General features: G+C 32.2%; 3 protein-coding genes, 1 long non-coding RNA gene and 1 pseudogene across 4 annotated transcripts; 2 read left to right on the top strand and 3 right to left on the bottom strand.

The window, feature by feature from the left end:
• Window positions 1-8,110: 8,110 nt before the first annotated feature.
• On the bottom strand, window positions 8,111-10,507 carry LOC109793963 (cytochrome P450 83B1). The gene is made up of 2 exons (XM_020353437.3): window positions 9,601-10,507; window positions 8,111-8,913 (listed from the first exon to the last, which is right to left on the bottom strand). Exons 1-2 carry the CDS (start codon window positions 10,495-10,497, stop codon window positions 8,308-8,310), a joined length of 1,503 nt encoding a protein of 500 aa, XP_020209026.1. The 5' UTR covers window positions 10,498-10,507; the 3' UTR covers window positions 8,111-8,307.
• Window positions 10,508-21,876: 11,369 nt separating this feature from the next.
• Window positions 21,877-23,732, bottom strand: LOC145957056 (uncharacterized). Its single transcript, XM_083073282.1, has 4 exons — window positions 23,307-23,732; window positions 22,969-23,219; window positions 22,384-22,889; window positions 21,877-22,289 (listed from the first exon to the last, which is right to left on the bottom strand). The coding sequence occupies exons 1-3, from the start codon at window positions 23,700-23,702 to the stop codon at window positions 22,718-22,720; spliced, it is 819 nt and encodes a 272-aa protein (XP_082929408.1). The 5' UTR covers window positions 23,703-23,732; the 3' UTR covers window positions 21,877-22,289; window positions 22,384-22,717.
• A 22-nt stretch (window positions 23,733-23,754) lies between these two features.
• LOC109794353 (uncharacterized) lies at window positions 23,755-32,708 on the bottom strand. Its single transcript, XM_083073514.1, has 8 exons — window positions 32,534-32,708; window positions 29,031-29,156; window positions 28,282-28,350; window positions 24,696-24,980; window positions 24,405-24,611; window positions 24,067-24,318; window positions 23,861-23,978; window positions 23,755-23,816 (listed from the first exon to the last, which is right to left on the bottom strand). The coding sequence occupies exons 4-8, from the start codon at window positions 24,897-24,899 to the stop codon at window positions 23,755-23,757; spliced, it is 843 nt and encodes a 280-aa protein (XP_082929640.1). The 5' UTR covers window positions 24,900-24,980; window positions 28,282-28,350; window positions 29,031-29,156; window positions 32,534-32,708.
• Window positions 29,430-30,966, top strand: LOC109794352 (uncharacterized; annotated as a pseudogene).
• Window positions 32,709-42,951: 10,243 nt separating the features above from the next.
• LOC145957055 (uncharacterized) lies at window positions 42,952-45,457 on the top strand. Its single transcript, XR_014433482.1, has 3 exons — window positions 42,952-43,197; window positions 43,895-44,047; window positions 44,242-45,457. It is a non-coding gene; the product is annotated as an uncharacterized LOC145957055 (long non-coding RNA).
• The last annotated feature ends 26,632 nt before the right edge of the window (window positions 45,458-72,089 follow it).

The raw sequence follows: 72,089 nt of genomic DNA, 5'->3' as shown, positions 1-72,089 counted from the left end.
TAAAACTCACCAACACTAACACAGATCAGAGATATGACATAACAGAAACCTAGAAGGATCACTCCCCACAGAGTATCCCAAAAGACTCGACCGGCTCTGATACCATAAAAGTGTAACAACCCGCCATGATCTCTACACTTAGTGGAATCGCACTACTACTAGTGAACTAAGAGAAATATTAAGTTGGATAACTCATACATACAAGTATAGATAAGAATAAAATAATAATTTTTTTTAAATACAAAATAGAACGCCATATATGTACAGTCATCCCAAAAATAATATTTTCTAGTGCCGGTCAAGCATAGACAAAACTATTACCCAAAATGGTAACCCTAACACGAGGATCAAACTCCGCGTCTTGTAGCGGTCACCTCAACTCCAAGTTAGCCCTGACCTGCTCCCATACCAAGTATGATCATCGCAGTTCCACCACATGGAAACAGAAGGGTAAGCTAGAATTCACAAATCAATCATACAAGTATAGAACAATAATCTATACTACATAATCGTCCAACTATCAATCATATTCATAAAGTCACACCATACACTCTATCCAATACTACTCATGCATAAGATACAATCCACCAATCATGAAGTCAAACACCACACTTCATCATATTAATAATCATGCAATAAATGCATCTCATGATAGATATCAATGCATATCAATCATCTAATGCGTCGTCACGCATACACCTAGGAGATCTCCAAAACAATAGAGTTGTATAAGTGACATCCCATCCTACCGAAACCACCCCAACCGTTTTCACGCCCAATGCACCCGCTCGGTCACAACTAAATAGGATATAATCCTCACTCGGGTTTACTCGGATGATGTCACTTACACACTTGGAAGTCTAGATCCACCGTCAGGTATAGCACAGCTGGGTATGGGCTTACCACGACCTTGGCATGCATAACCAAGTCAATAGTGGAGTTCGCCCACCGACTATCTGCAAGGATCCACGCACCTTCCCGAGTACTTGGTTAAGGGAATAACCCTCGACCTCATACCCCGCTCCACTCTCCCAAATCCAGTGGCCTATCTGAGCACCACTCTCCCAAATCTAGTGGCATCCCAGAGCACCACTCTCATATATCAGTGGCCTATCCAAGCACCACTCTCAAGAGACTCTATGTGAGCTCTTCTAGTTCAAAAATATTTTTCCTCTCCTCAAGTCCTAGACTAGACTCATGCCATAGGCATCACATGCAATCATGCATCATACATCATAATGGTCTGCCCACCATCATGATCAACAATCATACACATGTCATAAGACATCACATGAAATAATGCATCATACATCATAAATTGTCTACCTACCATTATAATCAATAAACATACTCATATGAACATATACACATGTCATATCATATTCAAACATTCATACGTATCATCACAAAGCATACATATGAATCACACCTCACCATTCATCATATATCATACATACATGATCTAAAACTTAAACTTTAAACATGCATAAGCATCAATTCATTCATAAACATATTCACGCCCGGCGTAGCCTGAGCTCGCCCAGCCTAATCCTAACTTGAGAGTCCTAAGACTCATCCACGCCCAGCGCGTTCAACTCATGCTCGGTGTCCTTGAAACAGAGACTCCTAAGAGTATCCACGCCTAACGCAACCAAATCACGTCTGGCCCAACATCCAACCCGAGAGCCCTAAGCTCTTCCACGCATGGCGCGCTCAACTTGCGCCTAGCCTAATCCCAGTCAGAGAGTTTAGAAACTCTTATCCAAACCAACAAATCCAGCCACGTGCAAACACAAAAACATAATACATAGGCTCCATACAACACAAAAACAAACTCCAAATCTACATGCACCCATCCGATGCATCAATTCCACTCGAAAATCCCATTTTCCCAAAACCTCGACAAATGAGCAAATTCTCCGATCCAGCCATGGATCCTCAACTTTCATGCATTAATTGAATTTCTAATCTCACATGCAACTTAAACAACAAACATTCTAGCTTCCCTCACCTGAAGGTTGACTCAAAATAGCAAATAACTGAGAAGAAGTAAAATTCCCTTCCGAAGCTCAACCTAAAACTTCAATCTTCCCAAAGCAAGCTTCCTAGTCTGAATTTCAAGAAAATCCAGAAGGCGTTAGTGATGTAGAGGAGAAAAGGAATCATACAGAGAAATTTGGGAGAGAAAGGAGCTCATAGACCCAGAGTCCTTCTCTCTAAAACTTCTCTCTAAAAACTCACATTTTCCTCAAGGCCCCTAACCCCTATTTATAGACTTTCCGAAGTGGCCAGAATGGCCTGTACCGATACCGGAACGGCCCGTTATGCACTCCCTCAACACGTACAAAAATCACCTGTAGAACGGCCCGTTCTGAAATCAGAACAGCCCGTTCTGGGACTCTTCCAAAATGGACCGTTCTCCATCCAGAATGGCCCGTTCTCCAACCAAAACGGCCCGTTCTCCCTCCAAAATGGCCCGTTCTCAAGTACGATTTTCAGTTCAATTTAATAGCTTGGAACGGCCTGTTCCAAATTGGGAATTGCCCATTTTGGGATACTAAATCAGCCACATTTTTTTTTCTACGTTACAACTAGAACTATGCCTTCTCTTCATGATAGAGTGGTCTAAATTGAGGAGTACCTTCGGCTTGGAAAGCCTACTAGTCTTCAAGGTGTCCACTGGTCTTTAAGGTGGCCATATCTCTAGGGATTGGGCCCTTGGCCCATGGTCCATCATCTCATTCCTCTTGGTTCCTTCAATGTATCACCTCTTGGATTCCTTGGCCTTGGCCATAGTCTATCAAGGGGCGTCTCCATGATGCCGTCAACAAAAGGATGGCGGCTGATGCTCGCCCTATTTCCTGGAGCCTGGGCAAGAGCATTGTTAACTTCGTGGTCTGACCTATTCGTCGGTATGTGTGATCGATGAACAGTAAACCTGTGGGTCACCACCTTGGGTGTCGTCGGTGGCTGGGAAACCGAGTGCCCCTCTTCCTCGTGTGGATTACTCGGTTGAGGGGGTTGATCAGAAGGGCACCGAGGAAGCTGGGTGCGAATGCGCTCATTCTTAGCGCGCAGTGCCGCCAGGTCAGTTTCGTGCTTGGCACGAATGTTTTCCAGGTCAACGGCGTGTTGTTGCCGCATTTTCTTGACCTGTTCGATCAGTCTCCTCAATGCTGCTTCACCTTCCATTCTTGTTGCGCGATCTAGGTCGTCCGTTGCTCGTCTACTATGGCTTCGGGTGAAAACCGTAAGCGTGGCCAATAAGAGATGTCTTGATTGGCCCCACGGTGGGCGCCAAATGTTCTTACCAGAGATCGGTCGTAGGGGACAATCTTCTAGACAAGATTGGTGAGTCTCCTTCAAAATGATACGCTTGCTGTTCCAAGGCGGCGGTGGTACCTGCAAAAGAGACTCCGATGCTAAAGTTAGTGTTTGTGGGTGTATGGGTCTCGTATAAGTAATGCACATACCTTAGTGTGAATTAGGGTTTATCTGGGCCTTGGGCCTGAGATCAGTTGTGACCTGTTCAGATAGTGGGCCTTATCTTGGCTGATGTCGCATAGCGCGTGTCTGATGTTAATCAGCACTGTGCTGTCGAGCTCAAGCTCGGCTTCGCGGTACGGATAGTACAGTTAGCTTAAGTACAAGATGGCTAACCATGATTACACTTAACCATGGTTAGTCTAACTTGCACCATAAGCCAACTAAACTCTATATATTGTAGCTTTGACCCATTTTGTACTAGTTTTGAGCATTATTAGAATTGGATGATCAAAATTTCTCTCTAATTTTCTCTCTCAAAGCTTGTTTCTATCTTTGAAATTCTTATTTTTATCTTATCCTCTCGAGTGTGGTGAGAAATTAAAGAAACTTATCACTCTTTAAGAGTGTGACATCACCTAAGGGAGACCTTTCCTTCTCTTGTGTGTTAGAAATGACTTCTAATATCAATGGAAGTTACATCAATCTAGCCTGTCTGAAGATTTCCATTAGGATGTCATAATTAAAAGGTTTAAATATTAACATATAAATGAAATTAAAAAACATGATAAGTGAATATATATATATGTCGACGTATTATTTAATAACTAATAGTCATATTTTAGTACATTTTTCTTTATATGTTTTTGCCTTATTTGACTTCTTTTAGTGTCATATATTCATGTATTATTTTAGATTTGTGTTAGTGAGTCATTTAGGATTTAGTTGTAAATTTTACTAGATTCTCGTAATAATTTCTTGTTTTGACTTAGTTTCTTGTGAAAGTCAAATTTGGAGCCATACAACTTAGAATTGGGCAAACTTTGTGTCCTTGAAAGTATAAGAGGGAGATCTACAACTTATATGTTGGGAGTAAAACCCAATTAGGACGTTTTCAGGTGAAAAATCCCGCCTCAAGCCCGCAACCTTGCAGTAAAATTTTTAGCTTGTTTTGAAATTGTTTAGTTGTAGTTAATTAGGCTTTAGGAGTGTAATTAGTTGGATGAGCCCTTAGTTTAAGCCCATTACTTTTTCTTTAAATGTATGTAATGACTCTTTGCAATAAAATTTTACTCTCTCATTTTTCAGATTTGAGATTTTTTTCTCAAGAAGTTTCTCTCATTTTCTATCAACTATCTTTTCTTCTCTTCTTTTCTCTTCTCTTCTCTCTCACGAATTGCTCTCTATTTTGGTTGAGACTTTTCATCTTCTCTCCAAACAGATTTGTGCATGGATAATGATGGAGATGCACAACTAAATTATCTTAATCGATTCAAGTTTTCGGTTATGCAGTAAAATCCTCTAAAATCCGAATTCATCTTTTATCTTCTTTTCTGTTCCTCAATTAATTTTGAATTAAATTCATGATTATGGATTTCGTTTTCAATTAATTGAAAAACATAATTAATTCAAATTAATTTTAGAACACTGAATTGGATTCAATTTCGATTGAAGCAATATGAGACAAATTTGTCTTTGTAGGGTTTTCATTGAACACGATTGTGTTCTTCATTATATAATTCAAATTAAATATTCAATGATGGAGTTCAGATTACATATTTTTTTTATATACTGCAATAATCAAAACTTTAATCGATGTTTTATCCAATTGGATTTTAAAATTCATGATTCTTGAGTTTAATTTTCATTATATATTTTTTGCATAGAAATTGTTTGATAAAAATTCCCCTCTCTAATTCTTGATAAAATTTGTGTTCCTATGGTTTGTGATTCTAGATTTTGACCTAGGTTCCCTATAATACAAAATTTTATTTTTTTTAGGAAAAACTAGTTTATTTGATAACGTTTGACATCGTTATCAATAACAACATAAAAGACATTGAAACATGTATCTATGAAATGTACATAAAGAATATTTTATTTTATATGTTAAAATTACGTATTATATGAGATGGTCTTAAAGGTTGTCTCACAAACTCAATATGATTTTACTAATGTATTTATAACATGCACATAAAAAATATCTTTTCTTTACCAATATTTGTTAGTCTTGCTGATGTTGTGATTGGTCTTTAAATCTCAAGGTCTTAAGTTGAGTCTTCAATTTAATAAAAGAATGACATTAGAAGGAATAACCTTAATGTAATTAATATTCCGAGAGAGACTAATTTAAATCACTATAATTTCTCTTATTACATGCGATTTTTCCTGCGAATTTTTATGAAAAAATCACAACAAATGTTGTTCCTATAAATTTTTTTGCGAAATCTTATATGCAAGTAATACCTTCGTGAATAATATATTTTTGCAAATTTTAAATTTCGCAGGAAAATTTCCAGCGAAATTTCTTGCGAAAGAAATTCGTAGGGAAGTTTCCTGCAAAAAAAATTTGCAAGAAAGTTTCCTGCAAAAAAAATTTGTAGGAAAGTTTCCTGCGACTCTGCAAGAATATTTTTACGAAAAAAATTAAAGAAATTACTACAAAGTCTATCAATAATTCTTCAACTTTCAGAAGATCACAATGAATTCATTCGAAACATTTGTTTCCATGCCTCCAACATGTGATACATAATCTTTTAAATTCTAAGATTGTAGACTATAAGTCTAACACTTAACCATACAAATCAACTTGTAAGGTAAGTGTTGCCCCATCTTATATACTCTTTAATTGTTTTATTTTCAATTGATGTGGGATTTGAAGTTTTTTTAATTTATTTTTCATGTGGATTAAAATTTGCAGGAAAATCCGCAGGAAAAGTTACCTGCAAAATTTTTCTAGCATTTAATAAACATTACTTGCGAATTTATTTTTGGAAGAAAATCTGCAATAAACAAAATAAAATTCTTACAATATTTACTATAAGTTTTTACCATGGAAAAAAATTTCTATGATTATTAAAATTGTAGCAAAATTTGTAAGAAATATCTGTAAATTATTTTTTGCAAATAAATTTGTGAAAAAGTTTCTACGAATATTTTTTGTAGAAAAATTCGTAAAATATTTCTGCAAATATTTTATTGAAAGAAAATTCATAAAAAAATTTTGCAAATTTTTTCTTTTTCATGAAAATGACACTTTTTTAGTAGTGAATATTGAGTTTGATAAAAAAAAAAAAAAAATACTAGAAGGAACAACCATAATGTCAGTCAAGATCCGCGATGGAGACTAGTGTCCGACGACTGGTCGTTGATTATGTTAAATGCTTTTATTATTATGTTTATTATAACATTCCAATGACATTTGAACATGTAATTTTGTACTACATTTGTGCGATTGCTTTTCGTACTCTGTAACCATTACTGTTTGCCACTGCATAATATGAAAGGCCTGTATTTGTTTGATTTGTTTTTTGTTGTCCAGAATTTCCTATCGGGGCTTTCAAAGTCGGTTTGTGTGGATTATTTCTGTTTCAATTATTCTTAGAAACTTGATAAACGTTTAACTCAAAATAGTCAGACCGAGATGGAAAGAGTAGAGAAATGGGGTGAGAAAAATGAGAAATTAGGGAGGGAAAGTAATAAATATCAAGTGTTCGATAAAATAAAATTAAAATTAATGATATGGGAGAAAAATTTCTAGATGCTTATAATTTATCTGACAAGAAATTCTAATAATATATTTTTAACACATTATCTAACCTACCGTTCTTTGTTCCTGTATTTTCTTTAACAAATTCTTTATTCCTATATATACGAAGCTTCCAATTAATTTAGTTTTTCTTAAAAAGTTGAATAGTTTAATTAATGAGATTAAATTTATCAATAACTTAAATTATATTTTCCCTAAAATTATCCTTAATATATTTGAAATTAATCATTTTTTTTCATCTAATTAACAAAAATTTGGAAAGAGATTAGTAGTAATAATCTTTGAAAACCATAGCTAATAATCTTTTCCAGTCATATTAAGAGAGATAAAAAATTTATATCATTAATTTTTAGCATTTAATTTTTTATTAAAAAATTATTAATTGATTAAGGAAGTAAACACTCATTTTGTTTCTTAATTTTGAAAGACATTATTATATTAATCTCTAAAATTAAGTAATTATCAAATATGTTCATAAAATATTAAATAAATTTTTAAATTTAACTACATATTATTATTTTAATATCTGAATATATATCAATATTATTATTCTAGTTATATACCTTTTTATGTTTTAAAGTAATATAATTTTTAATTTGTACTTTCATAAACGTATTTTACATTTTCCTAACTTCTGGGACCAACATAATGTCTTCTAAATTTATGGACCTAACGTATTTTACATTTTCCTAACTTCTGGGACCAACATAATGTCTTCTAAATTTATGGACCTATTTAGGTGTTTTTCCATTATTTAAGAATATTATAGAATAAAAGTTATTGCAAGGGACAATTTAAAAGTAGTCTTATAACAAGAGATAAATAATAAAGTGAAAATGATCCTTATTGACTTGCAGTGTTTAAAAAGTTTTAACTGTTGTAAAAAAGAAAAAAGTTTTAACCAAGAGGCGAGTCTTAAATAGACAGTCAGATGTTAGCACTTTGGTTTTTCTTCAAATTCTTACTCATATTTTACACTACATTTTATAATAAATTTGTCTATTTTACTTTTCTCTAACGTATAACTTATCTTATTTAAATATAAAAGAAAAAAAAGTCATAAAATGCATAGTAGAATTTCTCAATTAAAAGTGTGCCAAATATTCCATTTATTGAGTTTTGGAAGCTCAAATGATTTTTATTTTACAAGGGCAGATAACTAGAACATGATTCTCTCATGTTCCAAACTCCTTGGTGTTCGTGATACATTCTGCACAATCCAAAGCAGAGGCCAAACTTAAATTACTTTATTCAATTAGAGGCACTTACCACATTCACACACGTTTCTTGGCAACAAGGCAAAGATGATTCTTCTTGTGTCGTGCAAGTCCTGGCAGCCCCTCAGTGTCTATGTGTTCAGGTTTCATCCCCACAGGCATTTCCCAATGGAATGAATTAAGAAGATTTGCAGTTATGAGCTCCACTGTGGCCATTCCCAGCGAGATGCCTGGGCAAATTCTACGCCCTGCACCAAACGGAATCATCTCAAAATCTTGTCCCTTAAAATCTATCTCATTGTTTAAGAATCTCTCTGGATAAAATTCTTCTGGGTCTTTCCAAGCTTCAGGGTCTCTCTGAATGGCCCAACCATTCACATACACTAATGTCTTGGCTTCTATTTCATACCCTTCTATTGTGAAATTTCTAATGGCTTCTCTTGGTAAAAGTGGAGTTGGTGCATAAAACCTCAGTGTCTCTTTTAGCACTGCTTTCAGATATACAAGCTTTTCAACATCCTCTTCCTCTATGAACTCTTTGTTGCCACACACATTTCTAAGTTCTTCTTGAGCTTTGGCCATTACTCTTGGGTTCTTCATTAATCCTGTCATTGCCCACACGGGTGTGGATGCAGTTGTATCCGTACCTGCTACAAATATGTCCTGTGATAGTCAAGGAAGAGCTAATATCAGATAATTTTTCTTTGTTCCTTCTTTTCAGTTACTTATATATAATTAAATTTTGAATAATTATTTCTTTTCCTTTTCTTTATGACATGTCACTGCTGCACACCGTAAGTACAAAGTAAAGCCTAACACATCTCTAAACTTGTAAAAGCTATTGGTCAAGAAATCAGTTATCCTAGAAGCTTAATACCCAATGTGTTTGCGCTTTAATTTATTTCTGTGACAATAGAGCTATGAACCGAAAGCATGATAAAATTCATATTTGCGTAGGCGTAAAGTAAAAAAGCGCTGGGCTGGCTTATGATGTTTTTGGTTCCATATGTTTCATTAAAATATAGTGATGAACTAATAATATGTTCACGCGATAAATTGAAAGAGCTTGAATTAGCCAAAAAGCATGGTAATTAAACCAGAGTTAATTTTCAACATAATGTAACTAATTTAAATCCATATAGCTGAATTGATCCCTAATTGTATTAGTTTATAATTGAGCGTCCACTTACTAATTATAAATTATAAATGATAACAGTTAATATGAAAAGTCGTCATATGGACGAGATCAATTACATGGACGATGATTGAACAAAGTTAAAAGACCAAATTCTCTAAACAACGTACTAATTGAAAAAGAATACGAAAAAGGGTTAAAGCATGAGCACATACCAAGATGATAGCTTTGATTTGATCATAGGAGAGGTCTATTGACATGCGATCCTGCTTCTTTAGCTGGAGCAACACTTCAACAATATCCATATTCATCTCTTCACTTTGTTTCACCGTATTAGGATCGAGGTGGTCGTCAATGACTTCTTGGAAGAACACATCCAACGCCTTGAAAGTATTTTCAAGACGAGCATGCATGCCGGTGAGTTTATCAACCCACCCGAGGAACGGAACAAAATCCGAAACAAAAAAGGAAAGGAACATAGCCTGCGTCTCATTAAGCAGGTTGTGGAACCTGCTTCGTTCAGCACCTTCCTCATCGTACTTCCTCCCGAAGGCGACCCTGCATATGATAGCACTTGCAACCGACAAGATAACCTCACTCAGGTTCGTCGATTTCGAGGAACACGCGTGGCGGGATATGATCTCAATCATTTGCTTCACCTCGGATTTTCTGACGTGGGAGAAGCTAGAGATGTGTTTGGAGCTGAAGAAATGAACCATGCAGATTTTTCTGATTTCTCTCCAGTGGTCACTGTAGGGAGAGAAAATGAGCTCCAAGCCATTGTAAGAGAGTTTCAGAGGGCCATGCGAGGGGGGCCTTGTGCACACGTTAAGATCGTGGTCTTTGAGGAGCTCTTTGGCGAGTTTGGGAGAGGAAATAACAATGGCCCGCTGGAACCCAAGTTTGAGAGAGAAAAGAGGGCCGTGGGTCTGTGAGAGCTGCAACAGTTCGAAATTGAGATTTGAATTGTCAAGTTGGAGAAGGTTGCCAACTATGGGAAGGCCTCTTGGACCCGGTGGACGACGGTTCTTAGGGCTTCTGTGTTTGTTCAAGAGGATCAACACCAATACAGGAAGAGCAAGAACCACGAGTATCGACACAAGTGGGACCATTTTGGATGAGTTGCATAATGCTAGTATCTTCTGCGGCACTCCCTTCCCTATATATAGTTTTATAAAACGTGTACGGCTCTATTTTAATTAGCATATAGAATATGTAGGATATAACATATAACTAAACAATTTAATCGAAGAGATACTACAGATATTTGTTTGAAAGACTATATAATATAGAATAATAAGTTTAGAATTCTAAAACAAGCATTCTTCCATGCTCCTAATATGACCAGATACATTGACATAAGAATTTTCCCAGCAAGAAATACAGAACCGTTGACATGAATTGTATCATTGCAGTTACACGTATCAAAAATATTAAGATGGCAAAGAGGTTCTAAACTTTCATGGGTTGATTAAATTTTGACCAACTGTTGAAGTTGGGTTTAATCTTTAGACTTATTAGTCACGAAGCTATTCGACCAAAAAACATGCAAAATTCAATTAAAACATACATGTTGAAATACAATTCTTATTCAATTGAAAATGAGGAAAATTCCACTCGCCTCCTGTGAGGACTATATAAATGACACATACATTCTCTTTAATTTTTAAAAAACAGTCATATCCCTTAGAGTAATATCATTAGTTAAAGCGTAAGAAAGAGAAAACATAAAAGTCAATTTATATTCTGTCAATCATATACACGTCTATCATTTTGTTCCAAAATACATATAATGTTATGTCTTCTTTATGAAAATTTTCAATGTTTTTCAAATTTTAAAATATTTTTTCAACCCGTTCTTTAAAATTGTTCTTTTAAGTAGGTACATGATATTTAGATTATAATTTAGGATTTATAATTAAGTAAGAGATCAAGTCTCATTCAATTATTAGTATTTGCATTAATAATATGTTCTCTCTTTATATAGTATACAAATGGTATTATCTTATATAGGGAATTTTATGTTTCACTTAGACAAATAAATACAAAACGTAGATTATTGTTCAGTTAAACTAAAAGGGGAGCTGTCTATCATTTAAAAAGAGCTCAAAGGTCTCAGTGCAATTTTCTCTTGAAAATAAGCTGATCTTTTTAAAAATCATACATAAAATTTCAATTAATGATGGAATATATCACCACCAATTGATCCCTAAAGAAAAATGAAGATCTACACTTCTGTTTATAAAAACAATAATAGGTGAAATGTATCACAAGGTTAAAGTTCAAGATGTGAATCCAATTCTGATCATGACAACCACACAAGAAAATAATAACCATTGGTTGAACAATATACCTGTAGGGACTAAATTTATTCTTGGTATATGATGGAGGATGATGGAACCAACTTCTCCATTGATGGAGGAGGCCCATGGGCTAAGGGCCCAACTACTAGGGCTATGACAAGAAGGATGCATGAAGAGTGGGCCCAAGCCTAAGGAAGGCCCATCACTTTATTTTGTTGGGCTTTGTCTCAAGCCCATTAGATTAGGGATAGTGTAGGATTGGGCCTTAGTGTCTTGTATTTTTTTTGGGCCTTGTATTTCCGGGCATGTAGCTTAGGATTTGCATTTAGAGGCCATGTGAATTTAGGGTAATTTAGGTTGCATGTGCAATTTCATTAGCATGTAATTAAAATCCCATTTGAAGTGCATTTCGGCCATGTGCAACACATGCACATGGTGTGATCCGAAATGCAACTCAAATTGATTTCTAATTACATACCAAATGAAGAAGCACATGGTGATCCGGGTTTTAGGCACCAAAATTTGAATTTTGAATTCAAATTTTGGGCGCCTAAGGTTAAGTGAACCTTACCTTGGTTCCACTGAACCTTAGGTTAACCCTAGGTCACTTTAACCTAATTCTTCACTACAAATCACCTTGGCCGAGAATTGTAAGACTTTTGGAATTAATTGATGAGTTTTCTCTCTTTAGAAATCTCCTTCTCCTAAAGTCAAACCTCCTAAACTCTACCCTACTTGAGCTCCTCTCCTTGTAGAGTTAGGAACTCTTTCTTCTCCGGACTTGGCTAGAAGCAAGCCTAGGTCACATTGAAGCCAATTGGAGTCTTCTTCCTTGATGTTCTTCTAAGGAATTCCGAGAGGCTTGAAGTGTTCTTGAGATTTCCAAGTGGAATCTCATCAAGTGGTAACAAGAGCATTCGGTTCTTCAAGAGATAAGTTCATTTTCTTGTCTTTTGAAGTGTGGATCCGTGGTTCAATATTGTCTTGTGTTCATCTTGTGTTCATCTTGTGTTCATCTTGTGTTCATCTTGTTCATTTTGAGTACTTGTCAATTTAGAGTTTATTCCTTCCTAGATCTAATTTTTTTCCTTAAAATTTGATGGATCTAGTTTCTTGTTGCTTGAATGATTCATTTATGTGCTTATGACTATATGCTTCCATGAATCATGTTCCAATTCTTGTGCCTATTAGGAATTTTCTGCCTATGAACTTTTTAATTTCTTTGAGTCATATTGAAAATTTTATTCGGTCATTGATTGCTTGAGTCTTAATTTTTGTTTTGGAATCTATGTCTAGTAGGTTTGTGTAGTTCTTTCATGCTCATCATTCTTAGCTTGGCTTGTGATCCGTTTGAATTTTCCTTTTGAATCTTGATCTAATTTCTGGATTTGGCCGAGATCCTTTAGTCTTGGTATATGCTCATAATTTTTGTTTCAATTTGAGTTCATAAACTACTACTAGTTCATTAGTAGTTTTCTTAAAAATTTTAGGTTTCCTATACTTGAAAATGTCTTAAGAAAATTTTCTCCTTATCCGTGAGTGTTTGATCTTGTGTAACTTGTGTGTGCTGAAAATTTGTGTTTGTATCTCATTTTGAAATTTGAAATTGGAGCCAAAACCGTGCATGTGCCATTCAAAATAGCAAGCATCAAAAGCATGTGAATGTTCATTACATCTTAACCTAATTTGCTTGTCATTTGGAATTTAAATTTGAATCCGGTTTTGTGTTTCCTTCTAGTGTGACCGAGACTATTGTATTGAATTTTGAAAAAGGCAACTCCAAATATTAAAAAAAAAATATATATATATATATATATATATATATATATATATAGAAGAAAGATCAAAAGAAAATGCAAAATCAAAGTGATTAAAAAAAAAGTGCTAAACCTAAATTTCCAAAAGAAAAAGCCATTTAAGGAGTTTTTGTTACAAGATTTATTCTCGGTTTGATATTGCTTATTTTTACATCATATTTTCAGCTTACATTACTTGAGTGTTTTGGTTTTGTGAATCAAATCTTAGAACCTTTCTTAGGTCAATTCTTTCTTGTCCTAGCCATTTCTTGTCTTGTGTCATCTATCTTGTCTTCTTCTACTCTACTCATGTCTTCAATAATTCTCAAATTTCTTTGTTGTTCATGATCATTGTTTAAACTCAAGTGTGACCTATGTTTGACCTAGCCTATCTCCCTAGAAGCTAGTTCTACAAGGGTCATCAAAAGAGGACTAAGAAAAGGAGGAGGAAAGGACATAGGTGGCTCTCGGATTTGGCTACTCAAAAGCATAAACACTAAACACTTGTGGTTGGAAACGTTGGTGGTGGCTGGACTTGATCATCCGTGGACATCCTTGGTGTTTAAAATTTGTTTTGTAATTGAATTTTTTAAAAAAAAAATAGAAGCATTAGTGACGGATTTAGAGACCAACTTTTCCTTACTAACTTGAAATTTTGTTACAAATTTGGTCACTAATCCCTCACTAATTCTTGGTGGCTGTTTTTCTTAATTCTTTTAAGCCACTTGTTCTTTGCTGTTTAGCTTTGTTCATACCTTGTATTTGGCCATTTAAAGGAGTGTCTTGGGACTGTCTTTGGTACACAACCATCTCTCCTTAGGTTTACAACTTTCGTTAGTACTTGGTGGGAGTGGTCCTTGATTGATCTTTGGTATCTCTCAAGCTCTCACCCTAGGACACGTTTAGGTAGTTTAAAATTCTTGCTTAATACTTGTCTTTACTTGCTTTCATACGTGTAGTATATCATAAGTTCACAAAACATCAAAAAAATCATTTTCATTGAAAATAATTTGGTAGAGATTAACTACAAAGGGGATTAGTAATTTTTACTTGAAGAAGCTTGGTTTTTAAGTGGCTCTTAGTAGCTCACCTCCCTCCAAAGTTCAATTTGTATACATAATTCTCCAAGTATTTAGTCTTAACCTTGCACAAAAACAATTGATTTTCAAAATTCATTCATCAAAAAGCATTTTTCTCCTATAATGGAAGAGTTTTCTACTCCTCAAAGTGATAGTAATTCAAGTGATTACAATGACTTGTCAAAAGTAACACATGAATTAAGATCACTTAAGCTTTGGAAAAAGCAAGAAGCCAAACAAAAACTTAAAGAAAAACTTGAAAGAGAGGCTCAACTTGCTCTTTTGGAGGAAGAAATTCGTTTATTAAAGGAGAAAGAAGAAAAATTACACCACAAGCACCGAAGTAGACATAACTCCCAACATAGTTCAACCCTAGGAGAGTCAATGAATGATGATAGCCTTGCTTTAGGAGATCATTATCAACAACCTCCTAGAAGGGTGCATAGGACCCCCAAACCAAGGGAATCTAGGGTAGATCTTCCCTATTTTCATGGAAAAGATGATGTGGAAGGGTACCTAGATTGGGAGATGAAGGTGGAACAAATCTTCACTTGCCACCAAGTGAGTGAAGAAAGAAAAGTCTCCTTAGCTACCCTAAGCTTCCAAGGTCACGCCATGTATTGGTGGACTTCTCTTGTGAGAGATAGGCGTCTCCATAATGATCCTCCAATTCAATATTGGAATGAATTAAGGAGTGCCTTGAGGAGGAGGCATATTCCCTCTTACTACACTAGGGAGCTTATTGTTAGAAAAGAATGGCACAATCCAAGAGGGGGGGTGAATTGGATTCAATGACCCTTTAAAAATTTATCAGAGTATTTTGGATCTTAATTTCAATCAAAACTTTTCTATGACAGAATTTCCAAATGAAGCTCTTCTAAAGACTTGTTATGAAAATATGAATGCAATATGCTCACTTGATTACAACATAATGAGGTTCAAAAATAATGTTCAATTACAGATTTAAACCATCAAGATTCACATACACTTGTTAATCAAGTTTTATCTTCTTTAAAGTTCAACCAAGAAATTACACAATGTAAAAGATAAGGTAGAAGAAGATTGCACAAGTCTTTTATACTAGTTCAGCCACTCCACATGTGACCTACATCCAGTCCTTAATCAACACCTGATTAAGATTTGTTCCACTATCTTTAAGCAAGAAGGTTTACAAGCACACACACATGCACATACTTCAACACTAAAAGATAACCACTTTCTTGACCCCAAGAAAGCACCCCTTGTAGAACCCACTACAAGAAACCTTACCACTTGAGAAACCCTTCTCAAGATTTTCCACAAAGATTCACAAAGAATAAAAGGAACGAATTCACCTGGAATTCTTGAACAAATCTTTATCTTCCCCTTTCAAGATTATGATGATGATGATCTTCTACCAAAGCTTTTCACAAACGTTTTCACTCTTGGATTTCACAAATAAAACTCTCTAAGATGTCACAAAGACTCACAAAAACATTTTTCACAAATTGATTATCAGTTCTAACTCTTGTCTGAAGTTTCTCAAAGTTCAAACTATTTATAAAAGTTTCAGACACAGATAATCGATTATTTTAAAGAATAATCGATTATTTTGTTCTTCAGGTTTTCTAGAAACCAACCAAGAACAATATAATCGATTATTTAGCTGGATAATCGATTATTCTAGAGAGTTGTTCCTAGGATAATCGATTATTTTGGCAAATAATCGATTATTACAGCAAGGCATTCCACTTAGCCTATTTGCTGAAATAATCAATTATATTTAACAATAATCGATTATTTTGAGTTAGCTCTTAAAACTTCATTTTAAGACTCAAAATAACTTTCCAATGTTTTTAACTCATCATCATATACTCTCTACTTGGTTTAGATAAGATTTGATTATGCACAAAGCATACTAAGCACACAAAATATAAAAACACATTCAAAACAATTTATTTCCTAAGCTCTATTACATAGCTCCATTTCATAGCATTTTCTTGACTCTTCTTTGCCTTTGTTTTTGTGCTCCAAGTTGTTGTTGTATACTTGTTGTGATCATCAAAACTCCTTGAAGATTCAAGCTCTCCTAAGCTCAACAATCTCCCCCTTTTTGATGATGACAACCCATGATTCATATTGTATCAACCCAATGCTATTGTGCTTCAAGAATTTTAAAAAAAATTTAGCCATTGTGCCTTCAATTCATTCCAACCTGCACAATACACACACACAAGCACAATACCTGCAAAAACAACAACTATACACACACCATACCATTTCTCCCCCTTTGGCATTATGAAAAACAAAGTAAGCCAAGTTCTTCAAATATAAGCCATGTATAGAGTATGTCCAGCAATAACCAAAATAAAACTTTGATTTAGCAAACCAAACCAATCATATGTGCACCATTTAGCCACAGTTCAGACCAAATCAAGTCAAGAAAAACACGGTCACAATATTAAAAACAGAGTATTCCAATCAAAACCAAAATAGCAACTCATATACTCACAAAACAGAGCACTTTTGCATTAGTCAAGCACACCATAACATGATACCACATTCAGACCAACAAATCAGCAAAATAAAGTCCAAATTTCATCAGAATGTAAATTGTTCATAACCAAAAAAAACTTACAACCAAATTGAAATTAATTGTTCCAAAACAGAATTAAAAGTCCTAATTAAAACTAATCAAAGAAACAGAACACGGATCAATCCTCATCCTCCGGAATGCCAGGTTGGGTATTGATCAGTCTCACTTCATAATCCAAATCATCAAATCTGTCAAGAATTCCAGAAAATAAAGATTCTATTCTCCTTGACATTTCCATCATTGCATCCATCTTGTTGATCATGATTTGCTCAAACGGTGAGAACGGCTTCAGTTCCGGTTCAGACTCCCTTCCAGGCTCAGCTTCCACCTGTGGTGGCTGATCCTCATCTTGAGACGGAACACCGTCTTCATCTGTTGCCAGCTCCGGTGTAGGGGGTACATCGCCTTTAAACACCCACTTGTCTTCTTGCTTAAGCATCCCCATGTGATGCAATGAAGACTTTTCTATCTTGTTCGAAGCATGCAACACAAATTTTTCTTTCACCTGTCAAATCTACTCCAGCATTCTCAAAAATTTTAGATAGCAAAAGAGCATATGGAATCGGACCATCTTCCTTTCTCCTTGCTTTCCATATACAATCGTTCACAACCGATACCCAATCGATCATTATTTTCTTCTTAATCACATGCATCAACAGAATGTCATCTCTAGACATCTAAGCATGGTTGTGCAACCTGGGTTTTAACATCCAAGCAATAATAAAAGAAATTAAACGAGAGTTCTTTTTCATACCTCCCGCCAAGAATTTCTCATAATTGGTGTTCAACGGGTTCCTTTGGCAATCCCGGAATGTGGTCAGCTCTTCAAAATCCCCAAAGTTGAAGGGTTGGGGTTTCTCCTTTCCGGTGCCGCTCAGACCCGCAGCCGCTTTCAATGTCGGTCCATCCAACCTGATCAGCTTCCCTTTGACCACAGATTGCATAACCCCTTCATTAGTTGAGGCAAAGCAGAAAAATAACCTGATTAACTCAGGATAGTAGGGTCCATCCATCTCTAAAAATGCCTTCAGCTCCTGGTGCTCTAGAAGGGTTGGAAAGCTAAAACCCTCGTTCTTGAACCAATCAAGCTTCAGGGTCTTCGGAGGAATGATTCTCCGACCGGCGTACCACTCAAAGTAGTATTCTTGAGCTTTCTCATCCGCAAACCACTTTGTAATCAGCTGCCCAGAGGGAAGAGGACGCTTGATCCCCTCACTTCAAGCTTCTTTGGTCTTTTGGATGAAGATGCCATGGATGGGTCTTGAAGAAAATGAAGAAGAAGAGAGATTTTGAGAGGATTTGAGAGGGTTAGGCTTTTGAGGGTTGAGAGAAAATGAGAGAATGAGAGAAGAGAAGTTGGGAGAAGTGTTTTATGCCCTAGCACATTCTGGGTATAAGAGTAATGGGTGGTTTTAAGTGTTGGCGCGTAGATAACCGTTTGAAACCACTTCAGGAACTTCTCAAACGGTCCAGATAATCAATTATTTATGCAAATAATCAATTATTTGCATCAGTAAAAATCTCTTAAAAACGAAATTTGATATGGATAATCGATTATTTTCAAGATAATCGATTATTACAGAGGGTATTTTCTCCTAACACAACCTAGATAATCGATTATTTACAGAATAATCGATTATTCCAGTGACTTCTCAGATTCCACTACTCAGATAATCGATTATTTCCCAAGATAATCGATTATTACAGTGACTCTTGAGTTCCTTCTTACCAGATAATCGATTATTACCCAAATAATCGATTATTTCAGAGACTCTTGAAATTCTTCATGTTCTAGATAATCGATCATTACCCAAGATAATCAATTATTTCCATGAATTACTTAAGATAATCGATTATATCTTTAGATAATCGATTATTCCAGAGAAGTTTTGCTTCTCAGAAATTTTAACATTTGTCAAATTTTACCAAGTCTTATTTGTCACTTTTAAATACATTCTTCCACGCATATCTTACTTCCATTCTCAAAGCATAATCAATTCAAACTTGATTCATTGATTATTCCTAATTCAATTCTCAATTGGTTGAATCTTTCCCTTGGTAGAGGTTTTGTAAAAATATCAGCTAATTGCTTGCTTGTTTCCACAAACTCTACAACACAATCATTCCTTTGAACATGATCTCTCAAAAAGTGGTGTCTTATTTCAATATGTTTTGTTCTAGAGTGCAACACTGGATTCTTGGTCAAATTTATTGCACTAGTATTGTCACACCTCAAAGGAATTTTGTTCAACTCAACTCCACAATCTCTTAATTTATATTATATGAATTAGGACTAATATTCACTATACTATAATTATGAATGTACTAATATATACACAGAGAACATATATACACTATTATAATTATGTATATTACAGAGTATAAATTTCCTATACTATAATGTATAAATGTATCTATCACTATAATTTAATCCATATATTCTAATTTCAAAATCAAGTACATATTTACACTATACATCACACAAGGAATGTAACAGAACATTCAAAAAGCAAAATAGAAAACATTTAGTTCTAATATGAATTAGAGTGCTCTGTGGGTTCTTACGGGAAACCCTATGAGAAAACAGGCAAAATATAAATGTTTTCTGTTTTGCTTTTTGATTCTTCTGTTACGTTCCTTGTGTGATGTATAGTGAAAATATGTATTTGATTTTGAAATTAGATTAGTTCTAATATGAATTAGAGTGTTCTGTGGGTTCTTACGGGAAACCCCATTTCAAAATATGCAAAATATAAATGTTTTTTGTTTTGCTTTTTGAATGTTCTGTTACATTCCTTGTGTGATGTATAGTGAAAATATGTATTTGATTTTGAAATTATATTATAATATTAAATATGTATTTTCATAATGCTAGTATAATTAGTGTAATATACATATAATATTATATTAGACACTAGGGAAAATATATAAATGTAAATATAATAGGGTTCTTACGGGAACATATTCTCATATTACACTATACATCACACATTAGAGTAAATACACTAATATATACTCTAATATATAATAACAGAACATATATTTAAAACCCTATATTGATTCTTCTATGATGTATAGTGTAAATATGTATTTGATTTTGAAATTAGATTAGTTCTAATATGAATTAGAGTGCTCTGTGGGTTCTTACGGGAACCCTATATAATATTATTATGAATAGATATTAGATATACATATAATATTATAAAAAGAATAGGATTCATATGTATTCATATAATATAACTAATATGTTCCCTAGTGATTTTGCACTCTAATATTCAAAACATTTATAAATATAGTGAGGCAAAATATAATATGAATTTGTATATGAATTAAAATTATTAACATGTGAAATATATTTATGAATATTAACATATGGAATATATTTATATAATACATAACAGAAAACATATATATTCATATTAGAACTAATATATTTATAATGTGATTAATATTTTGCACTCTAATATAAATTTAATATTGTTCTCATAGGGTTTTATAATATTATATTTCCCATCGGTTTTAAATATATTTTAGTTAAATTAGAGTTACATTCTTAATATTTTAATGTTTAATTATATTCTAGAGTATAGTGTAATATAAATGTTTTCATATTAGTAACATAATACATAATGTAATATTAACCATTATGTAACAGAACATTAAGAAAGTAAAATGAAAACATTTATATTTTGTCTGTTTTCTCATAGGATTTCCCGTAAGAACCCACAGAGCACTCTAATTCTTATTAGAACTAATCTAATTTCAAAATCAAATACATATTTACACTATACATCACACAAGGAACGTAACAGGACATTCAAAAAGCAAAATGAAAACATTTATATTTTGCCTGTTTTCTCATAGGGTTTCCCGTAAGAACCCACAAAAAATATATAAATATATTCCATATGTTAATAATATTAATTCATATACATATTCATATTATATTTCAAAATATATTGTGAGAAAACATTTACCTATGTGAAAATTAGTATATTTACAACATTAGAGTGTAATTAATATTAGAGTGTATATATAAAATATAAACATTTAGTATAATATTTGATTTTGCCTATAAATATTATGATTAGAGTAAATATTACATGTATATTTTAAATATTACATATTTATAGTGCTCATACATAATGTTCTTAGAACACATATGTAAATATTACACTATATGTATTATGTAATGTTCTGATTAGTAACTAAAGTATAGTGAACCCTAATATGTATATATTTCTAAATACATATTATACAAAAATATAATACATATAAATGTTAGAATATGTATTTGATATAGTATAGAGTTAAATATACACTAGTGGAAAAAAGGCTTTTAAAATCGGTTATTTTGGACTTTTAAAATCAGTTATCGAACCGATCTTAAAAGAGCCGATTTTGAAAAGGTAGACTTTTAAGATCGGTTATTAACTGATTTTAAAAGTAAAGACTTTTAAGATCGGTTATAAAACAACCGATTTTAAAAGTGTTGACTTTTAAGATCGGTTAAAATCATAACCGATCTTAAAAGTCAAGACTTTTAAAATCGGTTATGTAACAACCGATTTTAAAAGTCTACTTTTAAAATCGGTTATGACATAACCGATCTAAAAAGTAGTGATTTTTTTTGTATGTTTGACTTGTTTTGGGAGCACCTCAGAACAAAAAACCTGCAGAAAAACTAGACAGTTCAAAATATTTTCTCAATGAAGAAGCACAAATCGCATACAAATGACAAGATGATAAATGTTAATCATATATATATAATTGAATAGTTTTAAATACATCTAATACATAAATGGACTACATTGCTCAATGAAATGTAAGTTCTAACTAGTTAAAGTAATACTATAAAACATAAGCCCAAACTAGTTAAAGTAATGGTCAATAAAAAATGTGGCCCATTGCTCCCTAATGATGTTTATGTCTTCTAGCGGTAATGGTGATCGATCTATGAATATCTGTTAAGAAAAATTAAAATAATTAGTAATAATTCATAAAATATATAGAATGAGAACTTAAAACAAAAACTTTCAAAATTGTAAAACTTATTTCAGTCCACCCAGATACTATTTGTGAATCGACAATAGTATGCATTGTCTTCATTACATAGTATCCGCCCTCATAATTTCCTTTTTGTTTATGAGACTACAAAAAGAATATAAAATAAATTTCAATAAAATAGTAATTAAAAAAAATTACTAAATTAAAAAAAATATCATTGCTAGAATTAAAATCTTACTTTAGGAGAGACCCAACTCATTTTTTTCTTCATCTTTGAACCCTTAAGTATATGATATCCTTCCATGGCCCTAATGATAAAATGACATTATGATTAGTGTAAAGTCAAATGTAATGATAATCAATAAAAGAAATTAGATATTTTTAAACAATTTACCTATCTAATAATTGTCTAAAATCCATAGGAGGAGGTTTATGCAACGAGCAAATGCAGACAACTATGTTGTCCATAGGACAAATAACTAAAAGTTGCCAATGAGCACTGCATTAAGAAATTATGAGTAATAAAAAAATAGCTTTTATAAAAAATTATATTTAATTATATAAAATTAAACTTACTCAGAAAAATAAGGGGCCAAGTAAACTTTTTTATTTGAGTCGAACATCCAATTTTGAATGTAAGCTTGTATTTCTTCGACTTTGTTCCCACCTTTTTGGATTGACTCAGGCTCCAAAAATCCATATATGTGATCATTTCCTTTATCCACGCTCAATTTATGGATAAATCTACAACGTTAGAAATAATGTTAGAAAAAATGTTAGGAAAAATCAACAAAATATAATTAAAAATAATTTAAATACTTACAACAACCATAACTGCAAAATTGATATGTTTAGCATACAATGACCATTTGTAATCTCTGATATATCACTCTGACTTATATATAGAGGTACTTTACTAGACATGTTAAACACTTCAGGAGGCCAAGGGAGTTTTTTGGGTTGCTCGTCATCTTCCATATCTGCAACTAATTTCCATAGCCTTTTTATTGGAGGAAGATTTCTAGAAGGGGTAACAATGACCGTCCCTTTACCCTTTGGTGAGGTAACAATATCCTATTCCACAAAGTACAAAGCTAATATTATACAATATTATAATAAAATTACACCAACTTAAAATTAAATATTATTTAAATAACATACCTTCGTAGATATCACCTTTACTAACTTATAAGGCCACTGAAGGAAGGTGTTCAAGGCTTGTCCCATTGTCTGAACCTCCTCTGTGGGCACAAGAACTCTAGCCTCTGGTTGTCTCACATCCAACACTGAAACCCTAACCATATCATCTCCCATGACTTGATGGTGTACAGTGGACCCTAATATGTGAATTTGCCCTATACCCACAGGATCGAGTGATCCATCCACAAACAACTCACATTTATTAGATGTACCCGGGTCAATGGCAGTAACAGGGGGATCAATAGAAGCACATGATCCCTTTGTACTCACACGTGCAATAAATGATTCTACTATTGGAGTACTTTGTTGAAATTGTTGGCTGAGTGATTGCATATGCTCTTGTAGTTTCCTTTGCATGTCCTCTTGTAGCCGCTTATGAATCACCTCCTGCATCTGACTAAATTTTTTCTCATAAGTTTCTATAACTTGAGAGACCTTTAGTACCACTAACTGGTCCACCGTGCCAGATGTCTGTGAAGATGAGCGTGATCTAAAGTAGGTTTGTAAACTATGACCTCCACCAGCAGCCCGAACCCGACCTGGGTGCTCAGGCTTTCCAATTGCAACTGTGAATATATTCTCGCGTCCATGGGAAACAAAAGATCCCTCTGTGGACTGTTGTTCCAATATATCCTACAATACAAGACAAAAAAACAATTTAATAAACATCTATTGATCCATATCTTAATTAGCATCATATGTACAAAACAATTATACTTACTATCTTGTTAGCAATCTCTTTTGCTGCCTCAGTTGTAAACTCGCACGTTTTTTTTATGCGACCATGCTTCCATAATTCATGGCGTGTGGGTGGAGAAGGAGGACCACTAACTGTAGTCTCATCTTGGCTAGCTTGACGCTTCATAGCCTTCTCTTTCATCAATTTTTTCTTAAGCCATGGATAACCCCCACGAGACATCACAACAATGGTGTCATTGTTTGCCTGAATCTCTTGTGCCTTCTTTCTTTTCTCCTACAAAAGTACCATATAATGAGATTAAAGGTAAAAACATAATATTCTGAACAATACAAATAACAATGCATGTAATCCTAGCTTACCAAAAACTCTTTAGTCATTCTAGACTCTACAAATGCGTTCCATGTCTCTTGATCTATGGTGGGGTTCTTATAACCAGGAAATTCACCTTTCTTTTTTCCAAAAATGTAATTGTTTGTGAGGCTGGTCTTATATGCCCTCCACCTCTCAGCCACAATAGAGAGGGTTTTCCTTCTCATGTCCTCTGTCCTAGGAATGTCCCAAGTTTCCTACATTTATGATAACAATGAGTTAGTACATGTTATATCCTAATGAAGTTTAATAATGAAAAATGTTGAGTAATGAAATTTTACCGTAATATCTGCCCAAATATGGTTCTTGACAACCTCCTCTACATGATCCCAACTAGGCAATAAAATAGAAACCTTGGTTCTAGCAAGAACCCCCACGGTACTCATAAATTGGGTAGTTGAGTCTCCCATAGGCCTCTTAGTTATCTCATCAATATCAACATGCAATCTCTCCTCATGAAGGCGTTTGGATGTGACATTCTTCATTCTAGTGGGACCTCTGACTTTCTTCTTGGCTGTAGTCTGTGTAGAGTCTGAAGGAGAGTCTTAATGTTCATCCATATTTATCTGTTGACAGAAACAAAATAAATTACAAGTCATTAGTATAAAATTAAATTTATAATAAATAATACTTAAAGTGATAACAAAAATAAAAGTATAAATAGAAGTAACTAACAAAAAAAAACTATAATAACCTATTTTGGAAATATGATCAAGTTTGAATGTTCTCCCATATTCCTTCTTGATGATCATCAAGAGTGGCATGTACATTATCAACATCATCTTCTTCATTAATAGTTGGCACCCGTTTGGACAAAGAAGGAGTATCCATAATATCAATTGAATCTCCAAATTCATCACCTATATTATTACTCTTACCTTGTAGAACAATTGACCACCTATTGTTAGATGGATCAGTGACATAAAATACTTGCTTTACTTGCATAGAAATGATAAAAGGCTCTTCCTTATGACCAACTTTATTGAGGTCAACCAAAGGTAAATCCAAGTTCATCAATTTTGACACCATTGTTACTATCAACCCACTTGCATTTAAATACAGGTACTCGGAATGGACCATAATCAACCTCCCATATGTCTTCAATAACTCCAAAATAACACATGGATGCTGTGATGGGGTTCTTATCATTTCTGGACGATATTGGTTCTTCACATACCCTTTTAGTATCTTCATGTATCGCTCAATTGGGTACATCCACCTCAAAAAGACAGGTCCACACAATCTAACCTCCCTAACCAAGTGGATGATCAAGTGAACCATAATGTCAAAAAATGAAGGAGGAAAATACATCTCTAATTGACACAATATTAGAATAGCTTCATCTTCTAGTTCATCCAACTTCTGAGGATCAATTACTTTGTTGCATATGCCATTGAAAAATAAGCAAAGCCTAGTTATGACTTGTCTCACATTTTTAGGTAAAACATCACGTATAGCGATAGGAAGAAATTGTTGCATCAGTACATGACAATCGTGAGACTTCAAGCCAACTAATTTCAAATCTTTCATTGATACTAGACTTTTTACATTGGAAGAGTAACCGTGCGGCACTTTGACACCATGTAAACACTCACAAAAACTTGTTTTCTCCTTTTTTGACAAAGTGTGACATGCTGGGGGCAAATATGTCTTCTTACCCTTAGATTGTGGATATAATTGTTGTCGTATCCCCATGAGTTGCAAATCTAGACGGGAGTTGAGCCCATCTTTTGTCTTGCCCTGAATATTGAGAAGCGTGCTGATTACACTATCACATACATTTTTCTCAACATGCATGACATCAATGCAATGTCTAACATCAAGAACCTTCCAATATGGAAGATCAAATAATATTGACCTCTTCTTCCATATGTTTGTATCTTTTGATTGTTTTTTAGTCTTACCAAGTACCACATTTAAATTTTTCACTCGTTTATAAACTTCGTCACCAGTTAATGCAGTAGGAGCAATGTCATATTCTTGATATCCATTAAAAGCTTTCTTTAACCTTCGATATGGATGGTTAGGTTTAAGAAACCTTCGATGGCCAAGGTAAACTGTCTTCTTCCAATTATGCAATTGATGATAACAAGTTCCCTCTTCACAAATAGGGCAAGCTTTATGCCCCTTAACACTATACCCGCACAAGTTTCCATATGCTGGGAAGTCATTGATTGTGCAGAACAACATGGCATGCAACTTGAATGATTCACTTGAATACCCATCAAACACATCAATTCCCTCCTCCCACAACATCTTTAAGTCTTCGACCAACGGACTTAAATAAACATCAATGTCATTTCCTAGTTGCCTTGGACCAGAAATCATCATAGATAACATCACATATTTGCGTTTCATGCATAACCATGGAGGTAACTTGTAAATTATCAACAAAATAGGCCATGAACTATGCTTTGTGCTTAAATTACCAAACGGATTCATTCCATCTGTAGCTAGTCCAAGCCTAACATTTCTTGGCTCCTTACCAAAATTTGGAAACAGAATTAATTTTTTTCCATTGCAAACAATCTGCTGGATGCCTAAGTTGTCCATCACATTTCCTCTCATCTTCATGCCATCTCATCAACTTTGCATCATCTGCATTAGCAAACAAACGCTTCAATCTTGGAACAATTGGCAAATACCATAAAACCTTTGTAGGAGGACCCTTACTGCTAATATCATAATCAAAATCACCTTGCTTCTTTTTATATCGTGACAACCCACACCTTGGACATTCATGCAAGCCTTCAAACTCACCATGATATAGCATACAATCATTTGGGCATGCATGTATCTTCTTATACTCTAAACCCATGAGACACAACACTTTTTTTGCCTCGTAGTTACGACTAGGCAATGTGTTACCTTCTGGGAGCATTTCTTTCAGCAGCTCTAACAATTCTGTGAAACTTTTATCACTCCACCCATGTCTCGCCTTCACATTAAACAATCTCAATACCGCTAACAATCTTGTGAATTTTGTGCAATTTGGATATAACGTCTTCTCTGAATCTCTGCATAAAGTTTCATACATATGTGCTCTCTTGAATGATTCTGGACCAACATCACGAATCATCTCCTCAAGCCGATCATCCATATCTACCTCTTGTGTAAAATTTTGAGTTTGAGTTTCAGCTGACACATTTGGAATGTCAATATTTTCACCATGCCATATCCAACGTGTATAATTCTTAAGAAACCCATCACATAGAAGATGTTCCCTTGTAACATCAAGTTCTAAACGACTCCCATTACAACAATTAACACAAGGACAAAAAACTTTCCATTCATATCATCAATACCATTCTGTATTACATATTCAATAAAATATTCAACTCCAGTCTCATATTGCTCACTTATGCGTGGTGCTCGTATCCAACTTTGATTCAATAACCAACTTCGATCCATAAGTTATGTTCTCTATCAAAAAGATAGACCATGGATGTCAATCTCACTATTTTATACAAGGTGTGACCCTATCCCATTCAAGATTTTATTTTATACTTGATCAATATGTACTAGTTCAATCCATTTTCTTAAACTTGACAAAATTTTGACAACATTTTGTATTGGTCTCTAAGTACATGAAATGAAAGTGGTGACATCAAATTATATACACCACAATCAAATATGCACTCAAAGAACAACACAAAATGCAATAAACCAAAATTTAATCAAATTTAAGATGAGACTTAACTTGTACGTGTCAAACAAGTATAAAAAAAATTACTCATCCCAAACTGTCCAGCAAGACAATTCTAGATTAAATATAAATGATTAAATATAATTATAGGTATAAGAAAATTACATATATTTTTTTATAATTTTATTTTATTTCTCTTTTTTTATTTTAGTAAATTTTACCGATCAGCGTGACGATCCTCCTGCACTCTAGGTTCTTCAGAATGAGAAGGTCCTGATTGATGTTGCTCCCTGAACAAATACCCATCAAGATATTAAGCACCTCATACATATAGAATGTCATAACAATTAACATTTTCAGTTAACTTTTGATTTTTTTCTACACTTCATACATATTATAGAATATCGTAATAATTAACATTTAATTTTTTTGTTAAAAAGTGATATATGTAACGAGGAATTCAATCGAAGCTTGTATGGTTATTTGAGATGGGAATGAATTTTCTTTATAAGGGTTTTGTTGTATTAAATTTGAGTTGTGAGATAGGATGTGATGTGTTTCTGGTTATGGTTTTTTTGGGATGCTCAGTTCAGTCCTTTGATCCACTATGAACTGGTTTTTTTTACTGGTTTTTCAGTCCTTTGATCGATTTTTTTCAAGGCTGGTTTTCTGGTTTATTTGGACCAAACTAAATAAATTCGTTGGTTTTCTAATCGATCCAGTTGTTCCAGTATTCAGAACACTAATCAATACAACTTACTTTGCAAATATAAAATAGCTTTTAGGTACACGCTATCAGAATAGTAAACAGTCATACATTCTTTTAATTATGCTTTCCCAACAAAGTGATTAGAATCGGTTGTGATTATTTTATTTCACTGAAACATATGCCAATGTAAAAGCTGTTTTCTTTTTTGGTTGAGAATGAATTCCACCAATAAATTTCTGCCACAAAGAAAGAAAATACGACCTGAATATGTGGCACTGGACTTGAACCAAGTAGAACAAATTGTCCTCCCAACTCCAATGTTAGAAATATCGCATGTCTAATAAGATGAACACCTTTTTGTGGAACCAATCTTGTTATACAGCCAACCTATCAAAGAAGATAATAGAAACATTAAATCAATAAAGCGTCTTTAATTTTAAAAATAAGTAATAAATTATTAACAATTAAATGAGTAACATATAATTTGAAAATTCAAGATAAAGAGCATTGTTTCTCCATATGTATGAAAGATACGTATCAAGCAAGCATATAATGATGCTGTAAATCAACACATAAGGTCGTTAACTTACAAGTCAGAATTTAAAAAATTAATCAAATATGTTAAAATTATGCGCAGTTCATGAATCATATGTTAAATGAGTCAATGTATCACTGATACACCAAGTTCAGATTTGGGAAATTATTTTATATTAATTTTGGATTAGACAATTTTATGTTACAGTGTGACAGGTGTGACAGTTATAGTGATATATAAATATTGAGACAAACTTGTAGAAGACTAATTAAGGTGTTAGGTTATTTTTTCCAGTGTTTTAAAGAAGGAAACTCCTTGTTTAGTGGAAACCCTGCTTTTATTGATGTTGATACTCAAACTTGATCCTAAAACTAGATTATTTCTATTATTTATTCAGAATACAGTTTTAGGAAAGGGTGGAAAACTTGAATCCAACAATTGGTCCAGCCAGCTGGATGCCATTTACAAAGATGGACTCGAGGGTGGAAGATTTGGAAAGCCAGCTGGTTGGTATTTGTTAAGTTCTAAAACTGCAACAGAGTCCTTTCTTTTAAATACCAGATATCAATTATTTTTAGTTTACTTTATATTATAACCACCTCTGATTCCCTTGTTTTTTGCTTCTTTATTTTTTTTCTTTCTGTTTCTTGCTTAAACCACTGAAAATTCTGGTTCAATTACTTGAGATATGTTTCTTCAGATTTGTGTTGTGTGGACTATGCAGGAAGTGATATTAGTAATGGGAGATAAATATAGTCTAGGAAGACAACACAGTGGGATATGGAAATCCTTGAGAGATGGAGATTTTGATGAAGAAGAGGTTTAGGATGTTCTCAAGAACAGAAGTGATTATTCTTCTTCTGGGGTTCGAAAGTTCAAAGAAAAGGATCAATCCTCTTCTCTTCATGTTCCTACTAGGCCTAGTGCAGCCAGAATGATCCCGAGAGCCACCAGCAGTAGCAACAGCAGTGCTAGTTCCTCTAATGAAGCCAAGGTTCTTCAGCAATCAGCACCTGTCAACGTTCCTGATTGGTCTAAGATTTATAGGATTAACCCCCCCAAGAATAGTGCTTCAAGGTTTGATGATTATGATGGTGAAGATGATGGTGATGCTGCTGCCAACTATGGTGGGGATAGTGATGAGGGTGGTGAAGATGAGAATGATGAGTATGATTCAAAGCTTCCTCCACATGAGTTTATTGCCAGAAGGCTTGCAAGGAGTCAGATATCCTCATTTTCTGTTCTAGAAGGTGCTGGGAGGACCCTCAAAAGGAGGGATCTTAGCAAAGTGACGAATGTTGTGCTCTCAAAAACTGGTTTCCTTGAATCACTATAAAAAGGAGTCTTTTCGGTGGTAGTGTGTACTAGTGTTAGTTCTTTCACATTTGGGGTGTATAGTGGGGTTTGTTTGTAGTAAGTAGCTGCTTAGGAATGGGGATTGTGTTCATGCTTGGGGTATAAGAGAATTGTTTAGCCATTTACAATGGAAACAATGAATCAAGTTGGTTGTGGCAAACATTGCTGATTTCAATTTTCTCCTGTTATATCAAATTCATGGAGTCTGATTTGTAGTTTTGAGCATCCATACAAACATAATGGTGGATGTGAATCATAATTGTAAAGCCAGATAGCATTTTGAAGGATAGAAGTGTTTTTCTTTTCTTTAGTGAGTGTGATTTTCTGTTAGTTTTTTTTCCCTCTCGCTTTCCCTGTGAACAAGTCCAACTCTCCCATACTGTCTAGTGAATAAAGATTCTGTGAGGTATATCCACCTTTGGATGTGGTGGGAGAAAAGATGAGAAAGGAGACATAAGAATTGTGATAAGTGAAAAGAATTAAAGGATACTAAGAAAAAAGAGGTAGAAAAGGAGTTGTAAGAAAACAGGAATGTATAAAATATCATCGTTGCTCTAAATCTTTGATGTGCGAATGACTTTTTTCCCTGTTTTTAGTGCTATTTTTCCCCATATGAAGTATATTGTATTAAGGGAAATCAAGGTCCATAGAAATATTGAATAACCTTTGCATAAGTTGGAAAATAATATTACTGATATAACTAACACAGACCACAAAGATGTAAAACAAAAAAGAACGTTTTGCAATTTCATTTAAGAGTTTAGGTGAATTATTTGTTTGTCCAAAAAGCTATGAGTTAAGAATTTCTAATTAATGAGGTATAAACTTGATTTAAATCATATACTTGCTTGTCAGTCCAATTGAGAAATGACAAGTATTTATAAATCTTTAAACTTACGTGACTTTTATTACCAGAACTCTGAAAGAAGGGTCTAAATTATTAAATCGTGGTGTGGGAAATTGAGAGAGACATTCACCAACTTCGTGTCATCTAATAATTATAGACTAGATCGATCGATGTATAGTATCTTATGACGTGTCACAATGTGAGAAAGGAAGGGGAAACAGAACCACCCAGTATATAGTAGTAGTCTCTATCAATTTTCAGCTTTAAGCTCCATAATATTAATTGAATACAAGCTACGTATAGAGTATGCTTTTTTTTAGCTTGTTTCAATTTTAATTGAGTTTTATCTTTTACCCAATCATTGTTACTACCATTTTTTTTTACCTTTATTTGTCTTTTTCAAATTTTTTCACCTTGCTTACATAATTAAATGACAGGATTTTTTATATTTTTTTTTAAAGGAGAAGTACATTAAGAGAGAATTATCAGTTGTGCACAATTATAGTAGAGTATGACAGTATCATCTATGTTTCTCTCTTCTCTTCCTATTTTTCTTCTTATTGAAGAAACTAAAAAGTAATGTGAGTGTTAAGTAGGAGTAACATTATTGTTTCCAAGGAGGTTCACAGTTTTCTGGATATGCTTCTAAAACATGAACAGTAATCGAATCTTTAGTTATTTTTAGGTGCTAGATTCTAAGAGACATCAAATTATCAAAAACATCGATATCAACGAGCATTTCTAAATTATTGATTTTTGGGTGGAATACCTTAGTCTTAAATGCAACCTGTAGTACTTTAAAATGCTAAATTCAGCATTTCTAAATTTTTGGACTTGATAAATGTTCAGGATATGATTAACAACCACTATATAAAAGTGTTACGAACTTTTAAAGAGATTCTATTATCTTTCACTCGCCTTATGTTTGGCAATCTCTCATCTTCAAATAGAAACACATACAGAACAAAGATCAATTTTAAATTAAAATAATTAAGCAGTAGAAATCATAATAGGTAAGAATCTCACCAGAATCTATGTCAACTCCAAGAATGCTCTGGCAGCAAAACTTCTGTGCTGTGGGGGTTAGAAAAGAGACAACACCTAGGTCAGCGTGATTCAAACTTTACATTTAGAATTGAAATTGTAATTGTTCAAATTAGCTGGAGGGAGAACTAGGATGGGCCTGCAAGAAATTATAAATTAATAGAATAAATTGTATGTTAAAATAGCAAAGGTCTTTAAATTAATAGGATGGGTCTTGAAGACGAAGGGGAACCTAGAGGGGGCGACCAACAAGATTCGGCTCCTGCTTATCGAGGTAAGGGGGGAGTGAGAAACCTCGCTCTGGGTGTGGGATTGTATGCTGGGCAGTGGGATTGGCCCCCAATCCTGTGTTTGCTGTATTTTTATGTATGCTCATGTATGAGGGGTTTCTCCCAATTGTATCTGTTTTGCTTATTATTTTTCTTATATGCAATTAATTGTATGACTTGAGATCTCTATGGGTTCCTATGGGAAACCCTATGAGAAAACAGACAAAATATGAATGTTTTCTATTTTTCCTTCTGATTACTTTGTTGTGTTCCTTGTTGGATGTGATGCATGAGTATGTGGTTAATTTTGAAAATAAATATGTTTTAATATGATCTAGAGTGCTCTGTGGGTTCCTGCAGGAAACACTATGAGAAATAGGAAAAATATGAAATATTTTATGTTTTGATTTCTGATTTTTCTGTTATATTCCTTGTTTGATGAGATGTAAAAATATGTATTTAATTTTATAAATAAATGAGTTTTGATATAAATTAGAGTGCTCTGTGAAGGCTTGGTGAATATGATGAGATAATGCGATAATGTGAAATGTGATTGAGACATGAGATATGAAATGTGATAATGAAATATGATGAGATAATGTGATGATGTGATATGACCATGGGAAATGATAATGTGATATGAGAATGCATAGAGTCTTGATTGACATGCATCATTTGCATAAGTATTTTAAGGGTACGATATGGAATACACCGCCAGAGAAGGCCCCCTAGTGTAAAAGCTTTGGGGATTAGTCCTTGGGGATAGCTCGGTTTGGAAGTCTCAGTCTCGCCCATTGTGTGCATGAGATGTATCTTGCGCAGCTTAGCTATCCTGACGAGAATCTGGTAGTATATCCTTCTAGTGAGAGTGCGCAGAGGGTGTGACCCGGCATGTACTCCTAGACTACTCTTCGTGTATTGCTAGCGGCAATATGCCATGTGATGTTTTACTGGCGCCACATGCATGATAATGTGAAGTTTGTGTCCATGCATGTGCATCCTTATTATTAAATGATGATAAATTACTATTTGTATGACTTGGATGATTGAATAAACTATTGTGGTTGATTGATCTATGAGGTAACTGTATTGTTTGTGTTTGGCTATCCGGTGTGCGTTCCTACACCGTGAGCCAGAGTGAGATGTTTCTCACTCCCTTCTTTTGTGTTGTTTCTCTTGTTTGATATACAGGTGATCATCAGCGTGAGGCTGAGGATGTTGGTGATGAAGCTTAGGCTTCTATGTTAGGTTTTGCTCTGATAGGGCATATGACATCGGGACATAGATAGGATTAGTTTAAAATGTTCTTATTAAATTATTTTGGAAAATTCAGTTTTATTTCTTTGTAATTTTACTGGCATGTTATTTGGATTAAGTTTATGAATGTGAACTCTTTACCCTTACGTGGTTGGAAATTTGATTTTTATTGATGAAAAATTCTATTTTTTTTATAATTACTGTATATGTATGTTGGGGTAGAGGGTGTCACAATTAGAACTAGAATAATATACCTATGAATTAGAATAATATGATTCAGATTTTGGGTATGAATTAGATTAGTTCTAATATGAATTAGATAGAACTAAATGTGGATTTATACTAAATATTTATATTAGATAAATATTTACTAATATATAATCCTATGAATGTAGATAATACCCTATACATTAGTGTATATATTTATGGGTATAGTGTAATATTACTATAATAATACACTATTAGTGAAATAAATATTAGTGTATGTATTTGATTATATGTATTTACACTCTATTATGTAATATAAATTATATATGAACTAATTTCAAAATCAAATACATATTTTAGGAATAATGTAAATATTCACTAATATATACACTAATTCATATAATATAAATATTCATATTTAGTGTATAATATCTATTAATATATATTTAGATTAATTATATAATATCACATATTAGTGTATGTTAAATATGTAAAATATGAATTAGAGTGCTCATAGTGTATACCTTATATTATACATATTTACATATTTATATTAGTTAATATGAATATTAGTGAATACACATTATATATGTAACACCCAACTTTTATTTTATTATTTTATTATTATTATTATATTATTAAAGGTATTTTCGTAAATTTATTAAAGTTATAGGGGTAATTTGGTAACTTGGAACGGGCTGTTCCAAAAATGGAACGGGTCGTTCCAAGCATTAAAAATGTGTTGTTTTTGTTGTTGCAGAACGGCCTTGGAATGGGCTATTCTGGTATGGAGAACGGGCCGTTCCAGAGGGAGAACGAGCCGTTCTGCTGAGATTGAGAACGGGCCATTCTGGTTTCAGAATGGGCCATTCTGCTTTTTTGGGAACGGGCCGTTCCGATTTTGTCGATTACTTCTCTGAGTCACTTACTATTACCTTTGACTGGATTGACTAGGAAAGAGTTGCCTTTGTATGGGATAACAAATGAGAAGGTAGTTTTTAAACTCTTAAGGAAAGATTGACTAGCGTTAATACTATTAGATTTTAGTAAGTATTTTGTGATATATAGTTATGCTTCTAAAGATAGGTTTAGGAGGAGTGTTGTGGCAAGAAGGAAAGGTAGTAGGCTATGATTTTAGGCAATTGAAAATTCATGAGAAGAATTTTCTTATCCATGACCTTGAGTTAACAGCTTTAATATTTATACTAAGATTTGGAGACACTACGTATATGATTCTAAGCTTAGGTATTTATTGATCGTTAGAGCCTTAATTATCTGTTGACTGAAGGAGTTAATTAGGTGACAAAAGAGATGGTTTAATTTCTAGAGGATTAATATTTCAAACTTAGTTGTTAATTGAGTAAAGTTATTATGGTGACCGATGTTTTGGGTAGGAAACCTTTATATTTATCTTCCCTTATGATTAGAGAGATGAATCATTTTGGCTCAAATTAGAGATTTAAGATTGACTTATAAGATTTCCTTTAGTAGTGTGAGACTAAGTATGACTTGAGTAATGAATGGATTGTTGAAGGAAATTGGAGAAGCATAATTTTGGTGACAAGATATGAGACTATGAGATAAGGAGATGAATAAGAGTTTGAATTGGGTATAGATGGAGTAGTAAAATTAATGATCTGATATGTATATCTAGTTAACTTATGCTTAGGTGCTTGATCTTTATAGATGATTATATAAGTAAAAACAATATTGTGGCAGATATCTTGATTATGATGATCACCAATTTATTATTATGATTTAAGGATTGAATTTGATTGCAGAATTTAGAAACTTATGCTTGATATGTAAGATTACCCCTAGGAGCATTGAACTATTTATGTTGAAAGTAACTAGCGGATTAATGGATGAGATTAGAGGAACCAGGAGTTAAGATCCTTTATTAGTAATCCAAGTGAGCAAGAGATTAGAAAGAACATAAAAGACCCTTGTGAGTGGAGGTTGATGGTGTTTTGGAGTTCAAGAATAAAATCTATATGCTTAGTAAACCCAAATTAAGAAAGATGGTCTTAGAATACGGACGTAAGAGTACTCTTAGCATTCATTTAAGAGCTACTACGATGTATCAGAGTGGCGCAGCGGAAGTGTAGCGTGTAACAGCCCAATTTTCAATGGGCCGTAGGCCCAATTCGTTGCCCAGAACGGGCCGTTTCAAAAGTGAAACGAGCCGTTCTGGAATAAGTTAAAGGCCCAAAATTTGAGAAGCAGAACGGGCCGTTCTGGAGGGAGAACGGGTCGTTCCGGTTTGGAGAACGGGACGTTCCAGAGGGAGAACGGGTCGTTCCGGAGGGAGAACGGGCCGTTCTGCTGGGATTGGGAATGGGCCGTTCTGGTTTTGAAACGGGCCGTTCCAGTTCAAAAATTTGCGTAGATTTGAAGGGTGCAGAACTGGTGTTCCACTTTTGGAACGGGTCGTTCTGGTAGGTGAGCCTGAAATCCTATAAATAGTGCCCCTCACCTCTCATTTTCACACATCTCTCATTTTCTCTTCCTATTCTCTTCTGCTCTTTCTTCTTCCCATCTTCTTCTCTCTGAAGACCATGGGGCACTTAGAGGAGGAGACCAAAAGATCCCTGTTGTAGTTTCAACTGCTGCTTATCCAGGTACGGGAGAAAAAGGGAATTATTTATATGTAGAGTTACATGAGGGAATTGGGTAGAGGAAGAATCCTTTAGGATTATGAGCAATTTTATAATTATTTCTGTTTGGAGAATTACTGGTCTTATTTGATTCTGTATGAATTTAGGATTATGAATATATGATTTATTTGTAAAAATGATGCTCTGGGAGAGAGAACGAAATTGTAGAAAAGTGCATGTAGGCTAGGTTTTGGAAAAATTGAAATATTTCTGTTTGAAGAATTAATGATACCATTAGATTCTGTATGTGTTGAGGATTAGAAATATATATTTAATTTATAAGAATGATGATCTGAAAGGGAGAACGAAACTGTAGAAAAGTGCTTGTGAGTTAGATTTTGAAAGAATTGGGGGTTTTATTGTTTATGTTAAAGTTATATTAAATTGATAATTCCATTATTTATAATATTAATTTATGAATGTTATTGGTATATTATTTGATAAGAATTGATGATCTAGATGTAAATTGCTCGAAAGGTGTGTAAACCCTTATTTTGTTGGACTTGCCTGTTGTGTAAGTGGTATGGAATTGAACTGTGAGATGTTGTGTGGAATGTGAATGAAATGTGATTGTGGTTCTTCACACCTATGACCAGGGGTGAGAACGGCCCGGGATTGTTACATGGGTATCGTGACCTTGGTTAACATGTCAGGGGTGAGCACGACCCTGAGTTAGGGGTAACGTGACCTTGGCACAGTGTTATATCAGGGGTGAGCACGACCCGAGATTGTTACATGGGTATCGTGACCTTGGTTAACATGTCAAGGGTGAGCACGGCCCTAGGTTAGGGGTAACGTGACCTTGGCACAGTGTTATATCAGGGGTGAGCACGGCTCTGGATTGTTACGTGGGTATCGTGACCTTGGTTAACATGTCAGGGGTGAGCACGGCCCTGGGATAGGGATAACGTGACCTTGGCACAGTGTTATATCAGGGGTGAGCACGACCTGAGATTGTTAAATGGGTAGCGTGACCTTGGCTTAGTGTGAAGTGTGAGATTGTGTGGATTATGATGGATTGATGAAATTGTGGATTGAGATGTGAAGATGATAAAGGATTGTTAATTATGATCACTACAAGAAAAATGTAAATTTTCGACGGAAAATTTCCGACGGATATGGATCCGTCGGAAATTTCCTTTTCCGTCAGAAATTTCTGACGGAAATATAAATCCGTCGGAAATTTCCGATAGAAACTTTCCGACGGAAAATTCTGTCAGAAATTTCTGATGGAAAAATAAATCCGTCGAAAATTTCTGCCGGAAAATTTCTGACAGAATTATTCTGTCGGAAATTTCTGACGGAATTTTCTGTCGAAAATTTCCGACGGAATTTTCCGTTGAAAACCTTATTTTTAATTTATATTTTAAATTTTTTTTTAATTTCTTATTTTTAATTTATTATTTTTAATTTCTTATATATATTTGTAGTATTAAAAATTTTATATATGTTTTAAAGGTATAAATATATATTATAATTATTTATTACAAGTTTTTTATATCTACAATTAGTATTAAAGATGAAAATAAATTAGGTTATACTATATTTTATTATAATTTACTTGGTTTGAACCTAACTTTCTTTAAAAATATATATTTTAAGTGTGACTTATTTATGTATCATAGATAATTTTTAAATATTTGGGTAGAACTACAATCATATAGACTTATTTTATAATAATTTAACACTATTAAAAATATAAAAATCTATATGTTAAATTTATAAAAATAAAGTTTAATTTATTTATGATATAAATCTGTTTTTAATATCTAATATATTTTTTTAGATGATAATTTATTTTAAAATATATCTTATAATAACAATTCTAAATGGAATATAAATCTTATGATTTTTCTTATTTTGATTTTTTTAATCAATGTATACAATTTTACTATTTTGATTTTTTCAATCAACGTATACAATAAATAAAAAACACAAAAGAAAAACATGCATGCTACAAATTTTATTTTATCAAAAAATTATTTGTTTTAATATATTACATTATATATGTGAATATTAAGACATATATATATATACATATATATATTATAATTAAACTTTTTTTAAAAATTAATTCATTATTAAGAAATTTTTTTCATCACATGAGAATTAATTTCCTTCAAAAATTTGACAGATATCAAATAAATAAACATTTTTCCTGAATCTATATATTTATTTTATTAGAATATAATTTTTATTTTTTAAAATATATTATTTTTTTAGATAAAAAATTATGTATATGTCAAATAGTAGGGGCAAGTGCCTCACTATTCCAAACGTGCAGCTGTCACTGTATATATATGTATGTGTGTGTGTGTATATATATATATATATATATATATATATATATATATATATATATATATATAATATAAGGGGTTATAATTATATCGGTGTAACTTTTACTAAGTATTATGCCGCTCTATAACTTTATATTAAATGTGAATTTTGTAAATCCAACCGTTAAATTGAAAGTTCATATCACTTTATACGTGTATATCAAGTTTTGTTAAAATTGAACAACAACTGGAAGTTAATCCAAGTGTTCATATTTTAGTGTATTTTGAAATGAATATATTACATCTATTTTGTTTTATAAAAATGAAGTATCAAATCATCTTGGATTAATATAAAGTTTTGTATATATAATCTATAAGAGATATGAACTTTCAATCTAACAGTTGGATTTACCAAATTCACATTTAATATAAAGTTATTGAGCGGTGTAATACATTGTAAAAGTCGCATTTAATATATATATATATATATATATATATATAAATATATATATATGAGGGGGGTTATAATTACAATGGTATAAATTTTACTAAGTGTTACACCGCTCAATAACTTTATATTAAATGTGAATTTTGTAAATTCAACCGTTAAATTGAAAAATTTTTACTCTTAAATCATATATATATATATAGACACACACACACACACACACACACACACACATATATATATATATATACATGAGGGGAGCTATAATTACAATGGTATTAATTTTACTAAGTGTTACACCGCTCAATAACTTTATATTAAATGTGAATTTTATAAATTCAACCGTTAAATTGAAAATCTTTTACTCTTAAATCATATATACAAAATGTTATATTAATCGAAGATGATTTTTTATAAAATAAAATTAAATCTGTCGAAAAATTTATATTTTTGATGAGAAAATTTTTGTAAGAAAAGTTATATTATTGATAGAATATTTCAGACAAATTTATATTTGTCGAAAATGTAAGAACTGGTTTTAAATTTGATATGAAAATATTATGATATAATTAGATAAGATTTTAAGTTAGTATTTTATTAATGGTTGATAATTAAAAAATAAAACATGGATAAATACATTATTTGAATTTTATATGTTTGATTTAAGATAACTTACAAAATAACTCTTGGTAAAGTTATTCCGCTCAATAACTCATGGTGTGTTGAATTTCATCGATTTAATTAATTGTTAAATTAAAAGTTATTAAATTTTACTAATAATTAATATAAAAAATTAATTAGTTTTGGAATAAATTATTTGCTAATTAACAATATAATTGAAATATTAAGTATTTTAAATTATTTAACTAAAATCTTATTGACAATTTACTATATGATCTTAATATTTTTGTATAACTAATATCTGGTTTTAAATTTGATATGAAAATATTATATATAATTAGATAAGATTTTAAGTTAGTATTTTATTAATAGTTGATAATTAGAAAAAAAAATAAGGATAAATACATTTTTTAAATTTTATATGTTTGATTTAAGGTAAATAAATATATTAAATTAATTAATAATTTATTTAAAATATTAAAATTTAATTTATAAGTATGTAATAAATAAATATTTATAATTTTATAAATTATATTATCATTATAAATTATAAAATTAAATAATTTAAATTATAATTTTAAATAAAAATAAGTAGATGTTAATTATAAAAGTAAGTACATATAAATAAAGAATAATTAAATATATTATTATTATTATTATTCGTAATATAAAATTATTATATATTATTATTATAGTACAAATATGAGATTGTATATTTGAGGATGACTTAAATGAATTAATTTGTACAAGATATACTGACAACATACATAGACATTTCGGTAGCTTACTCATCAGAACTTCACAGTTAAGTGTGCTTGACCTGGAGTAGTACTAGGATGGGTGACCTTCTGGGAAGTCTCCCAGAAATTGCACAAGTAAGAATAAAACACGTTAAACAGTGAAATATTGTGAAATAGAACCCTTGAGAAGCCAAATATGAGAGTTGTTACATTAATAAATTTATTAAAATTAAAAAAAAATTATAATTTCCGACAGATTTTTCCGTCGGAAAATTTGACAGCAATTTCTGAAGGATTTTTCCGTCGGAAATTTTGACAGCAATTTCCGACGGATTTTTCTGTTGGAAATTTCCGACGGAATTTTCTGACAGAATTTTCTGTCGGAAAATTCCGTCGGAAAAATTATTTCCGACGGATTTTTTTTTCCGACGCCACTTTTTTCGACGGATTGAAATCCGTCAGAAATCTGTCGGAAAAAGCAAAATTCGTCGGAAATTTACCTATTTCTGTCGGAAATTTCCGTCGAAAATCAGCATTTTTCTTGTAGTGGATATATATATATAAATGCTTGTGAATATTTCATTAAGTAATGAATAATGATGAAATTATGTTATGTTATCCTTATGTGTTTTACATATAGATATTTTCTTTTCTCACCGTACAATTTGTGGATATTTTAGGTGAGGAAGATCCGGCTATGAGTGGCATGTAGAATGTCAACAGTTGATTTATGGGTATGCTCTGATATTGTGACATCGGGGCAGTGAATTTCTAGGACATGAATTGTATTTGAATACGGAGTTGAACCTATTATTTTGAAAATATTTTGTAACCTCTTACGTTTTATTTTCCAAGTTTCACTTTCAGAATATTTTGGATATTGAAGAATGTTTCTAAAGGTTTCATGTGAACCCTTTTACCTATTTTGAAAATTTGATTTTCTTAGTTTATTTATATTATTACAATATATGTGTTGGGGTAGTAAGGGTGTCACATAGCGACCTAAGATGAAGAGAGGAGTAAAGCAATTGTATACTCGTGGTTAGTATGCTAGTGAGTGGATACACTACTAGAAAATGACTTATCTACGTCGCTAATTCTACATCGGTTTTAATAAAACTGATGTAGAAACAAAATGCGGTGGCATTTTTGTAATTATTTGAAGAATGTAAAGCAAATCTACATCGGTTTAATGGAAGACCGATGTAGTAGTAAAAGTGCGGTGGCAATTCCGTAAAAAGAGGAAAAACATAAAGATATCTAAATCGGTTCACTTTATGACCGATGTAGAATTGGATAACTTTCCCTACCCGCGTGCGCCATCTCCAAACAAAGCTGCCATGCCATCTCCAAAGAAAGCCTCCCTCCTTCCTCTCCGAAGAAAGTCCAATGGATTCGCCACTGGCCTCTGGCACGTCGAAACCGCATGAGTTCACCGGGGTGGAGCACAGTCCGCCAAAATCGGCATAGGTTAGGTGCGATTGATGGAACATGGTAAGCCTATCTTTCTCCGTATGGAAGTGCTGCGGGCACATAGAGATGTGGGTAGAGGAAGTCTCAAAAACGAAGGCCGAGCTGTAGGTTGATTCCCATCGTTCTCCAAAGAAAGCCCTAACTCCTTAATAGTAAGCACCCAGACTCTTCTCAGACCGTTAAAAACATCATCATCGAAAACCCTAACTCCTGCGGGTATGTTATTCTTTTCCGCTTTCAAACTTTTGATTCTACGAGAGCTTCCGGTATTAGTGAAAGTTGAAGAGTTCGCACGAAAACCCTTTATTTATGGCTCCTCTCTGCATTCAATTGGTGGCACCCGATTGTTTATTTTGTAGCTTTGATATATCTTTACCTGGTGAGGATCATGGTCGGCGATTTTGGCAACTTTTCTTTGGATATTCATTATTTGCTTTCTTTACCTTTTATATTTGTTTTTGCATTCTTGATGATGTGGAAAGAAAATAAACAATAAGGGGCTTGGTACTGGAATCGTGTTTTGGATTTTTTCTGCTTTGTAGTGTTTGTTTAAAGGCAAGAGAAAAGGATGGGGAATATTATTATGTTTCTGACTTTGATCTATTTTTTTTTTGGGTAAGGTTCATGAGCGTTATGTTACGAGGCTGCGGAAGAAGTTGCAGTCTGAGGAGAGGAAGCAAGCCAACCAAAGAAGGGTAATTATGCTGGTTTTAGTGTGGTTATTTGATTTTGTGGATCATGAAGTTTTAGGGGAAAATAGTATGAGTTTTTTAAGTATATAAACACTAAGCAGTGGTGAATGAAGAAAACAAACTAATGTCTGAATAAATTCTTCTTTGAAGTTTAGTTGTTCCCTTAACTTGAAACTGAAAGTGATCCTTAGAAAGGAAGTTAGAATCCACATCCATGAATGGATTATTACAATATTACTTGTCAATAAGATTCTATTTAGTGATAAGCTAATTAGTTTTCTTTTTGATGCCTTTGAAAAAAAATGCTTTCATTTTGATGATGAAAATAAAATTATATGACTTAATTAAATGAAGAAATGATTAAAACTGTAGTAATAAGAAAAAAAATATTCCCCAGTAGTTAATATATATATATATATATATATATATATATATATATATATATATTTGTAAATTAATATCAGTTCATTTAGGTATATTTTATTTATCATTGAAAGTTTAAATTTGAGATGTCATAGGCTCTGTTTGGATACAATTTAAACAAATTTTTGAGAGCTCAATAAAGAGTTTTTTTTAGTATAGAAGCTCTTAAAAGCTCATCTAGACTTGTATCTAAACATGCTCATATTCTAATTGCAAAGGATTGTTCTATGATGATTTTCTGATATAACTGGCAATGTCCTTTTTTCTTTTGTACTAGGTGCTTTCGGATTCTGAAACAGTCCGGTGGTTGAACCATGCAGTTGAAAACATATGGCCCATATGTATGGAAAAGATTGCCACTCAGAATATTTTACTCCCTATCATTCCGTGGTTCTTAGAGAAATACAAACCTTGGACTGCTGAATGACTCGTACTGTTCGGTTATTTGTCTTTGATTGTGGTTGATCATAATATGAATTTTGACCATTTTCTTGATAATTATGTGATATGAATTTCATATTCTCTATTCAACTTTTATCAAGAAAGATGCATTTTTTGTGAATATAAAATTGATATCTTGACTTTTGGTGTATCAGTTTGATATCTTTGTACTATATTTTGCAGAAAGAAGCTGTTGTTCAGAATCTATACTTGGGAAGAAATCCACCTTTGTTTACTGAAATGAGGGTTCTTCGCTAGAGTGATGATGATCACTTGGTATGTGATATTTAAAGCAGCATATCAAGAGAATGTCTCATTCTGCATCTGTGAATGACATTTTGTTCGGTCTAATTTAGATATTATGGTGTAATCTATGCAGGTTCTGGAGTTAGGAATGAATTTTCTCACGTCTGATATGAGTGCAATACTTGCTGTGAAACTAAGAAAAAGACTGGGCTTTGGAATGTGGACAAAACTTCACATTACGGGAATGCATATTGAAGGGAAGGTATGATAATGGGATTTTGATTTTACCGTGATTCGTTTGTTGAATATTATTTTTTTACATGTTTTTGGATACAAGCTTGGATTCAGGAATGTGCATGTGCCCAACATTTTTTAACTGAAATTCCCAATACTCTCACATGTAGTTTGATTCTTACAAACTATCCTTTGGAAGAAAGAGTTGATAGGGGTGTATTGTGTGGGGATGGCGGTGGTGTTGCACTTTGTTTGTTAGTAGTTATCCTTAAAATAATCTAGTAATTCTAATTAAAAAGAAGAATTAACAGGATGGCAGAGGAAGTTACATGTTAGTTTGCAAAAATGTTTGTTGTTTAATTTGGTTTTTAAATGTAACTACAAAATTCTCTTTTGTTTCCACTTTGTCGCTGTTTTTGAAGATTTATCCTGTTCAAATATTTGTAAGTAGGAAACAAAGTGAAAGCATTTTTTTTTACTTATTTGTGAATACAAAAGAATGAAAATTGAAAGTCTTTATTCAAATATTTCTAAGTGAAACTGGATTTTTTTTCTTGGTAGCATGTTGCATCATATCTTACATGAAGTAAACTGTGTGCCCTTGTGTCCCTCGCACAAGGTCCCAAAAGAATAAAAAGGCAAAACAAAAGTGGGAATATGGAATATCAGCCGCGACAAGCAAGCGTAAATAAAGGTACCTAAAGCATAGTCCACACTATGTGCTCTCCAATCTCAAAGTCTGAAAGTCTTAGTTGGTGTCTTAAAGCAACTATCATATCCTATCCAAGGATTTCCACCTTGTGGGGATTGCTGCCTCTTGCTTCCATCAATTTTCATTTATTAACTATGCATAATCCTAATTTAGTCTTTAATTTTTTGTAACAAACTATTCACTTTATTAGTGTGAGCAGGTTATATATTTGAACCTTTTACACTGGATTTTATATATGAATCATTATAAGTGTGAGCAGGTTATGTTTGACTCATAAGAGAACACATTTTAGTTTTGAATTTTGTTTACTTCGTAGAAATAATTAGCAGTTTATATGTTCCCTATCTTTTGGAAGGAAGCTTCACCATTATGTCCTTTTCATTAAGTTTCTTTTGCTCTTGATTTTATAGTTTCTTTTACATGATTGAAATCTTTAATGTGATAAATTAAAATTGATAATTTGTTTGTGTGATTTTTGTTATTGTAATTTGGTGGCCAAATTAATCTTGATTGACAATATTTGTCCATTATATATAGACAAAAAAAAGAATCCAAAAACAAACATATATTTTTTTTTTAAAAAAATGCAATCTACATCGGTTCTCAAGAGAACCGATGTAGATTTATGCTTAAATCTACATCGGTTCTCAGGAGAATCGATGTAGATTTAAGCTTAAATCTACATCGGTTTTTCAGAACCGATGTAAAAATGCATACATTTTCTACGTCGCTCTATTCTACATCGGTTTTAGAACCGATGTAGATGACTTTAGAGAACCGATGTAGAATATATATCTTGTAGTAGTGATAGACCTTAGTGGTGGGCTTGTCTGAGATGCTTAAGAGATGAATTTTATTTGGATTCTAGTGGATAGACTCACCAAGTTTACTTGTCTTACTCTTAGAAATCCTTTGATGGAATTGATAGAGTTGTATATCAGTAAGGTAGTGAGGTTGCATAAGGATTAGAGAGTAAGAAGCGAGGAGTCTACCATTACAAAAATTACGGGGACGAAATTTCTTAAAGGAGGGGAGTATTGTAACACTCCAAATTTTTTATTATTATTATGGGTATTTTCATAAATTTATTAAAAGTTTAGGGGTATTTTTGGTTGCCAGAACGGGTCGTTCCAAAGGTGGAACGGGCCATTCCAAAGGATGTAAATACGTTATTCTGCGTTGTTTCAGAACGGGCTTGGAACGGGCCGTTCTCCTTGGTGAACGGGCCGTTCTGGTTTGGAGAACGGGCCGTTCTGAAAGTAGAACAGGCCGTTCTGCTGGGATTGAGAACGGGCCGTTCCGATTTTGGAACGGGTCGTTCCAGTTGAGATTTTTGCTTGGTTCTGGAGGGTCTAGAATGGACGTTCCACTTTTGGAACGGGCCGTTCCGGGTTAGTTGAGGCAGATTCCTATAAATAGGAGGCCTTACCTCTCATTTTCTCACATCTCTCATTCTCTCTTCCTATTCTCTTCTGTTCTTTTTTCTTCCCCTCTTCGTCTCTCTGAAGACCATGGGGCACTTAGAGGAGGAGACCAAGAGATCCCTGTTGTAGTTTAAACTGCTGCTTATCCAGGTACGGGGGGAAAAGGGAATTATTTATATGTAGAGTTATATGAGGGAATTGGGTAGAGGAAGAATCCTTTAGGATTATGAGCAATTTTATAATTATTTCTGTTTGGAGAATTATTGATCTTATTTGATTCTGTATGAATTTAGGATTATGAATATATGATTTATTTGTAAAAATGATGGTCTGGGAGAGAGAACGAAATTATAGAAAAGTGCCTGTAGGCTAGGTTTTGGAAAAATTGAAATATTTCTGTTTGAGGAATTAATGATACCATTAGATTCTGTATGTGTTGAGGATTAGAAATATATATTTAATTTATAAGAATGATAATCTGAGAGGGAGAACGAAACTGTAGAAAAGTGCCTGTGAGTTAGGTTTTGAAAGAATTGGGGGTTTTATTGTTTATGTTAAAGTTATATTAAATTGATAATTCCATTGTTTATAATATTAATTTATGAATGTTATTGGTATATTATTTGATAAGAATTGATGATCTAGATGTGAATTGCTCGAAAGGTGTGTAAACCCTTATTTTGTTGGACTTGCCTGTTGTGTATGTGGTATGGAATTGAACTATGAGATGTTGTGTGGAATGTGAATGAAATGTGATTGTGGTTCTTCACACCTATCACCAGGGGTGAGCATGGCCCGAGATTGTTACATGGGTATCTTGACCTTGGTTAACATGTCAGGGGTGAGCACGACCCTGAGTTAGGGGTAACGTGACCTTGGCACAGTGTTATATCAGGGGTGAGCACGGCCCGAGATTGTTACATGAGTATCGTGACCTTGGTTAACATGTCAGGGGTGAGCACGGCCCTGAGTTAGGGGTAACGTGACCTTGGCACAGTGTTATATCAGGGGTGAGCACGGCTCTGGATTGTTACGTGGGTATCGTGACCTTGGTTAACATGTCAGGGGTGAGCACACACTACAAGAAAAATGCTGATTTCTGACGGAAATTTCCGACGGAAATAGGTAAATTTTCGACGGATTTTGCTTTTTCCGACGGATTTCCGACGGATTTCAATCCATCGAAAAAAGTGGCGTCGGAAAAAAAAATCCGTCAGAAATAATTTTTCCGACAGACTTTTCCGACAGAAAATTCCGTCAGAAAATTTTGTCGGAAATTTCCGATGGAAAAATCCGTCGGAAATTGCTGTCAAAATTTTCGACGAAAAAATCCGTCAGAAATTGCTGTCAAATTTTCCGACGGAAAAATCTGTCGGAAATTATAATTTTTTTTAAATTTAATAAATTTATTAATGTAACAACTCTCATATTTGGCTTCTCAAGGGTTCTATTTCACAATATTTCACTGTTTAGCGTGTTTTATTCTTACTTGTGCAATTTCTGGGAGACTTCCCAAAAAGTCACCCATCCGAGTACTACTCCAGGTCAAGCACGCTTAACTGTGAAGTTCTGATGAGTAAGCTACCAAAATGTCTATGTATGTTGTCAGTATAACTTGTACAATTTAATTCATTTAAGTCATCCTCAAATATACAATCTCATATTTGTACTATAATAATAATATATAATAATTTTATATTACGAATAATAATAATAATAATAATATATTTAATTATTCTTTATTTATATGTACTTACTTTTATAATTAACATCTACTTATTTTTATTTAAAATTATAATTTAAATTATTTAATTTTATAATTTATAATGATAATATAATTTATAAAATTATAAATATTTATTTATTACATACTTATAAATTAAATTTTAATATTTTAAATAAATTATTAATTAATTTAATATATTTATTTACCTTAAATCAAACATATAAAATTTAAAAAATGTATTTATCCTTATTTTTTTTTTCTAATTATCAACTATTAATAAAATACTAACTTAAAATCTTATCTAATTATATATAATATTTTCATATCAAATTTAAAACCAGATATTAGTTATACAAAAATATTAAGATCATATAGTAAATTGTCAATAAGATTTTAGTTAAATAATTTAAAATAATTAATATTTCAATTATATTGTTAATTAGCAAATAATTTATTCCAAAACTAATTAATTTTTTATATTAATTATTAGTAAAATTTAATAACTCTTAATTTAACAATTAATTGGATCGATGAAATTCAACACACCATGAGTTATTGAGCGGAATAACTTTACCAAGAGTTATTTTGTAAGTTATCTTAAATCAAACATATAAAATTCAAATAATGTATTTATCCATGTTTTATTTTTTAATTATCAACCATTAATAAAATACTAACTTAAAATCTTATCTAATTATATCATAATATTTTCATATCAAATTTAAAACCAGTTCTTACATTTTTGACAAATATAAATTTGTCTGAAATATTCTATCAATAATATAACTTTTCTTACAAAAATTTTCTCATCAAAAATATAAATTTTTCGACAGATTTAATTTTATTTTATAAAAAATCATCTTCGATTAATATAACATTTTGTATATATGATTTAAGAGTAAAAGATTTTCAATTTAACGGTTGAATTTACAAAATTCACATTTAATATAAAGTTATTGAGCGGTGTAACACTTAGTAAAATTAATACCATTGTAATTATAGCTCCCCTCATGTATATATATATATATATATATATATATATATATATATATATATATATATATATGTGTGTGTGTGTGTGTGTGTGTGTGTGTGTGTGTGTGTGTCTATATATATATATATGATTTAAGAGTAAAAAATTTTCAATTTAACGGTTTAATTTACAAAATTCACATTTAATATAAAGTTATTGAGCGATGTAACACTTAGTAAAATTTATACCATTGTAATTATAACCCCCCTCATATATATATATATATATATATATATATATATATTAAATGCGACTTTTACAATGTATTACACCGCTCAATAACTTTATATTAAATGTGAATTTGGTAAATCCAACTGTTAGATTGAAAGTTCATATCTCTTATAGATTATATATACAAAACTTTATATTAATCTAAGATGATTTGATACTTCATTTTTATAAAACAAAATTGATGTAATATATTCATTTCAAAATACACTAAAATATGAACACTTGGATTATCTTCGAGTTGTTGTTCAATTTTAACAAAACTTGATATACACGTATAAAGTGATATGAACTTTCAATTTAACGGTTGGATTTACAAAATTCACATTTAATATAAAGTTATAGAGCGGCATAATACTTAATAAAAGTTACACCAATATAATTATAACCCCTTATATTATATATATATATATATATATATATATATATACACACATACATATATATACAGCGATAGCTGCACGTTTGGAATAGTGAGGCACTTGCCCTCACTACTATTTGACATATACACAATTTTTTATCTAAAAAAATAATATATTTTAAAAAATAAAAATTATATTCTAATAAAATAAATATATAGATTCAGAAAAAATGTTTATTTATTTGATATCTGTCAAATTTTTGAAGGAAATTAATTCTCATGTGATAAAAAAAATTTCTTAATAATGAATTAATTTTTAAAAAAAGTTTAATTATAATATATATATGTATATAGATATATGTCTTAATATTCACATATATAATGTAATATATTAAAACAAATAATTTTTTGATAAAATAAAATTTGTAGCATGCATGTTTTTCTTTTGTGTTTTTTATTTATTGTATACGTTGATTGAAAAAATCAAAATAGTAAAATTGTATACATTGATTAAAAAAATCAAAATAAGAAAAATCATAAGATTTATATTCTATTTAGAATTGTTATTATAAGATATATTTTAAAATAATTTATCATCTAAAAATATATATTAGATATTAAAAACAGATTTATATCATAAATAAATTAAACTTTATTTTTATAAATTTAACATATAGATTTTTATATTTTTAATAGTGTTAAATTATTATAAAATAAGTCTATATGATTGTAGTTCTACCCAAATATTTAAAAATTATCTATGATAGATAAATAAGTCACACTTAAAATATATATTTTTAAAGAAAGTTAGGTTCAAACCAAGTAAATTATAATAAAATATAGTATAACCTAATTTATTTTCATCTTTAATACTAATCGTAGATATAAAAAACTTGTAATAAATAATTATAATATATATTTATACCTTTAAAAGATATATAAATTTTTTAATACTACAAATATATATAAGAAATTAAAAATAATAAATTAAAAATAAGAAATTAAAAAAAGAAATTTAAAATATAAATTAAAAATAAGATTTCCGACGGAATATTCCATCGGAAATTTCTGACAGAAAATTCCGTCAGAAATTTCCGACAGAATAATTCTGTCGGAAATTTTCCGGCAGAAATTTCCGACGGATTTATTTTTCCGTCAGAAATTTCCGACGGAATTTTCCGTCAGAAAGTTTCTATCAGAAATTTCCGACGGATTTATATTTCCGTCGGAAATTTCCGACAGAAAATTTCTGACAGAAAATTCTATCGGAAATTTCCGACGAAAATATAAATCCGTCAGAAATTTCCGACGGATCCATATCCGTCGAAAATTTTCCGTCGGAAATTTACATTTTTCTTGTAGTGACGGCCCTGGGATAGGGATAACATGACCTTGGCATAGTGTTATATCAGGGGTGAGCACGACCTGAGATTGTTAAATGGGTAGCGTGACCTTGGCATAGTGTGAAGTGTAAGATTGTGTGGATTGTGATGGATTGATGAAATTGTGGATTGAGATGTGAAGATGATAAAGGATTGTTAATTATGATATATATATATATTGCTTGTGAATATTTCATTAAGTAATGAATAATGATGAGATTATGTTATGTTTACCTTATGTATTTTACATATAGATATTTTCTTTTCTCACCGTACAAATTGTGGATATTTTAGGTGAGGAAGATCCGGCTATGAGTGGCATCTAGAATCTCAACAGTTGATTTATGGATATGCTCTGATATTATGACATCGGGGCAGAGAATTTCTAGGACATGAATTGTATTTGTATACGGCGTTGAACCTATTATTTTGAAAATATTTTGTAATCTCTTATGTTTTATTTTCCAAGTTTCACTTTCAGAATATTTTGGATATTGAAGAATGTTTCTAAAGGTTTCATGTGAACCCTTTTGCCTATTTTGAAAATTTTATTTTCTTAGTTTATTTATATTATTACAATATATGTATTGGGGTAGTAAGGATGTCACAAAAAGCAAAACAGAAAACATTTAGTTCTAATATGAATTAGAGTGCTCTGTGGGTTCTTACGAGAAACCCTATGAGAAAACAGGAAAAATATAAATGTTTTCTGTTTTAGGAATAGTGTAAATATTCACTAATATATACACTAATTCATATAATATAAATATTCATATTTAATGTATAATATCTATTAATATATATTTAGATTAATTATATAATATCACATATTAGTGTATGTTAAATATGTAAAATATGAATTAGAGTGCTCATAGTGTATACCTAATATTATACATATTTACATATTTATATTAGTTAATATGAATATTAGTGAATACACATTATATATATTCTCTATAATATATATTTTCATTAATCTATATATAGAGTATCATTACATATTAAAATATAAATGTTTTCTCTTTTATATTAGAACTAATCTAATTTCAAAATCAAATACATATTTTCACTATACATCACACAAGGAACGTAATATAAATGTATATAGTGTAAATACATATGAATCCTATTCTTTTTATAATATTATATGTTCACTATATATTTATATATATAATACTCTGTATGTAATACATGTCATATTATAACTAATATTTTGCCACAGAGCACTAATTAGATATATACAATATTCACTAAATCAAATAATTAATTAGAGTGCAAATGTAACTCTAATATAATTAGTGTTATATGAAAATATATTTATATTTATATTAGAACTAATATATACATATTTTCACTATTAATATATTAGAGTAAATATATTTTCATATAACACTAATTATATTATAGTGTAAATATAATAAATATATATTAGGGTTTACCATAAATATTTCACTATAATGCATATTCTCACTATGATTAGGGTGTTTTATATATACATTTACCCTAATTCATATAAATATATGAATATTTTATATACACTATACATATTATATATTCTGATTCATTTATATATTAATAGTGCACTATAAATGTTCTAATTTATACACTAAATATGAATATTTAAATTATATGAATTAGGACTAATATTCACTAAACTCTAATTATGAATGTACTAATATATGCACAAAGAACATATATACACTATTATAATTATGTATATTACAGAGTATAAATTTCCTATACTATAATGTATAAATGTATCTATCACTATAATTTAATCCATATATTCTAATTTCAAAATCAAATACATATTTACACTATACATCACACAAGGAATGTAACCGAACATTCAAAAAGGAAAACAGAAAACATTTAGTTCTAATATGAATTAGAGTGCTCTGTGGGTTCTTACGGGAAATCCTATGAGAAAACAGGCAAAATATAAATGTTTTATATTTTGCTTTTTGATTCTTCTGTTACGTTCCTTGTGTGATGTATAGTGAAAATATGTATTTGATTTTGAAATTAGATTAGTTCTAATATGAATTAGAGTGCTCTGTGGGTTTTTACGGGAAACCCCATTTCAAAATATGCAAAATATAAATGTTTTCTGTTTTGCTTTTTGAATGTTCTGTTACATTCCTTGTGTGATGTAAAGTGAAAATATGTATTTGATTTTGAAATTATACTATAATATTAAATATGTATTTATATAATGCTAGTATAATTAGTGTAATATACATATAATATTATATTAGACACTAGGGAAAATATATAAATGTAAATATAATAGGGTTCTTACGAGAACATATTCTCATATTACACTATACATCACACATTAGAGTAAATACAGTAATATATACTCTAATATATAATAACAGAACATATATTTAAAACCCTATATTGATTCTTCTGTGATGTATAGTGTAAATATGTATTTAATTTTGAAATTAGATTAGTTCTAATACGAATTAGAGTGCTCTGTGGGTTCTTACAGGAACTCTATATAATATTATTATGAATAGATATTAGATATACATATAATATTATAAAAAGAATAAGATTCATATGTATTCATATAATATAACTAATATGTTCCCTAGTGATTTTGCACTCTAATATTCAAAACATTTATAAATATAGTGAGGGAAAATATAATATGAATATGTATATGAATTAATATTATTAACATATGGAATATATTTACGAATATTAACATATGGAATATATTTATATAATACATAACAGAAAACATATATATTCATATTAGAACTAATATATTTATAATGTGATTAATATTTTGCACTCTAATATAAATTTAATATTGTTCTCATAGGGTTTTATAATATTATATTTCCCATCGGTTTTAAATATATTTTAGTTAAATTAGAGTTACATTCTTAATATTTTAATGTCTAATTATATTCTTGAGTATAGTGTAATATAAATGTTTTCATATTAGTAACATAATACATAATGTAATATTAACCATTATGTAATAGAACATTAAAAAAGTAAAATGAAAACATTTATATTTTGCTTGTTTTCTCATAGGGTTTCCCGTAAGAACCCACAGAGCACTCTAATTCATATTAGAACTAATCTAATTTCAAAATCAAATACATATTTACACTATATATCACACAAGGAACGTAACAGAACATTCAAAAAGCAAAATGAAAACATTTATATTTTGTCTGTTTTCTCATAGGGTTTCCCGTAAGAACCCACAGAAAATATATAAATATATTCCATATGTTAATAATATTAATTCATATACATATTCATATTATATTTCAAAATATATTGTGAGAAAACATTTACCTATGTGAAAATTAGTATATTTATAACATTAGAGTGTATATATAAAATATAAACATTTAGTATAATATTTGATTTTGCCTATAAATATTATGATTAGAGTAAATATTACATGTATATTTTAAATATTACATATTTATAGTGCTCATACATAATGTTCTTAGAACACATATGTAAATATTACACTATATGTATTATGTAATGTTCTGATTAGTAATTAGAGTATAGTGAACCCTAATATGTATATATTTCTAAATACATATTATACAAAAATATAATACATATAAATGTTAGAATATGTATTTGATATAGTATAGAGTTAAATATATGTTATGAACTAAATATATTATACACTATAAATATGAGTAAATATAATCAAATACAAAATATATAATATGTATAGTGTATACCCATAAATATATACACTAATGTATAGGGTATTATATACATTCATAGGATTATATATTAGTTAATATTTACACTATTCAAAAAGATTAGTTCTAATATACATATATTAGTATTCCTTGTGTGTATATTAGAACTAGAATAATATACCTATGAATTAGAATAATATGATTCAGATTTTGGGTATGAATTAGATTAGTTCTAATATGAATTAGATAGAACTAAATGTGGATTTACACTTGTACTATCCGTATTGCCATGCCGAGCTCGAGCTCGGTATCACAGCGTGGAATAACCTCGGGCACGCACTGGGAGATCTCGGCCTAAGCGAGATCCGCAATCTAATTTATACGAGACTCATACTCCAACAAACACTAACTTTGGCATCGGAGTCTCTTTTGCAGGTACCTCCCCCGTCTTGGAGCACCAATACATCAGCAAAGGAGACTCACCAATCTTACTGGACGGATCACCCCTACGGTCAAACTCCGGTAAGAACATTTGGCGCCCACCGTGGGGCCGATCAAGACAGCTCTTATCGGCCACCTGTATGGTTGTCACCAGAAGCCACAGCAGACGCGCAACAGACGACCTGGATCACTCAACTACCATGGATAGTGATGCAGCAACATTGAGGAGGCTGATCGACCAGGTTGAACAGATGCGGCAACAACACGCCGCCGACCTACAAAGCATGCGTGCCAAGCACGAAACTGATCTAGCGACAATGCGCACCGCTAATGAAGCCGACCTAGCGGCACTACGCACCGAGAACGAGCGCATTCGTGCCCAACTCCCTCGGCGTCCCTCAGATCAACCCCCTCTGCAGAGTAACCTAAATGAGGATGAAGGGCATTCGGTTTCTAAACCCCGAACTACGACCAGAGCACCGACTCCACGACCTGCCACGCATCGGTCTCATGTACCGACGCACAAGTCGACTCAGGATGTCAGCAGGGCCCCCACTCATGTCACAGAGGGTCAAGAAACTTTCCGCCGTCATCCTTTTGTGGATGGAATCATGGAGACTCCACTCCCCCGCAGATGGAAGCCTCTCTACCTTGATCGCTATGATGGCACGACGGACCCCGATGAACATATTGATCTGTATACAACCCAGGTAAACCTCTACACTAACAATGATGCTATATTGTGTAGGGTTTTCCCGACCTCGCTCAAAGGGGCCGCACTCAACTGGTATACCCAGCTACCTGCCGAGTCAATTGACAGCTTCGGCACTTTGGTCAGACGATTCACGGCGCAGTATGCAACGAGTCAACCTCACCTCGTAACGTCGGCTGCTCTGGCCAGCCTCAGACAGGGCGACGACGAACCACTACGGACGTTCATGGAACGTTTTGCTGGCATCTCGGTGAAGATTCGCAACTTAAATCCCGAGGTCGCCCTACACGCCATGCTCATGGCGCTCAAGTTGGGACCTTTTGTGGACAGCCTATGTCGCCGAGCTCTCGCTGATATGGACGAACTCCGTGCCCGAGCTGCCGGGTACATACAGATGGAAGAGCACTCTGCTTTTCGTGACCAGGTTCGCAACAAACCACAAGGAAAGCAAGACCAAGGTCAGGCCACAAACATTTAAAGTTGGCGACCTTGTTTGGTGGGGTGAGAGAGGCAAGAATAGACCCCTCCGGAGGGAAATTCAGAACTTGGAATGTCACCCACCTCAATATTTATTTCTCTTAACTTGTAAATTCAGGTGACGTACTCTTTTTCCTCGTCAGCCTTTTTTCCCACTAAGGAAAAGGGTTTTTGGCCAAGGAAGGTTTTAACGAGGCACACCTCAAAAATAATCAACAAAACAACTATATTCCCACACATTTTTGGTATTGGCACATTAATCGTGACGACTTGCCGAGGTCAAGTCCGAACCTTGAGATTACATTTTCTTAACCAAGGTCGAGTACGAACCTTGTTATGCCGAGGTCGAGTCCGAACCTTGAGATTGCATTTTCTTAACCAAGGTTGAGTACGAACCTTGTTATGCCGAGGTCGAGTCCGAACCTCGAGATTGCATTTTCTTAACCAAGGTCGAGTACGAACCTTGTTATGCCGAGGTCGAGTCCGAACCTCGAGATTGCATTTTCTTAACCAAGGTCGAGTACGAACCTTGTTATGCCGAGGTCGAGTCTGAACCTCGAGATCACATTTTCTTAACCAAGGTCGAGTTCGAACCTTGTTATGCCGAGGTCGAGTCCGATACTAGAGATCTCATTTTATTAACCAAGGTCGAGTTCGAACCTTGTTATCCTGAGGTCGAGTCCGAACCTCGAGATCACATTTTCTTAACCAAGGTCGAGTTCGAACCATGTTATCCGAGGTCGAGTCCGAACCTCGAGATCACATTTTATTAACCAAGGTCGAGTTCGAACCTTGATATGCCAAGGTCGAGTCCGAACCTTGAGATTACATTTTCTTAACCAAGGTCGAGTACGAACCTTGTTATGCCAAGGTCGATCCGAACCTTGAGATTACATTTTCTTAACCAAGGTCGAGTACGAACCTTGTTATGCCGAGGTCGAGTCCGAACTTGAGATTACATTTTCTTAACCAAGGTCGAGTACGAACCTTGTTATGCCAAGGTCGAGTCCGAACCTTGAGATTACATTTTTTTAACCAAGGTCGAGTACGAACCTTGTTATGCCGAGGTCGAGTCCGAACCTCGAGATTGCATTTTCTTAACCAAGGTCTTGTACGAACCTTGTTATGCCGAGGTCGAGTCTGAACCTCAAGATCACATTTTCTTAACCAAGGTCGAGTTCGAACCTTGTTATGCCGAGGTCGAGTCCGAAACTGGAGATCTCATTTTATTAACCAAGGTCGAGTTCGAACCTTGTTATCCCGAGGTCGAGTCCGAACCTCGAGATCACATTTTCTTAACCAAGGTCGAGTTCGAACCTTGTTATTCCGACGAACCTTGATATGCCGAGGTCGAGTCCGAACCTTGAGATTACATTTTCTTAACCAAGGTCGAGTACGAACCTTATTATGCCAAGGTCGAGTCCGAACCTTGAGATCACATCTACTTAACAAGGTCGAATTTGAACCTTCAAACAACAAATTTGGGAACTCCTCAGAAGCCCCTTTGCTCTTACATCACTCGGTGCTTGGGGGGCAAGTGTACTGGCCAACCGAGTTATCGACTTGTCCTTCACCAAACTGCTGACTCGGTCAAAGGTTTACCAGCCTAACCAAGCAGTAAGCTCATTATTGCCGAGCTCCTTAGCTCGACCATGAAACATGGACATCGGAACACCACATCGGCCCAAAAAGGCCACGCCATCAAAACAAATAAATATACAATCTTGTCGCCGCGCCGCCCACGCGTTATGGGAACGAGGTGACGGCTATGACACATGGCATCTCGACAGGCATATGTACGCGAAGGGCCACAGCCACTTCACGAGCTCGGACTTAACTCCTCGACCTACGGTCTTCGGAGCTCGGGGGGCTAATGTACTATTTGTACTGCCATGCCGAGCTCGAGCTCGGTATCACAGCGTGGAATAACCTCGGGCACGCACTGGGAGATCTAGGCCTAAGCGAGATCCGGAATCTAATCAAATCATAACTGATCTCGGGGATCTCGCTCCAGACGAGATCTACTATCTAATCAGATCATAACAGATCTCAGGCCCAAGGCCCAACACAACCCTAATTCACACAAAGGTACGCGCATTATTTATACGAGACTCATACTCCCACAAACACTAACTTTGGCATCGGAGTCTCTTTTGCAGGTACCTCCCCCGTCTTGGAGCACCAATACATCAGCAAAGGAGGCTCACCGATCTTATTGGACGGATCACACCTACGGTCAAATTCCGGTAAGAACAACACTAAATATTTACTAATATATAATCCTATGAATGTATATAATACCCTATACATTAGTGTATATATTTATGGGTATAGTGTAATATTACTATAATAATACACTATTAGTGAAATAAATATTAGTGTATGTATTTGATTATATGTATTTACACTCTATTATGTAATATAAATTATATATGAACTAATTTCAAAATCAAATACATATTTTAGGAATAGTGTAAATATTCACTAATATATACACTAATTCATAAAATATAAATATTCATATTTAGTGTATAATATCTATTAATATATATTTAGATTAATTATATAATATCACATATTAGTGTATGTTAAATATTTAAAATATGAATTAGAGTGCTCATAGTGTATACCTAATATTTTACATATTTACATATTTATATTAGTTAATATGAATATTAGTGAATACACACTATATATATTCACTATAATATATATTTTCACTAATCTATATATAAAGTATCATTACATATTAAAATATAAATGTTTTCTGTTTTATATTAGAACTAATCTAATTTCAAAATCAAATACATATTTTCACTATACATCACACAAGGAACGTAATATAAATGTATATAGTGTAAATACATATGAATCCTATTCTTTTTATAATATTATATGTTCACTATATATTTATATATATAATACTCTGTATGTAATACATATCATATTATAACTAATATTTCGCCACAGAGCACTAATTAGATATATACAATATTCACTAAATCAAATAATTAATTAGAGTGCAAATGTAACTCTAATATAATTAGTGTTATATGAAAATATATTTATATTCATATTAGAACTAATATATACATATTTTCACTATTAATATATTAGAGTAAATATATTTTCATATAACACTAATTATATTATAGTGTAAATATAATAACTATATATTAGGGTTTACCATAAATATTTCACTATAATACATATTCTCACTATGATTAGGGTGTTTTATATATACATTTACCCTAATTCATATAAATAATTGAATATTTTATATACACTATACATATTCTATATTCTGATTCATTTATATATTAATAGTGCACTATAAATGTTCTAATTTATACACTAAATATGAATATTTATATTATATGAATTAGGACTAATATTCACTATACTATAATTATGAATGTACTGATATATACACAGAGAACATATATACACTATTATAATTATGTATATTACAGAGTATAAATTTCCTATACTCTAATGTATAAATGTATCTATCACTATAATTTAATCCATATATTCTAATTTCAAAATCAAATACATATTTACACTATATATCACACAGGGAATGTAACAGAACATTCAAAAAGCAAAACAGAAAACATTTAGTTCTAATATGAATTAGAGTGCTTTATGGGTTTTTACGGGAAACCCTATGAGAAAACAGGCAAAATATTAATGTTTTCTATTTTGCTTTTTGATTCTTCTGTTACGTTCCTTGTGTGATGTATAGTGAGAATATGTATTTGATTTTGAAATTAGATTTGTTCTAATATGAATTAGAGTGCTCTGTGGGTTCTTACGGTTCAAAATATGCAAATTATAAATGTTTTCTGTTTTGCTTTTTGAATGTTCTGTTACATTCCTTGTGTGATGTATAGTGAAAATATGTATTTGACTTTGAAATTATACTATAATATTAAATATGTATTTACATAATGCTAGTATAATTAGTGTAATATACATATAATATTATATTAGACACTAGGGAAAATATATAAATGTAAATATAATAGGGTTCTTACGGGAACATATTCTCATATTACACTATACATCACACATTAGAGTAAATACACTAATATATACTATAATATATAATAACAGAACATATATTTAAAACCCTATATTGATTCTTCTGTGATGTATAGTGTAAATATGTATTTGATTTTGAAATTAGATTAGTTCTAATATGAATTAGAGTGCTCTGTGGGTTCTTACGGGAACCCTATATAATATTATTATGAATAGATATTAGATATACATATAATATTATAAAAAGAATAGGATTCATATGTATTCATATAATATAACTAATATGTTCCCTAGTGATTTTGCACTCTAATATTCAAAACATTTATAAATATAGTGAGGCAAAATATAATATGAATATGTATATGAATTAATATTATTAACATATGAAATATATTTATGAATATTAACATATGGAATATATTTATATAATACATAACAGAAAACATATATATTCATATTATAACTAATATATTTATAATGTGATTAATATTTTGCACTCTAATATAAATTTAATATTGTTCTCATAGGGTTTTATAATATTATATTTCCCATCGGTTTTAAATATATTTTAGTTAAATTAGAGTTACATTCTTAATATTTTAATGTCTAATTATATTCTAGAGTATAGTGTAATATAAATGTTTTCATATTAGTAACATAATACATAATGTAATATTAACCATTATGTAACAGAACATTAAAAAAGTAAAATGAAAACATTTATATTTTGTCTGTTTTCTCATAGGGTTTCCCGTAAGAACCCACAGAGCACTCTAATTCATATTAGAACTAATATAATTTCAAAATCAAATACATATTTACACTATACATCACACAAGGAACGTAACAGAACATTCAAAAAGCAAAATGAAAACATTTATATTTTGCCTGTTTTCTCATAGAGTTTCCCGTAAGAACTCACAGAAAATATATAAATATATTCCATATGTTAATAATATTAATTCATATACATATTCATATTATATTTCAAAATATATTGTGAGAAAACATTTACCTATGTGAAAATTAGTATATTTATAACATTAGAGTGTAATTAATATTAGAGTGTATATATAAAATATAAACATTTAGTATAATATTTGATTTTGCCTATAAATATTATGATTAGAGTGAATATTACATGTATATTTTAAATATTACATATTTATAGTGCTCATACATAATGTTCTTAGAACACATATCTAAATATTACACTATATGTATTATGTAATGTTCTGATTAGTAATTAGAGTATAGTGAACCATAATATGTATATATTTCTAAATACATATTATACAAAAATATAATACATATAAATGTTAGAATATGTATTTGATATAATATAGAGTTAAATATATGTTATGAACTAAATATATTATACACTATAAATATGAGTAAATATAATCAAATACAGAATATATAATATGTATAGTGTATACCCATAAATATATACACTAATGTATAGGGTATTATATACATTCATAGGATTATATATTAGTTAATATTTACACTATTCAAAAAGATTAGTTCTAATATACACATATTAGTATTCTTTGTGTGTATATTAGAACTAGAATAATATGATTCAGATTTTGGGTATGAATTAGATTAGTTCTAATATGAATTAGATAGAACTAAATGTGGATTTACACTAAATATTTATATTAGATAAATATTTACTAATATATAATCCTATGAATGTATATAATACCCTATACATTAGTGTATATATTTATGGGTATAGTGTAATATTACTATAATAATACACTATTAGTGAAATAAATATTAGTGTATGTATTTGATTATATGTATTTACACTCTATTATGTAATATAAATTATATATGAACTAATTTCAAAATCAAATACATATTTTAGGAATAGTGTAAATATTCACTAATATATACACTAATTAATATAATATAAATGTTCATATTTAGTGTATAATATCTATTAATATATATTTAGATTAATTGTATAATATCACATATTAGTGTATGTTAAATATGTAAAATATGAATTAGAGTGCTCATAGTGTATACCTAATATTATACATATTTACATATTTATATTAGTTAATATGAATATTAGTGAATACACATTATATATATTCACTGTAATATATATTTTCACTAATCTATATATAGAGTATCATTACATATTAAAATATAAATGTTTTCTGTTTTATATTAGAACTAATCTAATTTCAAAATCAAATACATATTTTTACTATACATCACACAAGGAACGTAATATAAACGTATATAGTGTAAATACATATGAATCCTATTCTTTTTATAATATTATATGTTCACTATATATTTATATATATAATACTCTGTATGTGACATCCTCTACCCCAACGTTAATATACAATAAATGTAAATAATAATTTCTTTTTCTTTTTGAGTAAATAAAATCTTTCATAGTTTAATAACATCTTTCATGTATAAAACAACTGCTTCAAATCTCATAAGGTAGAAGATTCACATTCGTAACTCATCAATCATAAAAAAAAATCAAAGATAAGTATTAAACTCAATTAATCATATAAAGGAGAATATATATTAATTCCAATAAATGTGGCAGTGCCTCCTAGTTAGCAATTAATATATCACTTTCAAATCATGTAATAAAATAGTATGACAAAGATATACATTTTGGTCTTTTCTCAAGAACGTTCAAAATTACAAAGGAAGAGAAAATTAAAGATTTTAAAATAATAACATCCCAAAAACAAGCCTAGCTATGCCCGATGTCACATCCTATCAGAGCATGCCCAACTGAAGCCTTAAGCCTCATCACCAACATCCTCATGATGTTGTTCACCTGCAACATAATTTAAACATATACAAAAACAACAAGGGAGTGAGAAATATTTCACTCAGTTTTGGGTGAAGAAATAAAGGTTAGATAGCACCCACACACACACACAATAAATATAAGTCACATATAAACAAAACACATACATCATCAATATCACATATATATTCATTTATCATGCAATGATGTCATGAACTCGACTCATAAATGCATGCATGTGGCGCCATAAGGAAGTTTCACATATCATCACTGGTGACCCAAAGGTACACCTGGTTACATCACTGGTGACCCTAAGGTACACCTTGTTAGCAAGTTACATCACCGGTGACCCTAAGGTACACCTCGTTAGCAAGTTACATCACTGGTGACCCTAAGGTACACCTCGTTAGCAAGTTACATCACCGGTGACCCTAAGGTACACCTCGTTAGCAAGCTACATCACCGGTGACCCTAAGGTACACCTCGTTAGCAAGTTACATCACCGGTGACCTTGAGGTACACCTCGTTAGCAAGCTACATCACTGGTGACCCTAAGGTATACCTCGTTAGCAAGTTACATCACCGGTGACCCTAAGGTACACCTCGTTAGCATCGTTGGTATGCGGCCTCAGCGGCACACCTGGAGTAATATATGCATATGATGCATGTCATACATTCATTATTTCATGAACTCAACATTTAACTTATTATAAGATTTCATCAAGTATATCATGTCATTATTTTTCATATTCTTATTATCACAGCTTGTCTCAATAGTCCATTCTTAGGTCTCATAGTCCATTCTTAGGTCTCATGTCATTGTCCATATTTCCATGGTCATGTCATAAATACTCCTCATAAGGTCCGCATAGGTATTCACAGAGATCATTCTTTTTCATATTAAAACTCATTTATTATTAACATTAATTCCATATTCATTTATTACTTCAACAAAGAACAAGGTAGAGTAAATAGAAAATCAAATAGAACAACGGCACCTTCAACAAATAACAAAGTAGAGTAAATAGAAAATCAAACAGAACAACGGCAAGGGATTGAGATTACATAATCATTTATTATTTCCAACAAGGAATAAAGTAGAGCAAACAAAAAATAAGACAACACAACGGCAAGGGATTGGGGGCCAATCCGACAAATAAACTATCCAACAATTATCCCCACACCCCTGAGCGAGGTTCTCACTCCCCCTTACCTGGATAAGCAGGAGCTGGAACTTGGGCAGGGCCTCCTCCTCTAGATTCTCTCTTTCTTCCCTCTCTTTCTTTCTTTCTTTCTTTCTTTCTCTCTCTCTCTCTCGCTCTCTCCTCTAAGATTTCACCTTCTCACTCAGTATATAATTTTTCACCCCTCAACCTCCTATTTATAGGCAAACTGGTGTACCCGGAACGGCTCGTATTGAATTCGGAATGGCCCGTTCCGGATCCTTCGAATTTGTGCAAATTTCTCAACTGGAAGGGCCCGTTCCAAAATCGGAACGGCCCGTTCCCAAAAAGCAGAACAGCCCGTTCTAAAACCAGAACAGCCTGTTCTCAATCTCAGCAGAACGGCCCGTTCTCCCCCCGGAACAGCCCGTTCTCCTTGTTGGAACGGGCCGTTCTGGGCCCGTTCCCAACCTAAAATTTTAGCTTATTTTTAATGCTCAGAACGGCCCGTTCCACTTTCGGAACAGCCCGTTCCGAGTTACTCAAATACCCCTAATACCTTTATAAAATTATGAAAATGTCCTCAGTAATTACAAAAATGCCATTACTAATAAAAATATCCTTTTAAAGAAATTGGGGTGTTACAATTCTCCCCTCCTTCAAGAAATTTCGTCCCCGAAATTTCTGTAATGGTAGACTCCTCGCTTCTTACTTTCTAATCTTTATGCAACCTCACTCACTATCTTTCCGATATACAGCTCTATCATTTCATCAAAGGATTTCTAATGTTCATTAGTACAAGGTGAGCAAATTCGGTAAGCCTATCCATAAGATCAAATTTCTTAAGAATATCATACATAACTACAACTAAGTCCATAAATACAGAATCTTATCTCCAAATTAAGACGTCTAAAGGTTGCAATAAATCTGAAAGTTTTTGGTATTCTACCTTAGCTTTCTAACATACTAAGAAAGCATACAAAAATTCCTCCACTTCCTTCTTCATCTTAGGCCACCAAAACATCTTCTTAAGGTCTTGATACATCTTAGTGGCTCCTGGATAAAAGAGTACTCTTATGTCCTTTCTCTAAAATCATCTTTCTTAATTCAAGATTACTAAGCATCCAAATTTATTCTCAAAACAACATCAATTTCTATTTAGAAAAGGTTACTCATACTCCTACTAATCTTTTCCACTTGATTTACTAGGAAAGGCTCTAACCCCTGAGCTTCTAATCTCATTATTAATCCTTTTAACATATTCAATTCAATGTTCCTAAGGGTGAGCTCACACATCACGCTTAAGTTTCTAATCTCCTTAATCAAACTCAACCCTTACATCATCAAAATGATAGATAAATGCTCATCCTACTCAGGACATTTGTCACCATATTAGTTTAACTTTTGTGAGCCTTTCCACAACCTTTCCAAAGATCAAACACTTAAGCATAAGTTCACTAGGTACACATACCAGATCTCTAATTTCACCATTTCATCTACATCCAAGACAAACTCTTATCACCTTATCCTATAGTCTCATATCTTATCACCAAAAATGAATCAACTAATTGTGCTTTTCCAATTTTTTTCAAGGATCCAATTGTTATTCAAGTCATACCTAGTTTCACACTACTAGGAGTAATCTCATAAGTCAAACTTAAATTCCTAATTTGAGTCCAAAGATCCATTTCTCTAATCATAAAGGAAGATAAATATCAAGGTTTCCTACTCAAAACATCGGTTACCATAATGGCTTTGGACAAATAACCAATAAGATCAAAATCTTATTTCTTAAGGAATTCCAACTATCTCTTTTGGTCAATAGATATTTAAAGCTCTTTTGATCACTAAATACCTTAAGCTTAGAATCATATAGGTAATGTCTCCAAATCTTAGTATAAATATTAAAACCGCTAACTCAAGGTCATGGGTACGGTAATTCCTCTCATACATTTTTAATTGCCTAGAATCATAAGCCACTACCTTTCCTCTTACATCTACAATGCATCCAAATTCATCTTATAAGTATTACTATATACACAAAAGGCTTACTAAAATCCAATAATATTAACACTATTCATTCTTACCTTTAAGAGTTGAAACTACTCTCATACTTACTATCACACATAAAGGCAATACTCCTCCTAATAAATGTAGTTAAGGGCAATGCTATCTTAAAAATTCCTTCAATAAATTGCCAATAATAATAATAAGATAACCTCCTAAAACCTTTATCCTCGCTAACTTGCTTAAATATCTCTCCACTTAAACACAACTTCTACTAAAGACAGATCCATGTTTACCTCAACTGAAATTTACAGGAACTAGAAAACTTATCTCATATAATAAAAGAATAATAATAAAATAAAATAAAATAGTAATACTTAGATAACTTAACATACAACCGTCTTGAATATATCTTCACTTTCAACTACAATATGATCATATCACACCCTAAGATCAATCTCACTAACCATACAACATTCACCATTTGATCCCTAAGGTCATCTATCCACATATCAACGTACATGCATATTAAATCATATTAGAATACCTACTTTAAACCTTCATATATACCATCCATAAGCATGTACATGAACAACCTTTACCACATAGCATCATATAACCTTAAACAACCTCTCAATTTACACGAAAACACCTCAAAACATTTTAACAAAGTCAATTCTTATCCTTGCATTGCCTACTAACCCGAAAACATTATTATACAGCCTAACTTCTCTTTTCAACAACTATAAAAGAAAACGACACATAGAGAGTTCTACTCATCCACGTGATCTCAACCTATCACTAAGTGAATAAGCTACAACTCTTAGTGAGACATGAGATTTTAAAAAAATCATCTTCTTAGCTAAAGAAAACTTCAAAAATTACAACAAATATATTCAGTGCTTACAACTATACCTCTGATTACCAAAGCAGCTATACTGGAGTTCTAGACCTCCGTTTTACCTGATTCCAATTCCATTAGAAAGATAACATCCAAGGCTACCACTTTCCTGAAGACTAACAAAAATTCTAATTTTGCCAGTATAGCACTTGTACTGTCACAACAAAACATCTCCTACACCAGACAACAATAGTGTATCAACATCTAAAACCACAAAAATACCTCAATCCTTCCAAACTTACTTCTTTCCACCTGAAATTCATATCAAAGTTTCCCACTACAAATCTAAACCAGATAACTCACATATTCAGGCTTAGAAAATAAATTCACATGCAATCATCAAACTCTAGAAATTATCAACACTTTAATCTCTCCTTAAGAATACCAAAATTCCAATTCTCAACATACATCATCCTTGGATTCAATCGCTAAAACTATAGCTTTCAAAAATTTCACCAATCGTAAACTCTTAATACACTTGAAAAATCAATGTCTTACCCAAATCTAAGGCCTCAATAGTTCATACAATATTAGCATAATATCTCGTCTACTACTCACACATATGCTTGCAACACAAGTGATACCACTCAGCCACTACTTCTTACATAAGCAAGAAGTATCAAACAAATAAGCAATCATAAGAATGAAGAAGAGCAGTCATAATGGTATTAGCTAACACTATCATGACTATCATTCCTCTAATTACAAAATAACTTAACAATATCAAACTCTACAATATCAGTACAAGGAGAACATCATCTTCATCATTATCAAAGCAAAGCATCATCAAAGTATACAACAAACAAAACATTGTCAGAGTACACAACAAAATCATGATAAGTACATAACTCACGGTCGATTAGATCGACCTACTCTGATACCACTAAATGTGACACCCTCTACCCCAACGTTAATATACAATAAATGTAAACAATAATTTCTTTTTCTTTTTGAGTAAATAAAATCTTTCATAGTTTAATAACATCTTTCATGTATAAAACAACTGCTTCAAATCTCATAAGGTAGAAGATTCACATTCGTAACTCATCAATCATAAAAAAAAATCAAAGATAAGTATTAAACTCAAGAAATCATATAAAGGAGAATATATATTAATTCCAGTAAAGGTGGCAGTGCCTCCTAGTTAGGAATTAATATATCACTTTCAAATCATGTAATAAAATAGTATGACAAAGATATACATTTTGGTCTTTTCTCAAGAACGTTCAAAATTACAAAGGAAGAGAAAATTAAAGATTTTAAAATAATAACATCCCAAAAACAAGCCTAGCTATGCCCGATGTCACATCCTATCAGAGCATGCCCAACTGAAGCCTTAAGCCTCATCACCAACATCCTCATGATGTTGTTCACCTGCAACATAATTTAAACATATACAAAAACAACAAGGGAGTGAGAAATATCTCACTCAGTTTTGGGTGAAGAAATAAAGGTTAGATAGCACCCACACACACACACAATAAATATAAGTCACATATAAACAAAACACATACATCATCAATATCACATATATACTCATTTATCATGCAATGATGTCATGAACTCGACTCATAAATGCATGCATGTGCCGCCATAAGGAAGTTTCACATATCACCACTGGTGACCAAAAGGTACACCTGGTTACATCACTGATGACCCTAAGGTACACCTTGTTAGCAAGTTACATCACCGGTGACCCTAAGGTACACCTCGTTAGTAAGTTACATCACCAGTGTCCCTAAGGTACACCTCGTTAGCAAGTTACACCACCGGTGACCCTAAGGTACACCTCGTTAGCAAGTTACATCACCGGTGACCCTAAGGTACACCTCGTTAGCAAGTTACATCACCGGTGACCCTGAGGTACACCTCGTTAGCAAGCTACATCACCGGTGACCCTAAGGTATACCTCGTTAGCAAGTTACATCACCGGTGACCCTAAGGTACACCTCGTTAGCATCGTTGGTATGCGGCCTCAGCGGCACACCTGGAGTAATATATGCATATGATGCATGTCATACATTCATTATTTCATGAACTCAACATTTAACTTATTACAAGATTTCATCAAGTATATCATGTCATTATTTTTCATATTCTTATTATCACAGCTTGTCTCAATAGTCCATTCTTAGGTCTCATAGTCCATTCTTAGGTCTCATGTCATTGTCCATATTTCCATGGTCATGTCATAAATACTCCTCATAAGGTCCGCATAGGTATTCACAGAGATCATTCTTTTTCATATTAAAACTCATTTATTAATAACATTAATTCCATATTCATTTATTACTTCAACAAAGAACAAGGTAGAGGAAATAGAAAATCAAACAGAACAACGACACCTTCAACAAATAACAAAGTAGAGTAAATAGAAAATCAAACAGAACAATGGCAAGGGATTGAGATTACATAATCATTTATTATTTCCAACAAGGAATAAAGTAGAGCAAACAGAAAATAAGACAGCACAACAGCAAGAGATTGGGGGCCAATCCGACAAATAAACTATCCAACAATTATCCCCACTCCCTTGAGTGAGGTTCTCACTCCCCCCTTACCTGGATAAGCAGGAGCTGGAACTTGGGCAGGGCCTCCTCCTATGGATTCTCTCTTTCTTCCCTCTCTTTCTTTCTTTCTTTCTTTCTCTCTCTCTCTCTCTCTCTCTCTCTCTCTCTCTCCTCTAAGATTTCACCTTCTCACTCAGTATATAATTTTTCACCCCTCAACCTCCTATTTATAGGCAAACTGGTGTACCCGGAATGACCCGTATTGAATTCGAAACGACCCGTTCTGGATCCTTCGAATTTGTGCAAATTTCTCAACTGGAACGGCCCGTTCCAAAATCGGAACGGCCCGTTCCCAAAAAGCAGAACGACCCGTTGTAAAACCAGAACGGCCCGTTCTCAATCTCAACAGAACGACCCGTTCTCCCGCCGGAACGGCCCGTTCTCCTTGTTGGAACGGCCCGTTCTGGGCCCGTTCCCAACCTAAAATTTTAGCTTATTTTTAATGCTCAGAACGGCCCGTTCCACTTTTGGAACAGCCCGTTCCGAGTTACTCAAATACCCTAATACCTTTATAAAATTACGAAAATGTCCTCAGTAATTACAGAAATGCCATTACTAATAAAAATATCCTTTTAAAGAAATTGGGGTGTTACACTGTATGTAATACATATCATATTATAACTAATATTTTGCCACAGAGCACTAATTAGATATATACAGTATTCACTAAATCAAATAATTAATTAGAGTGCAAATGTAACTCTAATATAATTAGTGTTATATGAAAATATATTTATATTCATATTAGAACTAATATATACATATTTTCACTATTAATATATTAGAGTAAATATATTTTCATATAACACTAATTATATTATAGTGTAAATATAATAACTATATATTAGGGTTTACCATAAATATTTCACTATAATACATATTCTCACTATGATTAGGGTGTTTTATATATACATTTACCCTAATTCATATAAATATATGAATATTTTATATACACTATACATATTATATATTCTGATTCATTTATATATTAATAGTGCACTATAAATGTTCTAATTTATACACTAAATATGAATATTTATATTATATGAATTAGGACTAATATTCAATATACTCTAATTATGAATGTACTGATATATACACAGAGAACATATATACATTATTATAATTATGTATATTACAGAGTGTAAATTTCCTATACTATAATGTATAAATGTATCTATCACTATAATTTAATCCATATATTCTAATTTTAAAATCAAATACATATTTACACTATATATCACACAGGGAATGTAACAGAACATTCAAAAAGCAAAACAAAAAACATTTAGTTCCAATATGAATTAGAGTGCTCTATGGGTTCTTACGGGAAACCCTACGAGAAAACAGGCAAAATATAAATGTTTTCTGTTTTGCTTTTTGATTCTTCTGTTACGTTCCTTGTGTGATGTATAGTGAAAATATGTATTTGATTTTGAAATTAGATTAGTTCTAATATGAATTAGAGTGCTCTGTGGGTTCTTACGGTTCAAAATATGCAAAATATAAATGTTTTCTGTTTTGCTTTTTGAATGTTCTGTTACATTCCTTGTGTGATGTATAGTGAAAATATGTATTTGATTTTGAAATTATACTATAATATTAAATATGTATTTACATAATGCTAGTATAATTAGTGTAATATACATATAATATTATATTAGACACTAGGGAAAATATATAAATGTAAATATAATAGGGTTCTTACGGGAACATATTCTCATATTACACTATACATCACACATTAGAGTAAATACACTAATATATACTCTAACATATAATAACAGAACATATATTTAAAACCCTATATTGATTCTTGATAGAAAGAAATAGAAGAAGTGAAAGTTGTACTCCTCCTAAGCTCCTTCTAAG

Source organism: Cajanus cajan, chromosome 4 (assembly GCF_000230855.2).
Source record: "Cajanus cajan strain Asha chromosome 4, NIPB_CcT2T_4, whole genome shotgun sequence".
Taxonomy (NCBI): Eukaryota; Viridiplantae; Streptophyta; class Magnoliopsida; order Fabales; family Fabaceae; genus Cajanus; species Cajanus cajan.
Note: the sequence above shows the minus strand (reverse complement) of the source record. Positions and strands in the feature narration are given on the sequence as shown.

Excerpts from the sequence above, each read along its gene's own strand:
- LOC109794353 (XM_083073514.1), bottom strand. The coding sequence starts at position 24,899 with ATGAAGAATGTCACATCCAAACGCCTTCATGAGGAGAGATTGCATGTT. Across the intron at positions 24,319-24,404 it reads GAATGACTAAAGAGTTTTTG|GAGAAAAGAAAGAAGGCACA; the intron begins GTAAGCTAGGAT and ends GTACTTTTGTAG. Across the intron at positions 23,979-24,066 it reads AAGAGATTGCTAACAAGATA|GATATATTGGAACAACAGTC; the intron begins GTAAGTATAATT and ends CTTGTATTGTAG.
- LOC145957056 (XM_083073282.1), bottom strand. The coding sequence starts at position 23,702 with ATGCAAAGGAAACTACAAGAGCATATGCAATCACTCAGCCAACAATTT. Across the intron at positions 23,220-23,306 it reads TAAAGGTGATATCTACGAAG|GATATTGTTACCTCACCAAA; the intron begins GTATGTTATTTA and ends TTTGTGGAATAG. Across the intron at positions 22,890-22,968 it reads ATTTTGCAGTTATGGTTGTT|ATTTATCCATAAATTGAGCG; the intron begins GTAAGTATTTAA and ends CTAACGTTGTAG.
- LOC109793963 (XM_020353437.3), bottom strand. The coding sequence starts at position 10,497 with ATGGTCCCACTTGTGTCGATACTCGTGGTTCTTGCTCTTCCTGTATTG. Across the intron at positions 8,914-9,600 it reads AAATCAAAGCTATCATCTTG|GACATATTTGTAGCAGGTAC; the intron begins GTATGTGCTCAT and ends TGACTATCACAG.